This window comes from Lygodium microphyllum, chromosome 22, assembly GCF_053477565.2.
Source record: "Lygodium microphyllum isolate KBCC chromosome 22, Lygodium_microphyllum_v1.1.10, whole genome shotgun sequence".
Lineage (NCBI taxonomy): Eukaryota > Viridiplantae > Streptophyta > Polypodiopsida > Schizaeales > Lygodiaceae > Lygodium > Lygodium microphyllum.
The window spans coordinates 81,025,383-81,097,471 of record NC_141156.1 but is presented as its reverse complement, the minus strand read 5'-3'; the positions used below and the strand labels follow the sequence as shown (position 1 = coordinate 81,097,471).

The following is a 72,089-nucleotide window of genomic DNA, read 5'->3' as shown; positions in this document are numbered from 1 at the left end:
CCCATCATATAATGGTATGGATGCTTCTTCTCTAAGCAGATCAGAAGTCTCGACATCCATGGGAATCAATGCATCGATCATTGCCACCATCTCAGGCTCCAAGATTGTAGGTAGGTCTAGAAGGTTGTCTGTCTCCTCTGGCATTGACGGTATAGATTGGCCTTGCGAGTGGTGGATTGGCTCATGTACTCCATTCATCGCATGCCCACGAACTCTTCTAATTGGCTGCAAAGTGTGCACTCCCCCTTGGGACGAGACATCACCTCCCTAGATAGAAAATTTTCCAGCAAGACCCATTCTTATTGTATATGGTTTTCAATTAGCTTGCGAGTACAATGCATGATTGATATTAACTTCAAATTATCGTTTGCTAAAAATCTGCAATCGCCTGATCAATGATCTCAGATTGAAACTCGCCAAATCATCATACGTGTTCTATAGACAATCGGCGTTTTCGTCTAATTGCCAACTTGCATTGAGAGCAAGGGCATGAGACACGCTAATTAAGATACGCCTCGCGATCTTGAACAACAAGACCTTCTTCGTTTTCCATCTTATCTACATTACAACAAACAATTTAATGGCTTGTAATACAATTTGGAAAAACGAGGCTTAAAGCTCCTCCATGTATGTCAAGTTGCAAGTTGACCATAAGCTCTTGCTTGAGAGGTTTTAGCCTCTGCAAGAGATTGAGAAGCAAATTTTGTAAAACATTGAGGTTGATATTGATGCATCCATGGTGTTGAAATCTAAACTTCAAGATATAAGAAATGCTTTACTAATTGACGTAAAGAATGCATGGGACATAGTAGTTGAGAGATTTATTGATGTTATATCTCGGCCATATACTATGCTCAAGGATTTTTTTGTCTCGATAGATAATTATTCATTATTGTAAAAAAAAAAAGCATTAGTTCATAAGGTTCATGAGTTGAAGACAAAATTTTTGGACTTGACTAAAAGATTGGATAATGCCTTAGATGCTAAAAGGAAAAGTGATGAATATGTTACTTCATCATTGCAACAAAAAGATTGGTGACAAGGATGCTATGATTAATGAAGTTCTTCAAGAGGTGAATATAGAGTTGAAGGGGATGGAACACGATTCTTCTTTGGGATTTAGTGGTGATCAGTCAATTATTGAGGTGTCTTCTTGTATGGCCATTATACCTTATATACCTAGCTACGGTCTCTAGGTTATGTACTTTGAGTATCTTAGAGGGGCTCTACTAGGATTACTTATACAACTGCACTAGAGGGCTTTGAGTATAAGTAATCTTAGTCAAAAAAATTTATGAGCATCATTGAGGATCTCTTAGTCTAATAATAAATCAATCTCAACAAAAACCATCTTAGTAATGTGGTTTTTTTGTCCTAGGTCCATGTATAAAAATTAATGCCATCTAAGAAATTTATCAACTATAGTTATAAAATTTGTTAAGGGATTCTTATTCTATAGCAATACTTTTGGGTTCATTTTGATAAAGTACCATAATGACCATTAGCTAGGGTATCATTTTCTTTTAGTCCTTCCGTTGACAAGTTGGCATGATTACTAATTTGTTATGCCTATAAAGTTAATACAAAAACAAGGAATTATGCATATCACAATTAGATCCCCTACTTGGACATTATGAAGGATATGACCAATTTTAAGCCATCTTAAAGAGTCACCAATGTACGTGGCCCATGGCAAAGCACATTGCATACCATTATCGATAAGTCTATTATCGTTCATCTTAAATCTCCTAATTAGACTTTATAAAGTGTATGAGCAATTTTTAGCCCTCTTAAGGAGTCGATGTAATGGTACCCATAAAAAAAGTAAAGTGCATACCATTACCATAATCATGGATATGTTATCATTCCAATATATACACACACAGGTGGACTACATCTTGAGTAGACAAAAGCTATCCATTTGAGTAGACATACATCTCCATAAAGCTATCCATTTGAGTATACATCTCTTTCTCTTTCTCTTTCTCTCCCTCTCTTTCTCTCTCATTTCCTCTCCCTATCACAATATATCCTAACACTCTCCAAAAGCAAAAGGGAGAGGGAGAGAGAGAATGCACTCTCCCTCCCTCTCCCTCTCCCTCTCCCTCTCTTTCTCTTTCTCTCCCTCTCTCATTTCCTCCCCCTCCCTCTCCCTCTCCCTCTCTTTCTCTTTCTCTTTCTCTTTCTCTTTCTCTTTCTCTTTCTCTTTCTCTTTCTCCCTCTCTCTCTCTCTCTTTCTCTCCCTCCCTCTCCCTTTCCCTCTCTTTCTCTCTCATTTCCTCTCCCTCTCACAATATATCCTAACACTCTCCAAAATCAAAAGGGAGAGGGAGAGAGAGAATGCACTCTCCCTCCCTCTCCCTCTCCCTCTCTTTCTCTTTCTCTCCCTCTCTCATTTCCTCCCCCTCCCTCTCCCTCTCCCTCTCCCTCTCCCTCTCTTTCTCTTTCTCTTTCTCTTTCTCTTTCTCTCCCTCTCTCTCCCTCTCCCTCTCTTTCTCTCTCATTTCCTCTCCTAAACAAGCAAAAGAGAAAGTGATTTAAATCTTAAACAAGCAAAAGAAGGAGAGAGGGAGACTCACCGATGAGATATGGCGAGTGTGGGGCGGCTCCTCTTTGCGATGAAGGCTCCTCCTCTCCTTCGCGAACAACAGCGGCGGCAGCGACGGCGGCGGCAAGTCTTCTTCCTCTCCTTCTCTCACAACGGTCGCTCTCTCCCTCGCTCTCGCTCTTAAAACACAAAACGCAAAAACGTGAAATAAAACCGCGCTCTGTTTCGGCCCGTTTTTTTTTTCTTGTGGACCATCACTATTTGCGACACAAATACCGACGCAAATAGTGATGCCGCTACCTGCCGTCGCTATAAGCTCAACTCCTTGTAGTGCATTTTTTCCCATTGCTCTTCACTCTACCCTCCACCTTTCTATCCTTCATCATCACAGCCATGGCACGTTCCAAGCTTCCTATCAAAAAGACGCCTGTGAGAGCAAGAGCTCAATACTCTTCCGAATCTAGTGAGTGTAGTGTGAGTGATAAAGATCCCCTGGTAATGACCGATAACGGTGGCCCTACTGCAACTAATAATGGTGGCGCTACTGTGGCCAACAATGGTGGCCCTAATGTGGTTGATAATGATGATTCGCCATTGTCCAGAAATGGTGGTCCACATGCTCCAACTACTCCACCTCCCACTACTGCTCCAGCTCGTAATACACGCCCTCCAACACATAAGAAGCAAAGATGGAGACCAGGCACAGCTGCGCTATGTGAGATAATAAAATTCTAGAAGAGTGCTGACTTGATTATTCCTAAGGCACCATTCTCTAGGTTGGTGCGATAAATACTGCAAGATCTACAGTCATGGCATCATCACAAGTTCTTTTCGAGAAACCAAGCAAGGAATGTGGGGTGATGGTCAAGCCAAGCCTTGCTTGCTCTCCAAGAAGCAGCTGAAAGCTACTTGATTGATCTAATGAGTGATGGTCAACTTTTAGCCATTCATGCCCAATGTATCACTATTAAGCCCATAGATCTGGTTCTTGTTCGCAGGATTCGCAATAACAAGGATGCATTTAATCTTAATGTCAACAATATGCTTTGAGAAGCTACCTTGTAATTGGATCTACGTTTTTAGCTTAGGTTTGGTTGTAGATTGTAAGGAGCTTAGTTTTGGGTTATCTTTCCAGTAGACCTTCAAGTATTTGATAGTAGTGGCCTGTAAAATGGAGCTATATTTTCACTAGCTCTAGTTGTACTTGGTGCGATGCACTATCTACCGTGTATTTCATAGTTTCGCAATGCTAAATCCGATATGTGATATTCTATTTTGACCATGATTTGCATTGTGTGAATTTTTAAGTTTCCAATTTTGTAAGTAGTTTTGTTGAGGATAAATTCAATATGCAACCACGTACACATCGGTGATCAGTTGTACATGGGCCGATGCACTATATCTTTACTATATTTAGTGGTTTGGCAACACTATATCCGATATGCGATATTCCATTTTAGCCATGATTTATTTTTTGTGAATTTTTAAGTTTCCAATGTTTCGCGTTGCGAGGTTGACAATACATTTAATCTACAGTTGCGCACACTCATTGGTGAGTTTTTCTATTATCAGTGCAGTATAATCCAGTTAACGCATTTTCAAAAAAAGATTGAACTGTCAAATTTATAAATCAAAATTTGGTGAAACTTCACCCTCATGTTGGGCATCAGAAAAACTCATTTATATTAAAAATTTAATCCCATCAGAAGCCTCTGGGTCACCTGTTCGGAGGCTCGCGTCTAGGGCCTTGAATCTATGGATTCAGGGCTCCAGATGTGAGCCTCCGGACAGGCTACCCAGAGGCTTCTGTTGGGGCCAAAAAAAATTTGGGTGGTTGATGTGTCCTTGAGGATTCCACAGGTAAAGTTTCATGTCAATCACAGCACTGGTGATATTTTTCCAAAGCGTGGATTCATTAATTAAACTTTTAGGGTTTTTGAAAAGTTTGGCTATAAGTTTAAAGTTTCACCTCATTTTACACATTTCGCTTTTGAGTCCTGAGTTCTCTCTCCTAGAAAACATGGTACACACCAAGCAAGCGGCTTGGAGATACCCCCTGGAAATTCCATACGGCAACCACATCCTCCAATTCTACCACCGCCACCAAGACGCCAGCATCACAAGCATCGATGGAAGCTAGGCATAGTGGCTCTTTGCGAGATCGCCACTACCAGAAGACTACTCACCTCCTGATACCGAAGGCTTTTTTCTAGAAGTTGGTGTGGGAGATCATGGAGGGCATACTGATTAGGAACAACAGGACCCAGTTTCTAGATACATCACACATGAAACAACCCGATTACTGGACTGCCCAGGCCCTCCTTGCACTACAAGAAGCTGTTGAAGCCTACCTCATCGACTTGTTTGGAGACTCGGTCTATGTAGCGGTGCATGCAAGGAGAGTCACCGTCACCGACAGGGATCTGCGTATAGTCAGGTTCTTTTGGCGATGGAAAGATAGTCCTCACGGAGGTTAGCAAGGATAGGGGTGTACAACTCTAAAACACATGGAATGTAGCTTCTGAAGACATTTTGTAAAGCCCTGGTTGTAATGGACCCCATGCAAATTGTTATTAATATGAATACAAATTTTTTGGTGCGTCTTATTTTTGTTTAGTCGCTTGTTATTTATTTTATTTATGTCGTTGAGTTATCGTTACATGCATTCGAACAAATACATGTTGTGCACAAATTTGATAAAGCACTGCGTATTAAATTTAGGGTACGAATCGTGTTTCGTATAAATTTGACAAATAAACGTAACATTCAAGTAAAAAACAACAATAAATGACACGTATCACAAAATACATTGCATGTGAATCCAACAAACATCAGTTTTCATTACTTGAAGAGAAGATTACAAAGTGCATTACATCGGTGATGTGATATCATTAGGCAATAAGTACATCTAGTCTCTCCTAGGCTTCTTCGAGCTAGGCTCCCCATGGTCAAACTTCTATTCTTGATCATAGGCAACAATACATTTTGCCCCAATAGTTCCTGTCTAATGACAATGGGGTCTTCAACACTGGCAACCATGCCACGGGCCACCATGGAGAAAAGTGGGCCAGACCTAGTACTTGTGAATAAGTAGAGCAGCTTCGAATATCGAAGCAACACTACTTTCTCCAGGCTAGAGTTGGTCGGATGGTCTTGAAGGGCTCAGCCTTTGTTAGTGCCCTCAACTTCAAGAAGTTCTCGGCAAAAGCAGGGGAGCATGTCTTATGAAATACAATAATGTCATTGACAAGCTGCCCAATGTACTCCTTCAATGCCAAGTCTTGCACCCTTCCTTGGCTACCAGATCGGCCACCCTGCCTAGATGAAAACTCATCTATACAGACAATCTCCTACATCACACAAGTTTAGTATTAGACTCACTATGCATGGAGTGTGCTGAAGATGTATATATAAATATGATGTATATATCTTCAACACACAAGTTTCATATAAATATGATGTATATATCTTCAACACAACTCTTTATATTGACTTGATCCACTAATGTCAAGGAATCTACAAGACAATGGTTAATCATACCCTGTACTTTTGAGGGTGTTCCCTACATGAGGATGGATGATGTATGAGTCATTTTCATTTTTTGTCATGAGCAATAAGTTCTTGGGTTAAGAGCTTTTTTTTTGTGTTCTTTGGCTTTTTCTATTCTGGCTTTGGTGCTACTACTTTGGAATTATTATCTTGTTTGATGATTGAATATGGATTACTAGAGTCTTATATTGTTGCGATATACGAATATATATATGTTACTTTACAAATACTATTGGCATACACTACTATAGAAGAGCTCGATAGTAGTAAGTATCTATATTTCTCCTTTGAGGTTAGTTTATGCTCTTTTAAGGTGTCATTGAGGGTAAACTTGGGCCTTGTGTCTCTAGTGATTTATGCAATTTTATTAGCTATGTGAAGAGCCTTCTATATAATCAGGATGACCTTGTGGATACCATGACCATAGGATTGTGCAAGCCCCACGCAAACTTGATCAAGATATCAATTGTGGGTGGAGAACATACCTCAATGTGTTTCTTATCCTCAACACTATTTATGATATTTTGAATGTGAGTGGTTTCTACAATGCTTTTTTTTTTTTTTTTTTGCCAATCAAATCTTGCATTTTGTAACTTTTTTTTTGGTTTAGGATATTAATATACAAAGCTACTCCAATTTTGATATTAAAAGTTCATGATTATTGACATTCAACAAATCGTAGCTTATGTTTCCTAATGTCATAGGGAGGAGGTGTTCAAAGAGATGAAATGGATAGAGAGAGAAAGAGGGAGAGAGAGAGCATAGAGGTAATGCTGGGGAGAAGCTCAATTAATGTCCCCATGAATGAGTATAAATAAGTCATATGACAATTTGAAGTTGATATGGTAGATGTCAGCGAATGGATACAATCGAGGGTGGTTGTGGAGAGTGGGCCGCAAGTGGTGGATAGTGGGTTGTAGGGGGTGGAGAGAGGAGAGCTATGATTGTAAGCCTTGTGGTGTTATATGGATAGTGGCTTGTACGGGGTGGAGAGAGGAGAGCTATGATTGTAAGCCTTGTGGTGTTATATGGATGACACCACATGTTTATTCTCCCAATCCCAACCCCAATATTGACACCAATCCCAATCCCAACGTCCTTGCCATTCCCAAACCCAACTGCGTGCTTGATCTTTTTGTCCCTTCCCTTGAGGGAACTCTTGAGCTTGGCCTTCATGGCCATTACATTGTAATTTTGTAATGGATTGTTCATTCATCACATTGTACAAATTTACAATGTAATTAGTGTTTCAACCCCAAATATTTGTTGTGCCTCATATGAAAAATACATTTCACTACTATAAGCAGTCTCCCAATGTGCTTAACACTTGAACAAGACTTGACTTTCTTACCTTCATGATCACCATATCATTCGTAATGCTTTATCCATCTTCAAACTTGAATCCTTCTTCTTCTTTGTTCATGAAAATCTCTTGCGGATACCATCAAACTCATTGCATAAATCAAACATGCAGAAATACTTGCAGGTTTTTCCTTCTTCATAAGACCAATGAATATAAGAACAATTCTTTGAAGTATGTCTAGACTTAGAGCAATTTTTGCACTGCTTTTTATTCTCCTTTGATTTACCCATTGCAATTAATCAAATTGAAATTTTGAACTTTAGAATTGAGAATGAAACTTGAATGCTCTCTTGTTAATCCTCTGTAGGATTCCTATAGAGCAGACAAAAGATAGTGCTTCCTCTTTTTCACTAGATTTAGCTGGAGTTTGTTACAGAGAGGGTATTCTTGCAATAGTGATTGTATTTTGAAATATCTATGTAAACAACTTATCTTTATTTTCATCCAAGATTGAAAATCTTCATGCTTCTCCTCCTACAATTTTTTGAAACTCCTACCTTCTGCTATTGCTTTGCTAATGGTTTCTACAATTCCCAAAACTTGTAGCTAGACAAAATAATAGACTAATTATCCATCATACAAGAAGAAAGGCAAAATTAACCATGTGAAATGTATCATCTTGCTTCAGGTAATATATCACTGTTTTAGGCAATTGTTACTCCGTCAGGTTGTGACAAAAAATTGCAAAATTTTGGCATAAAACAAAAACATTTTTTGAGTAGGGTTTGAAATAAGTGATGTAGGGTAAGAATGACAGAATTGCATCATCTTGTTGTATGAAATGTATCACTATTTCATCCAAAAAATTTAAATTTTTGCCATCAAACAAAGTCACATTTTCTATTGTTTTAAACTAGAGATATAGAGAAGCAATGATAGGATATACACACAGAAAACCCTTTGACTCCATACAACAAATTCGTTTGTTGTCCATAAAACAAAGTCATTTTTTATAAATCTTAGTCTCATTGCTTCAAGTCTTTGCACAAATTTTACACACATAAAACCTTTTAAAATGAAGAAATGAAATTTGGTCTTCTTCCCTAAAATAGGGTTGTTTTTTGACAAAGCTTCAAATTTTTGGCATCAACCGTAGGTGTTTTTCTGTTAAACTTCCACATTAGAGGTTCAAGAAAGCATGGTAGGATCACCAAAGTGTTTTAGCCCCAAATCTATGCCAAATCCATAATAGGACTGAACTACCTCATATAGGAATAGAAGCTGTGAACAAGAAGATGTAATTACAGACTTTCTCTCCCTTCTTGTTCACAGCTTCTATGGCTTTCCCTTCTTTCATGTCTTTCTCTCTCTAAATCTAGTCTTTCTCTCTCCTCGTCACTCTTGTTCTCTCTCTTCCTGCAGTCTTCTCTCTCTTCTTTCTCTCTCCCTAGTTCTCTCTCTGACAAGTGGTATTAGAGCTTGAGTCTTTGATCCATTCTTTTCTTCCATTTTCAATTCCATTTTCCTATTTCAAAATCAATTTCAGACAAAAATGGTACAAGACAGTGACTAGTGGAGTGCTGCAGGACATCTACAGTTAGTAAGAGAACATCTAGAGATATCCAAGGTCAGATATGGCGGATAATGGCTTATGGCTGGACGTCATCAAATTTCATGCAAAAATGGAGGTAACTAGGGTAAAGGATGGTTAATCGGGCTTAGTTAGAGACTAAACTATAGTTACTTTTCAAAATAGGTCTTCCTTTCCTCTTTCTTCAAGTCTGCCCAAGCTTCCATGGAGTTTGCTAGCTGAGATCTCTTCTTTACTCACTGATCCTTGCTCTCCGTCAACAATGGCCTGCATAATGGCACTCTAGACATCAAATGCAACAGGTGGAGCACCATTTTATGGTTTGTAGGAACTGCCACGTGGACTGGACAGCAGCCTGAAATTTGCACTGATTTTTCCAGCCCTGTTCTTCATCTCTCCTCAGTCAATCTTCAGCTATGAAGCTTCTAAATGATCCTTGGCAGTGATTTCTTCAACTTCCTAGTGTGTTTACTCCAAAATAGGGCTATATTCCTCATCCTTTCACTCTCTTGAAACCCTACATGAACATTCCATAGGCAGCCATGAAAGCTTCAGCCCAAGCTTTCATTTCTTAACAATTTCTTGAAGATTCTTCATCCTTTTAGCCCGTGGAATCATCTCAGCAAGGATTCTTCAACAAATTGTAAGGATTAAGCATGAAATGGTTAAAGATTGAAGATCAAGAGCTTCTATGGAGCAAAAATTTGGGGGAAATGGGTTTAATGCTTTAATTTCAAGCATTTGAGGCTCCAAGTTTATTCTTAAGCATCAGAAAAACAAGCCTTGTGGATTATTTCACCAACATTGGACAACCGGGGGCTCTATCAAGCATATGAGATTGATCAAGTCATCTTCAGCCATATCAAAGGTACTCTTCTTCAATTATTAATCTCTCTCATTAATCCAATTACTGAGCTTAATCCATTTGATTGAGAGATTAAAGAATTGAACATTATTCATCAAATTCTTAGCCAACCTTTGCTTGAATCCATCTATTCATGAATGCAATGCTTGGTTTATGCATATTAGTTCCAATCAGTGAATTAGAGACTTCAATCTGAAATTTCAGCATAATACTTGAATCCTATTGACTGAATCCATTGATTGATGAATTTGTTTACTCTAATCCGATTGATTGGCTGAATTTCTTTTGCCCAAGTTGAAATATTGTAAAAGGGTAAGTACTAGCAATCAGTGAGTCACTGAATTGCATTGATAAGACCCTTCTCCTATCCCAATTTTTCAAAATCTCATTCAATTGCATCTCATGAAAGGCTGAATGAATATTTCAAAAATGCATATCATGTTGATTGCTTAGAACACTAGCCTTTGCCATGTTGATATTCCCACCGAGGAAAAAAGGTGGATGCCGGGGGAGATAGTGGGACAAAAGAGAGATGACCCTCCCTCACTATCGAAGATCCCGAAGGGGTGCAACCAACCGGCCCGGGGGGAACTTTGCCCACCTCTCGGTGATTCGGAGCTCGTGTAGGGAACCCGTCATGCCGTTTTATCTCTGACACAGGTACAACGAGGGGAGAATTGAAGATTGAAGACTTTCCAAGGACTCAAGTACCTACAGGACCAAATCAGGGTAAAACAGGGAATTTACAATTCACTTACAGGGTATTTACAGGTGGTTACAGGTACACCATTTATTGCTGAAGCACAAGTGTAGGTACTACAGGGTACCCACAGGTCCTATATATCCTTTTGCAGGGTTTGGTAGCCATTTGGGGTTACTATCTTGCATTACAGGGTCAAAACAGGGCACTTACAGGTCTAGACAGGGTGTAGGACTAGATAGTTGAGACTCTGAAATCCAGCTACAGAATTTTCTGTCCTAAACCTATTATAGCGTGCTATAGCTCATCTCGAAGAGGGCATTCTTAGCTTCGATTTGCACAAAAAGTTTCTGAAATCGGAGCTTCTTAGCCAAAGTTATAGCCGTTTTTTTGACAAGGGGTACTGCAGGACTGCACTAATATGGCAGGACATAAAGGCAAAAATAAGGTCCCGGAAGATTATGCTCAGAAAATCAGGGATTCCATGATGGATATACACTTCAAGAGAACCCTCAAGAGCTTCAACAACAAGGAGAAGTCAGTATACTCAATAATACTCTGTGTGCCCATGAACAAAGACATAGGGAACGACATGAGGCCATCTTGTCAAGAATGGAGCAGATGGTTCTATCTACTGATCAGACCAAGGCTTCTAGTGATAAGTTGGTGGAATCCAATGAACAACTCATGGCACAAAACTCTAAATTCATGCAGATGCAAATGGCATCAAGAGACGTTAATGAGAAGGCTTGTTCAAACAATGGCCCTTCAGCCCCACTTCAGCCATCTAATCAAAATGGTCTTGGAAATGGGATTATTGGAAGAAGAGGCATTCCAAATAGTCAGTACGAAGTAGAAGAAGCTTCACAGAGGCATGATGACTATTTGGGCAGTTTTAATCGGGCCAATACTCAAGCTTTTGGACTGCATACTCAAAATTCCATGGGTACTCTACCAACAGGAAGATTACATAGTAATTCGCAGCCACCTGTTGGAAGATTTCAGTCTCAATTTGGAGGCTCTGTACTTGGTAATCCGGATCAGCCAATTTTGGGACAGCAACCCTTTCATGAAAGGGAGTTTAAGGATAAAATTGTTTTAGCCAAATTTAATGGCCAGTCATCTTCACCATCAGACTTAGAGGAATGGACCTCTAAGATGGAGTCCTACTTTGATATATACCCTAAAACTGATGATATGAAGATTCACTTTGCTTCCTTGCATCTAGAAGGATTTGCCATACTTGGTGGAGGTATATCAAGAAAGAGAATATACTTGTAGAGAATTAGGAAGCTTTCAAGGCACTTATGGCTGAAGTCTTTGTTTTGCCTCTTGAGAAAGAGAAGTTAGCACGGAGATGGTATGGTTTGGAACAAAGGGGCCTAAGTGTAAGAGAGTATACAAACCAATTCCTCAACTTGACCATGTATGTGGAAAGCATCAGTGATGAGGCTAAGCTTCACAAGTTTATGTATGGTTTGGAGCCATAGCTGATGTTATGGCACAAAATCCTACTTCACTTTTCAAGGTTATTGAGCTTGCGGAGCGCTATGGAAGAAAGTAATGGAAAGAAACTTCATTTCAGCCTAGTTATGGATAGCCAAGGATTGTTTTAAAGCAGGGACAAGTTGGTAATACTTATGGCAACAATCATGTGCCTAATGGGAGCTTACGGGTACCAACTTATCCTCCATTTAATGCTTCTAGGCCTCAAAGTAATTTCAGGACAACAAACAATCCAAAAGTTGAATTCAAATAGGAGGACAATAAGCCTAAGTCCATTTCAGCTAATACAAATCTCAAATCTATTCCCATGGATCTTTACAAGGAAAGGAAGGACAAGGGCTTATGTTTCAAGTGTGGAGAAAAGTATACACCGGATCATGCTTCAAAGTGTGTATACAAAAATGTCAAGCCTAAGCTTCAGAGTATGCTGGTTTTTGAGGACTTTAAAGATAACATAAATAAAGCTAATGCAGTGGCAATTAATGCTAAAAATGAAGATCTTGAGGAGGAAGTTGGACAGGAGTACTTTTATGATCCAGCCGACTCTTTTCCTTTTGATCCAGGTGAAAATGTTCCGTTTGACCCTGGTGGATCTTGCGATGAGTCACTTGCTACCACTAATTGTTCTATCTCTATGGATGCTTGGATGGGATCTAAGAGCCCTAATACACTTCGTATGAAGGGAAGCATATGTGGAAAGCCAATGTTCATCCTGATAGACAGTGGCAGTACTCATAGTTTTGTCAATAAGTCCATCATGGACAAGTTAAATTGTGTTTCCACAGACTTACAGTAGCCCATTAGAGTACAAGTGGCTAATGGTGAAGAAAAAATCAGCACACAGATTTTCCCACAGGTTTCTTTGCAATTAGTTGAAAATTTTGAAGCCAAAGTAAACTATATGGAGTTTATCTCCAATGGACAGCTTATCCATTTACAGAGAATTCCCAGTAGATCTGATTTTCAGCTTATCACCATTCAACAACTCAAAAGAGAGTACAAGAAGCACTCGCAAATATTTGTTTTGCATTTGAACAAAGAAACACAGGATCAGCCCAATAATTCAGCAAACCATCCAGCCTTGACAGCTCTTCTTGAGGAGTATAGAGATTTGTTTGAAGTACCTACTTCATTGCCTCCTAAGAGAGCAATAGATCATCCCATTGTTTGGAGCCCAACTCAAAGCCAATCAATAAGCCACCTTACAGATTATCAAAGTGTGAACGAGAGAAAGTAGCCAAGCAAATCAAAGAACTTCTTGAAATGGGATTCATTGAACCAAGTTCTTCACCTTACACATCTCCAGTCCTGTTAGTCAAAAAGAAAGATGGATCTTTTAGAATGTGCATTGACTACAGGGATCTCAATAAGATAACGATGAAGAACATGTATCCTATACCCAGGATTGATGATTTGCTTGATGAGCTTAAGGGGGCTCGATTCTTCACGAAGATTGATTTGAGATTAGGGTATCATCAGATTCGCATGCGAGAGGGTGATGAAGTCAAGACTGCTTTCAGGACTGATCGTGGGCTCTATCATTTCTTGGTGATGCCATTTGGGCTTACAAACGCTCCAGCTACCTTTCAAAGCCTGATGAATAAGATCTTGCAACCTTTCCTCTTTCAGTTTGTCTTGGTGTTCTTTGATGACATTTTGATCTATAGCAAGACTTTACAGGATCACTTGGCACATATGAGGAGGGTTTTTGATGTGTTGAGACATCATAGACTTTTTGCTAAGGAGAAGAAGTGCTCTTTCATGTAGACTGAAGTGAAATACTTGGGACATATAGTCAGTGAAAAAGGAATACAGGCTGATCCCAAGAAGGTGCAATGCATAAGAGATTGGCCAACGCCTACTACTACTACCTCTCTTAGAGGATTCCTTGGTCTATCTTCATTCTATTGCCGATTTATAAAGCATTATGCGGCAATTGCGGCTCCTTTGACTGACAGGTTGAAGAAGGAGGCTTTCTTTTGGGATGCTCTTGCAGATAGTAGCTTCAACCAGTTAAAGGAACTCCTTACTTCTGCTCCTATCTTAGTATGCCTGGATTTCTCCAAAGAGTTTACTATACAGTGTGATGCTAGTGGCCGTGGCATTGGGGCTGTTTTGCTTCAGGAGCATGGAATAATTGCATTTGAGAGCTGTAAGCTTAAAGATAAGGAGATGGCCATGAATGTTTACGACCAGGAGATGTTGGCTATCCTGCATGCAATCAAGAAGTGGCACCATTACCTATATGGCAGCCGATTCAGAGTACATAGTGATCACCGGGTACTCAAGTATTTCCTTACTCAGTCAAATCTCACTCCAAAGCAACATTGCTGGGTAGCTACATTACAAAATTATGATTTTGACATCACTCATACAAGGGGTAAAGATAACATAGTGGCTGATTCTCTTTCTCGTATGTGAGCCTGCAAAGTGTCAGCTATGACAGAATTACATAATGACTGGATTGAAGAACTACAGGAGGGCTATCTTTTAGATGAGGAATTCAGCCAAATCTTTCAGAAATTACAGCAAGGCCTTATGGAAGAAAACTCGCATTACCAGCTTTAAAATGGTCTTATTTGGTGGAAAGGCAAGATTGTTATTCCCTCTACTTCTTCTTTTAAGCGAAAAATTATGGAGGAGTTACATTCTTCGCCTTTAGCTGGAAATTTGGGAGTTTTCAAGACTTATGACAGGATCAGCAAAAGCTTTTATTGGAAAGGACTTTGGAAAGATGTCAAGGACTTCGTTATGAAGTGTATGCCTTGTCAGCAAAATAAGGATAGCACCCATAAGCCAGGAGATTTATTACAGCCATTGCCTATTCCTACGGGTAAATGGACTCGTATTACTATGGATTTCATTATTGGCTTACCTACTACTAAGAAGGGGTAGAATAGTATTTATGTGGTGGTTGACAGACTCACCAAAGCAGCTCATTTTATCCCAAACAACAAAGATTCAGTTTACTGCTTCTCAAGTGGCTAACCAGTTTATGGAGCATATTTTTAGACTACATGGATTACCACAGGTGATTGTCCATGATAGGGACTCAAAGTTTATGAGTAACTTTTGGCAGGCGGTATTTACATCTATGGTACTAAATTGGCTCTATCTACAGCTTATCATCCCCAAATTGATGGACAGACAAAGAGAGTTAATAAATGTTTGGAGACTTATCTTCGCCATTTTTGCTATTATGTCCAAACTTCATGGGATTCTTGGTTACACCTGGCTGAGTTTGCTTACAACAATTCCACTCATGCGAGCATAGGAGTTTCACCCTTTGAGGCTTTGTATGGTTACAAGGTGCCCTTATCCACAATCATCTTTAATGAAAAGATCAATCCTCATGGGAAGGAGGAGTTGGAAATAATGCAAACCCTTCTTCAGCAATGCAAGGTGAATCTAAGGAAGGCTCAAGATCAAATGAAGATGTATGCTGATGAGAAGAGGAGGCCTTTAGAGTTCCAAGAAGAAGAGCTGGTTTTGTTGAAGGTGCCCAAATCCAAGTATTCTACGTTAAAAGATGGATCCAGTAATAAGCTTGCCCACAGGTTTTATGGCCCTTACAGGATCCTTAAGTAAATTGGGGATTTGGCATACAAACTAGAGCTTCCCTCTTCTACAAAGATTCATAACGTCTTCCATGTTAGTCAGCTCAAGCCCTATTATGGTGATCCAGTGGATATAGTTGATGAGCTGGACCCATTGATGAAGATGGTCTTGTTCAGTACATCCCAGAGGCTGTTATAGGACAATGTGAAAAGAAGCTTCGATCACGTTCTATTGTGGAATATTTGATCAAATGGAGAGGTTTACCATCTGAAGAGGCTTCTTGGAGACCTAATTCTATATTGGATGAGTATCCATACTTGAGGGAGACATTGGTGGCTGAAGCCTATTGCTTATGGAGCTAGTAATGATGCAGACTGGTTCAGGACAGCACGTTGTTTTAGAACAATTTTTATCATACCTAATTTTCAGAATTAAGCTATCTATATGGGCTTAAAGTACTCTTTAAGAGCTTTGTTTTGATATATGGTACATCTCACTTGGACACTTCTATCAAAAGTTATGGCATATTTGGTCCAGCAAGGACTATTTACTCAACAAGCTGTCTACTTTGTTCTGGGATTATTTGTTGAAGACTTTATGGCTCCATTTGCTTCTGAAGTATTTCAAATTATGTATATAGCTGGGGCTTACTTCAGTTCTTCAAATTCAACTCATGTAGTGGTCATTTTTCATTCATTTCCCATTTGTAAAACTGTAAAACAGAGTATTACTTTGTTCTATCCATCTTCTTTCTAGTTGTTTCTAGGTTTGTTTTTTAGGACAAAAACTTTTGGGAAGGGATGGATTGTAAGAAGCTGGGAATAACAAATTAGTGTTAATAATATTGATATTATGCCATGTCACACTGACATTGGTATAAAAGGAGAGAATATGTAAATTTTCACATCTTTTTGAACACATTAATATAATTACAGACTTTTTCTCCCTTCTTGTTCACAGCTTCTATGGCTTCCCCTTCTTTCATGTCTTTCTCTCTCTAAATCTAGTATTTCTCTCTCCTCATCACTCTTCTTCTCTCTCTTCCTCAGTTTTTCTCTCTCTTCTGTAGTCTTCTCTCCCTTCTTTCTCTCTCCCTAGTTCTCTCTCTGACATCTTTACACACAAAATAGTAAAGATTAAGGCTCTAAACCATGCTAAGGGAAAACATAGTGCATTAGGCCAACATCTAACAACAATGAGAAAATGGAAATGAAAAAAAATGGATTCTCATTCATATTGCTAGACTTGTTGGTTACAATTTTTTGGTAGTATTGTCTTTCTTGTGCGCAAAAGGCACCCAGAATGTTTTTCTTTCTTATGTGAAAAAGGCGTGTGTAATGGCCTCTACTAATGTAGGTGCATAAGTTACGAACTAATGGCTTTCTAACATAGATTTACGACATTGTTTGTTATCCCTTTGCACGTAATGCTATTTTCATTTCTCATTGGGACTTGATAGATATTAAGAGAGAGTGATTAGAGATAAGATGATGAAAACAAATCCTTCATGTGAATGTAAAGAAAAATAGACAATGAAAATAGCAATGCACATTTTTATCATCAAGATTGAAGTTAACTAAAGTAGGAAGTTGGATGTCTTCATTTGTAAGTTTCTCCTCAATCGTCATGATGTGCACATTGACCCTAGCTTCATAGTGATTAAAAGTTCACCATTTAGCCAAACATTAGTATCTAGTACTGAATTTGCAAAAAACTACCTCATGTCTTGATCTAGTAACACCAACTTCCCACAAATATGGTACCATCTTCGGTAAGATAATGTCATAACAAAGTTTTGAGTGGCAATCATATACTTGCAACAATAGAATCTAGTTACACCTTGTAGGAGATTCCATCTTATACCTTTGTATCCCATCATGCATCCATAAACTCTAAGATGCTATCTGCATCTAGGCACTTCACTAAGAACATGGTTCTTGAAGTTTGCACTTCAGAAGAAGTGTACAAAATTGGCGATAGGTATAAAATTAGATATTTTTCTTTGCCTACTATATTGGACTTTAGACATTTCTATACCTTGCGAAAACTTTTACACATGTAACTCTCACTTATCCTTGAATTTACTACCAAGTACTCTTTGCTCTTAAAATCTAGAAGGGAAAGGTTGGAAAATGCTCCCTATTGCTATTTGGAGAGAGGGTGGTATGTAAAAATATTTGTAAAGAATATTCTCCCTTTAGCTAGTGTTGGTTTGGTCATTCCCTTGTATAGCTCTTCACTAACAGAGGTGTAGATAACATCTATAACATCTACCACATATTCCATTGGTTGCCACTCCTCGAGGCTTGATGGATACAAGTCTATTAACATTCAATGGTCTTATTAGTTACAATATGAATAAGAAACATGAATCTTTATTTATACTAGAAAGTAAACATAACTAGATTGCACTAATAGTTGGGTCTATGTAGAGAGAGATTGGAGACATCGAGCTCAAGATGAAGCTCCTTATGTATGAAAATATACTGCACGTGCACTTCTTTGATTGTCCTCTTAGAGGCACCAATCCTAAAATCTGTTACCTTGCCCTCCCCAGAATGATAAGAAAGGGTTGGTTGTCAAGGATCTCTTTTTCTTTTTTGTTACATGATTATCCTTGGATCCAACTTATTATCCTTGTCTTTGGGGATATGGTAAAAAGCCTCACATCTAAAGACTAGTAAGTGTGCATACAAGGGAGGTTTACTAGACCATGCCTCCTCTACAACTCTACCACCAAGAGCAAAGCATGGGGATCTATTAATGAGAGTAGTAATGGACTTAGTCCAAAAATGCTATGGTAAGTGTACCTAACTAAGCATAATATGGACTATTTCTTGAATAGTCATGTTCATACACTTTGCAACATCATTCTGGGTTGGGATGTATGGGATGGTCAACTAATGCTTAATACCTCTCTCATCATAAAGCTTCTCAAAAGCCTTAGAGACATATTCATTCCCATTGTCAAATCATAGTATTTCAAATCTACACCCAAAATAATTCTCAAACATAAAAAGAAAGCATTGAAATGTAGGTAAAACGTCTGAATTCTACTTAATGGGATAGGCCTAAATCTTATGTGAATTATCATCCATGCATGTAACAAAGTACTTCACCGTAAATAAGGACTTATAGGGCATGGGGCCTTCAACATCTTAATGCACAAGAGCTAAAGGCTTAGTCATTCACATAGAACTAGATTTCTTATGCAAGTCAAGTCTACCTACCATACAAATAATGATCAAATGAATCAAATCAAGAATAAACCGAGGACAAAAGATATTGCAAAAATGTCAATACTTACATTCCTGAGCATGTACATGAGTAAGAGACTGCCACTATCTCTAAAGAACCAAGCTTTGAAAATAAAAGTACAAGTGTCTCACCCATTGGAGGTGAATCTCAGATATCCAAGAGCCAAGAAAAGATCAATACATAATGTTCAAAGCATTTGGTAGGATACATGATATCTACACTCATGAGTAAACATATTTATTATGTCTACACTCTCGCAAGTGATGAATCATTGAAGAAAATGTCCAAAGCCCAAATACATCCAATGGAGCTCTAATATCAATCTCAAAGTGCCTCGTAAGCATATCTAGGCACACATATCAATGCCAAGCCTCCATATAAGCATGTAGAATACTTGAAGCACTTATAGGCATTGAAAGCATAAACATTCATTATTGTATGTTTGCAATCGAAAGTGATATTATAGTAATAAACCTTGCTAAAATTGAGCTAAATGAGCTATATCTAGTCCACTAGCATCTGAAATTACTCCCATTATATTCAAGCATTGAAATAGCATCCCTGAAGCATTATGGAACTTAGTGTATGCCGTCCACAATGTATTCAGCAAGTTTATACCAAACAGTGAGTGTATGGTTGAGCAAGAACTCTTCAAAGAGTTCCCAAGAACATGCCAATCAATGTCAAAATGACTGCCAAGTGGTAGGAGAAGCACCTAGGAGAAAATAATGAACGAAGTATGAGATATCAAGTAGGGAGCAAGGACTACAAAATGAGTGCAAAATGCACTAGCTACTCTCATGCCTTCTACTAATGCTTTTCAGCTCACTAACCATTGAACAATGCTCAATGGGTCTCCCCAAAGCCTTGGAACAAGTCTTGATAACCTGAATGAAGGTCAATGCATACCTCGGAAGGATGAAGTGTAGGCAGCCATGAAAGCTTGAAGGGAAGCTCTCCTTCTTGGGCTAAAGAAAGTGATGAAGAATCCCCTTGAATGTACACTTTGAGACTAGTTGAAAGGTGGAGCAAAAGTGGGAGCACGAGTGGAAACAAGAAGGGAGCAAGAGCTATGGAGGTTCAAGCAAGAAGAGAGAGATCAATGTGTGGGAACTCTTGTGACTTACCTTTTCTTATTCTATTTCCACTAAAGAAATAAAGAATAAACTAATAGTGATGGGCACTCACCACTTATTGTGTACAAGTGTGTGGGTATAGTATACAAGTAAATGTAGAGGGCTAGGCACATGTGGCCTTTTGCCCCCAATAGGGGGATGAGAGAATGATGAGGGTTGGTTGATCACAAAAGGATCAATGATAAATAATGGGAGTAGGAGGGTATGGTGCCTATATATAGGCAAGTTGGGGCCATAATTGGTAATAGAGTGGCCAAGCCCAAAATGTGGATGCCCAAGATAACCAAAATTGCCAAAAAAAAGCATTAATGTGTCCTCCATCTAAAGTGCCTAAATTACTTAAAATGATAGATAAATACAATGTCAAAGCTAATGTTGTCCTCGTCTGATTGAGGCCACAAGTAGGAGATGACCACATAAAATACTCATGACTACTAATCTACCCAAGCAATGAGTGGTAAATCCACTACAAAGATCCCTCAGAGAGAACCTTATGTTGATGTCAATCATACTGGCACCTAAAAATAGAGAAGAACCATAGTAGCTCTCTTTGTCTAAAGCACTTTGTGATTGCCCCAATGTTTGTTCAAAAATAAGAATCAAGTCTAGCAAACAATCAAGGATTATCTCTCTATGGTCGAAACAAACAGCCTAAACTTATTGCACATGTTTTGGTTCCTTGTTAAGGATCTCTATGCAAAGAATAAAACCTAACCATCCAATGAATGCATGAGATATTCTTGGGGTTATCTAGTAAGAGAGTTCTTCACCAAAGAAGGATACATAAAAGGCTCACTTGAAAGTTGCATATCTTTAAAAAAATTATTTTTGATTTTTCAACAATAAAATTTTTGTTATGGAGGCTTAGCTCAAGTACTCCAAAGCACTCCCTCTCTATATAAAAAAAATGCAATTTCTGCGGAAAAGTAGAGTTGCAGCAAGAAGAATGTGCACAAGAGGGAGATGAGAGCTCAAAGTACAAGAACAAAATCTTGTTTACTAAGTTGTTCAAGGTACAACTTGGGTACACTTTATCTCACACTTGATAGTGACCCATAGGCTATTTATATAGCCTTTGGCAAGCTAGGGTTAGGGTTTCCCCTACCCCTTAAGGCCATTCACATCAATCTGCCCTCATATACCCTTGCTTAGGGTGAATTCCCATGCCTATATTGTAACACCCCCCTCAATGCCAGGGTGGCATTGCATCACAAGACATGTTAAAGGTCCCCCCCTCCGGCTCTGATACCATGTGGAAAAGCAGAGTTGTAGCAAGAAGAATGTGCACAAGAGGGAGATGAGAGCTCAAAGTACAAGAACAAAATCTTGTTTACTAAGTTGTTCAAGGTACAACATGGATACACTCTATCTCACACTTGATAGTGACCCATCGGCTGTTTATATAGCCTTTACCAAGCTAGGGTTAGGGTTTCCCCTGCCCCTTAAGGCCATTCACATCCATCTGTCCTCATATGCTTAGGGTGAATTCCCATGCCTATATTGTAACAATTTCAAGGCCTCAAAACTCCTCTAATGATGAGTGCAATTGAATGCATATTCTTGGTACCATTAACTTGTTGTTCTCAGATGACTTGAAAAGGATCGAGAAAGTAAGCAAATACACGTACAACGTGACCATCGATTAAATCTCAAACAAAGTCCTATCCTAAGTACCTTATGCATGATAGAAGGTAGTGCAGATAATAGAAAATCTCCTAACATGAATTTCCATGTTCCAACATGTAAGATAGAGCAAATTACAATCCTCAAGTTTCTTAAAGGAAGTAACATGGGGGTTATTTATATCTTGTAGTTAGATTGTGGGTGGGGAGAGAGAGAGAGAGAGAGAGAGAGAGAGAGAGAGAGAGAGAGAGAGAGAGAGAGAGAGAGTCACAAGCATGATTTGTTATGATAGAGAAACACCTCCAATCACCTTTAGATGCCAAACCTCTTCTCCTTGTGCCACATAGACTTCATGGTTTTCTTCTTGCTTTGGCAAATCTATAAATATTAATTTGTAGTATATTAAAGATGCAACCTCATCAAAAGTGTGTTGCATGGTGTTGTAGTTCCTCTTGCCTCCTCCTTGCCCTCATCATCATCCTCATTTTCCAATGATTTCTTTGCACCATAGGTGTATATGTTGTATATGGAGAATCAAATGTAGCACATCATAATTTGGAAAATAATAAGAGTTGTCACATTGGCATGAGGTTTTTAACATGAATAGAAGGGTTGAAAATGAAAAACCTTGGTAACTACTTTTAGTGAGGTGATAGAGAAATTTGATATTATTTGAAGGCAGCAAGTGATAACTCTAACCTTCAAATTCGTCTCGAAGATTTTCAATAGATTTGTAAGTTGGGATATCACATTATTGTCCTTTATCATCATGGATGTTGTAAATTTTGACTTTGAAGTAATATATTGCTAATACTTTGTTTAAAATATGGAATCTTCTCTAGAGGAACCATTCACATTGGACAAGGATGTGGAGGTACCAAAAGGTATCAGGATTGGCTTCTAATGAAATGACTTTTGAGTGAAGTTTTTAAAGTTGCACTGCTTTTTGCAAAGAAATGTTGCAATTGTGTACTCTAGTTAATTTATAATGCAGAGGTAGCATCCACATGCAAGATTGAATCCACAATTGCTGGTTCATTCTTAATTCCTTGCAAAATGGCACTCTTATGGTTGACGGAGCTTTGTCAATAGCCTTTGCGGTAGGTTCTTTCCTAACTCTCTGCCTACAAAGTGTCTTAATTAAGATTGCAGACATTTTCAAGGAGAAGAACGCGGTGACTCGGTCAAGCTTCGAATAAATAAATAAACAAACAAAATGAAAATAACGAGGCTGAAATAACAAAAGTGTACTCGGGGGGTAGAGACTCGACACAGAACCGCGTCAACTCATGGGCGGCGTCCGTCTCTCTCTCTCTCTCAGAGTTAAATACATTCTCCTCTCTCGTCTGTGCGCCTCGGGGAGTTACACCTTCTCTCTCTCTCTCTCTCTCTCTCTCTCTCTCTCTCTCTCTCTCTCGCTCTGCTCGTCCTCCGCCTCCCCCGCTCCTCTCTCTCTCTCTCTCTCTCTCTCTCTCTCACAGTTAAATACATTCTCCTCTCTCGTCTGTGCGCCTCGGGGAGATACACCTTCTCTCTCTCTCTCTCTCTCTCTCTCTCTCAGTTAAACACATTCTCCCCTCTCGTCTGTGCGCCTCGGGGAGATACACCTTCTCTCTCTCTCTCTCTCTCTCTCTCTCTCTCTCTCTCTCTCTCTCTCTCGCTCGCTCTGCTCGTCCTCCGCCTCCTCCGCTCCTCTCTCTCTCTCTTTCTCTCTCTCTCTCTCTGTGTCCGTGCGTCTTAATGAGCAGCTTCTGCAGGGAAGCTCTGGGGAAGACCTGTGCTGTCTTCATGCGATTCCTCGGACGCTACCCTCCAACCTCGCGATCTTACTACAAACCCCCTCTCTCATCGGACGACGACCAGACTGAAGACGAGAAGCTAATTCCCCTGCCCGACTTTCTGAAGCGTCTCCTCCCTCCACGACCCTCCCTCAGGACGTCCGCCTCGCACCTCCTCCTCCTCTCCTCTATTCATGACCACAGAATTCCTCATCACCCCAGTGCAGGATACGATTCAACTTTGCGCATTGTTTATCGTCTTCCCAATCCGAGCCCGCCCTGATTCAGATCATCGCACTGCGTCGACGCTACCACGGCGGTCTTCCATTCTTTTTATGCAACAAGCAGACAATTAGGACGCACTCCATAGATTGGAAGTTGGATTGCAGGCTGCTTCAATGCACGCATGGACATGTCGACTGCACTTCAACCGCCTTCTTTGCTCGAATACAAAGTATGAGCAGATCGATTGAATGCCAGCCAAGTTGCCAACCTTCTGAAAAGCTCTGATGGAGATCGCATTCTTTGAATATCAACCCAACATTCTTTGAAAATCGAGGATATAATTGGGTTATAACATCCATATGTACCAATCACATTTGTACCAGGTTGTGAAGCCTTGATTAATGCGTGCGAACCCACTAACAACTTTTATAAATGAATGTGCAAGCTGTCTTACATGTGAACACTGCTACATAGTCACCTTTGTACTTGTGCCACAATTGGATTTCTTTGCATGAACACATGCACAATGCTCCCACAAAAGACTCTAAGGACATCATTCTCAAGGAGTAGTCTCTTTCCAATAGGACCTTAATAAAGATTGTTAACAAAAATCTCTTCAACGTTGAAAATGTTGGCAATCCATTCAATTCAAAGTAGTACGTATTATCTTTGCTACACTTTGTGTGCAAGTCATTTAAATTTAAATGTGGTGTAGATTATATTTAACTTTGTTACATGATATGATCTACAACCGGTAGAATGGGTTTAAATGCAAGGGTGTCTTTTAAAAAGTGGAGAGGGACATATGAGAGGGTTGTTGTAGAAATGGCTCAAACCAAAGCACATGATCAAAGAACATGTGGCTTAGCCTAATTACACACAAGGCCATTTGAGGTTATATGCAACCAACCTTACTTATGGCAACGAGGGTTGTTACTTTGATATTGACTTCTCTTGTGTCCAATTGATCTACCCTAATACTAGTGCAAAAATTTCTTGCATGAGAATTAATGCCTTTTCACTAATTATCCAATATATAATGATGCTGCATTTCACTTTTAAAAGCAAAAGTAAAGTTCATGCCATTGAGAATTCATTGGCGTGAAGATCATCATCTTTCTTTTTAGCATGGTGCATGTATATTGAAAACAAAGGAAATTACATTAATAAAATTGGTATTTGTTCAGTACTCAACTTGTGATAACATTTTAATAGAAATTGGGTGTTGTATATATGTGTTGACATATTCATGAGTGGCTGTGGTTTGTATACTTGAGTGAGTGTATGTATGCATGTACTTGTCTAAATATGTCTGTATGTGTTATTGGATCATTTATCCAACTTTTGAACCTTACACACATAGTGACTAGAAGACTCAGATAATTAAGTAACTAAGTAGATAGAGTGTAGAAAAGGCTTAGCTACTTAGAATGTAATATGAGAATAACATTGCTACACATTGTTGTGTGATAGTCATGAAATTTACTTATTAGTGCTAACAAAACAATTCTAAAACAAGCAAGTATCCTTTTACACCAACTATCAAAAGAAAAAACATAGTGGGAAAAAGTGTCCTTGCATGCATTAGGGGGACACATATGCATGTATGTTTTGTATGCATTGTTGGGTCATTTGGTCAACTCTTGAACTCAATGCACAGTAAATAAAAGGTCCATATTGAGTAATAGAGTAGTTAGAGAGTGTACAAAAATCTTAGCTGCTTAGAATATATTGAAAACTTATTTACATGAGTACTAAGATATTAGTTTCTAATTCCCATCTAACAATCCTAAGTCAAGATTATAAAAATAATTGTAGAACCCATCGGCTTTAATACAAAAGTTATCACCTAAATAAATAATTACATGCATGCATACAATCATAAATAACTCTGTGCTATAGAAGCACTTAGAACTAACAATAATAATAATTTCATACTAAAATATGATCCATTAAAAATAATTAACCTATATAACTCTATCTAATGATCTACTCACCACAACACAAAACACATTAGTTTCTACTGTTATCTATCTACTAGACATCATGTAACCGATGCTATACACATTGCTATGCATAACAAGTCATTATCATGTGACAAATAGACCAATGAAAATCTACAAAATAAAAAAAATCATCCCATTTTAAAAAATTATTATTAGTTAATAAAATATACAAATTGCACAAGTCATCAACCACATGCTAGTGTTGCCTCATGTGATGAATCTATACTAAATCAATGAGGTAATCCAATATGCGTATGTAATATCTTATTTGACAAATATGTACATTCCCAAGGCAACCATGGATTTTCTAAGAATACTACCTCAAGTGATGACTCTATGCCCCTTGGACATTAATGTGGTTGTGAGTGGTATGAATATATTACATAATCACATAATGGAGTTATTCCTGACTTTTGGATGTATAGGTATTCTTCAATAGAATGGTTTTTGTATTTAACAAAATACCTATGATATTGACTACTTGTTTTGGTAGTGATCTAGTTATGGTAAATGATAATTTCAAGTACTAATATTTCAGTATCTCCCTCTAATAATGGAGGTTCATCTACAACTACAGTCACAAGTTGTATTCTCTTGTTGGATTTCAATAAACTTAGATGGAATAAATTATGGATTTTCCAATGAGGAGGAATGTACAATCTAAATGCATTATTGTTTATCTTATGTACTATATGGACTAAACTATGATATCTTGGAGCTAATATAGCTTTAAATGATTTTCAATTTATATTAGCCTCCTCTTTTTGATACAAAGTCCTACTAAATCATCTCAAAAGCTATTTAGAATTATAGGACTCTTAAGGGTTATGTTCTAAACTCGAGCTAAGAATGATAAATGACCTTATTCAATTAGGTGATCTAGCAAAAATAATTTCAAGGGGATTAATGTAGTAGTCTAAGAAGGTGTAGGTCCTCGATAATATGAAATAAAGAATACCTAGTGCATTCACTTCATAATGATGTTAATATAAAATACAAATAATGGCTATTTGATGTAAGTATATAAGACTACTATTCTATTGGAAACTATCACAAAAAGTAGTACCTTTTTGGTTAACTTTATTAGTCCTAGTAAATTTTAGAATCAAATTTTATTTTTAAATAATATTTAATATTTTATAATTTTAATTATAAATCACTTAAAAATTTTAAATAAAAATCTTAAGTAATATTATTTTCTCATTATTAAAAAAATACTTGGCCAAAGTAAGGTTTATATATATATATATATATATATATAATTTCAATTTAAAATAAAACTAAAATTTTAAAATTTTTATTGCTAACGTATCAATTTAATTTTAAGAACAACATATTAAAACATTTTAGAGTCTAAAAGTAAGTTAATGTAATATAAGTAGCATAGATCTAATAATTAAGCTAGACAAAATAGTATCCATCTAGTATTGAGCCTTAATGGACATGAATCAACTAAATTTGGAAGTGCATGTTGTATATTTGAGGTTCATTTGAAGCACCTACTTTTTGCTGAGGATGATCATGATGCCATTCTCCATCTAAATCTAAGGTTGTGCAAATTGCTCTAATTTTATGTTCTTGTTGATGGCAAATATACACATGCAAAAGATTTTATAGGGCTACAATGCGTTAGAATAACAGTGTGAACGAGCAAACTCTTGTTCATATAATAATCTTTTGGTGAAGCCTAGGTAAGGGTTTCTTATTAAGCCTTAACAGGCATAACGAATGGTAGGGGTCCCTCTAATGTAGTGCCTAGATTTTTATCCCACATAGCAAAAATTGACTGCCTATTTTGAGTTGACAACTCCCATGTGTAACAACGGTGAAGGAGAGACAAATGTAAACCTTAGATAGGGCTTATAATGGGCTTGTTTGAAGTATTTGTTGAGACCTTGACTTAAAATCAAGTCTTTGCCCATCGATGAAGATAGGGAAGATGAAAAGTGGCTAGGTGGCGATGCTTCAATGGTTGAATGATCGTCGTGTTTCAAGGCTAGGATTGCAAGCTAACTAGTTGGTGATTTAAAAGGTGGTGGTGGGTTGTCACGATGGATGGATAAACATGACAACCATTACAAGTTGAAGCAAGTTGCTAGATTGGTACACAATAGGCATTGGGTAGAATTGGCAGATAATCATGTGTAGCAAAATAAGTTGGAAGTCGAGCTAATGTTCATCCTTAATTATCATCTAAAAGGTTGTTCACCTTATTTAAGTAATATGTTAGAGTACGAGGATAAAATAACAAATAAGTTGAGTCTTTTTTTCCTTCTCAAGTTCGATAAATAGGCTGTAGAGATCCATCAACTATGACATTAGGCTGCCACATCGAATGGTGGATGAAGGAGCTACTAGGCATGAAGAGAGCATCCCTAGTCAACAAAATCCTTCTTCATGCCGGGCCGATTTTTATTACTTTAAAATCTTACAAAAAAGAACATTTTACTTATCGAATTGGTTGTGTGGGGGTAGCTAATGCTCATCATCTTGATTGTCGCTATCTTAAATGGAGGCAATCAAATTGATGACAACAAACATGTTTGAGAGCAGTGCTATTGGTGAAGAGTCTATTGACTATTGTTTGGCAAACTTAGAACTTTGGAGATGGCTAAAACAAAGTCATAGTAGTACAAAATAGGCTGTGAGGCTACCATCCTTTGGTAGCAAAAGTTTGGGTTTGCTCAAGTAAAAGTAGTTTAATAACCATGATGGTTGCACAAATCTATCAATGTTATTTGATTTTAATCTCCTCCTTTCCATACCAAAACCTTTCATTTACCTAATAACACTTCAACTTCTTAGTTTTGTTAGAGAAGAGGTGTATTAAGGCTTCTTGTTATGCTTCTCTTTTATTGGAAACCATTAGAGGAGTTTCGAGATCTTGAAATTACGATGTCAAGTGGTTTAGACCGATAAGAACCAAGCTTCTATAATAGAGCTTCTATTTTTGAAAAATTAAAAAACCAAAAGGTTTAAAAATATGAATATTTATGTTAACAAAATTTTGTTATCAATATCTATTTTTAACCTCTTACAATTATGATTATTACACCCTTTGACATTAATGATATAGGGTCTCACCACTTTTAATGACACCTCTATAACGTCATGATAATCATAATTGGATCTATATTCAAAGCACAAAAAAGCTTGGTATTTATCTTCTTTCCTCCTTTTTCATGTTCGTCTCATCTTTTTCCCTCATTCTTTGGCTTGTTCCTCTCTCTCCCTCTCTATTAGCTATGGATATAGAAATTCAACCTTCCATAAGGCACCCAATTTTTCAAGTCACATCCATGTTAGTATTTAATTCATTCAAAAATGATACAAGACAGATTCCTACTATTATTGGAAAGGTACTTCAATCCCCATGCATCATATAAGATGCAGGGAAGGACGAAGCTGCGAGAGCTCATACTTAATCTTATGAATATACTTTATACCAATAGCCTCTTTACTAGGTGGAAAGTCCACTAATTCTCAAGGTTTTTTCTTGAGGCCATTTCCTTTTCCGTCGTTGCTTGCTAATGCTTATTAAGTGTACTCATACATGCTCCAATGTTCATGGTTGCTTGCTTGCTAATGTTCATGAAGTGTACTCATGCACACTATATCAACTTGCTCCTTTCCAAATAGTGTCATCCCCATAAACATTCTATGAGGAAGAGGTGCATCCAACTTGTTGTTGTATAGGGTTTTGAGTACCCACATTGATAATGCTCTTTCATTACAAAGACTATTCTCCTTTTATCTCATAATCTCTTTAGCATTCTTTTAGATGCTAGTGTGTAGTTGATATAAACCATTTTCATGTTTAGTGCTTGAGGAATTACATGGTTGAAATGATACATCAATGGGAAATGATGGAAGTGGGTCCTCAAATATAGCTCCTAAACATAGATGTGGCATATAACAATTATTCAAAGGATGAGGCGAAACTTTAGCAAATAGAATATCCATTTTCTAAAAAATTCCTCTAGATAGAAGGATATAAGTTTGTAATCTTTACTAATACCAATTCACTCCACATAAGTACATTTGATTAACTTGTCATCATACTAGCAACATACTACTAAGCTCCATGTGTATAAGGCAAGTAACCAAAAACGTGCACATAGCTCATTGAAGGCTTTCTATCATACCAAGCCTCATATATGGAGAGATCATCTTCAATGCTTTTGTAAGATATCATTTCAATGTATAATTTACACAATAAATTACTTCCATTCTCATTTCATTAGGATAAATATTGACTCTCTTTTTTGCCCCTTAAGGAGTGAGTAAACAAAAATAGGTCTAACCAATGAGAGAGTTAGGATTCCAGTTTCATGTTACATGAATATTGTAGACATATCTTAGTTGAAATCTTCGCTCAATTATAAAATAAGAGACAATGTGGGGAGTACAAGGCTGCCACTTCTCGAAATTTTGTGCCTCGAATTTTCATTTTCTCATTTTTTAATGTTTGAATTTTCATATATCCCCTTTTTAGTTTCCCTCTCTCTTCAAGGTGAAACATAAATTTATCATTTTCCTTTCTCTGCTTCTTCTTTCCTGGTGAAATTTTATAGCCTCATTGTTGCTTGCAGTATCTATGACCCTACAAATTTTCATTTCCTCGAAACAAACACAAAGTGAGTTTCTATGTTTTATCAGAGCCGAGCTTATTCTACAAAAGCCTTAATATTTTCTTAACAAAAATTTACAAGTATATTGTTCTCTTCCATGGATGCTCTATGGTAAAGTGTAAACAAAGTTATAGATATGTTTGTCTTGTTTTTTTGTTCCTCATATTTGAATTTCATCTCACTTGGACAAAATCTATGCAAGTTATATGTATATTGAGCTTTCCTTTGTTTTTATACTCTAAGAATCTCCCACAATGAAGAACAATGATTTTCTAAAAACTCAACTTTTTCAACATCTTTGGGCTTCTCTACAAAGAGAGCCACAAGTATATTGTCATTTTTTTATATTGCTCCATGGTTATATTTCCACTCATTTGGACAAAGCCTATGTAAGTTATATGTATGCTTTGACTTGATATTTCTTTTGTTTTTGTACTTGAGGAATCTCGCAATGAAGAAATAATGATCTTATAATAACTCAACTTTTTCAACATCTCTAAGCTTCTTTGTGAAAAGAATTACAAGTATATTGCCATTTTTTAAAAAGTAATCCATGGTTAAATTTTATTTCATTTAGAGAAAATATTTGCAAATTATGTATATTCTGAGTTAAACTACCTTTTGCTATTGTATCCTAAGCCTCCATCTTAGTGAGATACACTTGTTGTCCAAAAATCGACTTCTTTTCTAATAGTCTTAGGATTGAGGGCTACAAAGTTTCTCATGTGCGTTGCTCTCTACAGTGATTAAATGTAAAATTTTATTTTAGTTGTTGTAAGTATTTTTAATTAATTATTATTACTAATATATAGTTAGGATCAATGGAAATAAATATCTAGTATAGATTTGAATATTAAGTTTGCAACATTAATACATTCTAGTATTTAGAAATCCACAATTAAAATGCTATGAATAAGAAAAAAAAAATAGTCTTTGATCTTGTTAGGATAATTTTATTTAGATTCTAAAACCATAGAATAACCTGAGATAACATATGTCTTCACGGGGAGGAAAAACATTAGTAACATACTTGCAATGGAGGTCTTCAATAGGAACGATAGCATTGGTAATTGGATTTGTGATAAATAATATAAGTTGGGTTGGATTTTGATGCACCCAAGTACTCAAGGGAGTTTTAAGGCAAGTGTAAGGATGTTATAGACCCTAGCAAAAACATTGGAAAGGTAAAGTTTTAGAGTTCAGAAAAGTGTTTCATGGAACAAGTACAATGACAGAATTGTTGATCCAACATGTTTATACACATTAAAAAAATTGTGTAGATAAACAAATTTGCGTAGTTGACTCATCCATTCCTTAGATGGACACTTGTATTTATACATGTTTATTTTATTGATAGCTCTATATCCATTAACTCTGCATGAATGGCAGAATGTGGAATGTTTGAGCAACACGATACATGTTTGGCATGAAGACATAGGTTCTTTGATCTATGATAATAACTCTGCAAGTCAACTTGCAACCCAAAATATCTTTTTTTATAATTCATTGTATGTAGTAGAAAGTTAGAGATTGCATCATGTCTCATTGTCGCCACTATCTAGTTGTGAATGGTTGAATGGTAGCTTGGAGTTGTTAAGAGTATGTAAGTCCAATGTAAAATCTAACATCAGTATGCTATGAAATCTACCACAGGCTCCGAAGCTGTGCATTTTAGTTGGCTTATTCCATTTTCCTAGTTTTCACATTTGTTTAGTTCATGTGAGATTTTGAAAAAATGAAAGATTACTTATAAATGCAAATGTCCATCTGAGGAATGGATGAGTCAACTATTAGGCGAGTCATAGCAGCTCAAGAGAGCACATTTTAATGAGACGATTGAGTGTAGGGTTAACCAATTAGATCTTACATTCAAATAAATTTTTTTACTAATTTGTATGGCTTGATTTAATTAATATAGGTATTTCTTAGATGAATTGTTGTCTTATTTTTACTTACCATATTTTTTGTTTTAATTACAAGTATTTTATCACTAGACAAACTTTGTGCATTTGTTTTCCATGTAGAAGATGTCGACTTTTGTTGCGAGGAGAGTGGATCAGCTTGGATCAAGATACTTGAGAGATGAGACATATATAGCTCTCATAGATATGGTTATCTTGTGGAATGGTCATAATCGTTTTGTAGTCATCATTGAGAGTCATTGGTCCATTTTTTTCTGATACAAGATATTCAATTAATATCCAATGAGCCCTTGTGCAACTTCTATTTCAAGTTAGATAATAGAAAAGTCAGGACTTGACATGTAAGCAATGTGCTTCTCCACATATCCTTGAGATAGTGCAATCCTTGTAAGAATTCTTATGAAGAGTGAATTCAAACTTTTTTAAACTTCTATGTATTTTTAATTTTGATAATTTTGATTTACTGCGACCCAAGCATGTGAGTATATATATAAGTATATATATTGTAATTAGTCAATCACGCTAGTTAAAATCATGATTGAATTGTAAGCTAGAAATCTATAGCCTTTGGAATATTGTCTTTGCATAATGATATATTGCATCTCATCTCTTCTACTCATTTCTTTGAGCACTTGCTTTGTTGTTGGTAGAAATGAAAATAAGTGTTAGAAGCATTTAGATTTCTAATTGTTGTTGTTAAATGGAGTCAATGCTTTTGTTTTAGTTCACTATTTAATAGACCTATACTAGTCTTTTGAGTAACAATGGTAATTTGTTACCATGTTGCTTGAGTTCATGTGTTGATAAGGCATTTGTTATATGGTTGGTGTATAAAAAAACTATGCGTCACACAACAAGTTTTAGATTTCTTATTCGTTAATGATTTTTATTATATTATATATGATCACTTGATATGATACGTCCTCGATACGTCTACCATCTCAAAGAGTCAAACTTTTGGTAAAGTTTTGTTAATAACACTATATTAGGGAATTTGGAAATTTCCATGCACTTTGGGAACACCCAATATCTTTATGGTCAAATCTTGTTATCTTAAAGGTGGAGTCTACCCTAAATGCTATATAACCTATCTTCCCAAATTCCACTTTCAAACATTGATCAAGTTTTAGCTACATGGTCAAATATTTATCACTTATTTAAAATTGAAACTTTGAAATTTTCCAAATTCTCTAATATGGTGTTTAATGAGCTCATTAATATTTCTGTTAGAAAAAACAAGTTGAACACATAAAACAAAGCAAGTAAATCAGGGCTCTCCTAAGAATTTCATCTAAAGGGATTTTGAAGGCCTTTTAGTTTTTTTTCTAAAATAGATTCAATATTTCCTCTAAGTAGACTTGACCATACTCAGCAATCCAAACATATTTGAGGATATAATGAAGTGTTTGTCTATTTTAGTAATTTTGATAGTGGATTTAAATTATTAAAATAAAGTATATAGGTTAGGTTTTAATTTGAAACTTTAAGATTAAAAAAAGTATGTGAATATTTATTTAAAACCCTTGATACATAAAAGTTAGATCTCCAAACTCATTTTCACTTTCACTCGCTACTTTTCTATGCTATCTGCCTATAGGAGATTAGATTTACTTGAGGTTTTGCATGACCTTGAATCTAGAGAGCTCATTTTCACAATAGATCATAGCTCTAGCATAGTGGTATCATTTTGTGATGCGGTGAATACTCTCACTCGCTTCATTTCAAACTCTACTCTTAGGTGGACTCCTATAGACTTTTTGTATAGTCTACATGTCAAATTGAGCCATAAAAATGTCATAAATCGAGCTCTAGAGTGTGTGGAAAAACATCTCCATGCTAGAGTTGTACCCACCTCATCTTAAGATCACACCATGATGGATCTCATCGAGCATGATGCAACATTTGCCATCTATGCTTTGTGCACTAATGTGCAAGAGGTTAGTGATGAAGACACTGATGTATCCTCTCAGCCACATCTATAGTATTTCGAGAGGGAGCTTGAGGAAATTGCTCTAGATCCAAGCAAAGAGGTAGCACAAAGCTTAGCTATTATACACCCACCTCCATGCCCTATTAAGATGCTAAGCAATGAGCAATCCCTTGCTTCTCTCCATGTTGTCACAATTGAGGGGGTTGAATATCTATTCATGCAAGATGTGTTGGAGATTTTGAAGATAAAATAATAATAGATATATGAATGCACCAAATGATTTTATAGATTTTAATGTACAGGATGCCCTAGCACATGGGGATGAGGTAGCTCAATATAATGGCATGAGTGTTGATTGATATCTCTACCATTGTGAGCATCCAAAAGTAAATTGAGAATGTGGTGCCAAAGTATGACATCTCTGACAAGGAGTTTGAGTGCTTGATTGTAGGAAAGCCTTTTTGGTCCTTGACCTGATTGCATGGTACCTTCCTAAGAGAGAGATAAGGGTGGTCCTATTGGAGGAGAAAACCTAGATGCTCCATTACATCGGCGACACATAGATGATGTAGAGAAGGTAATAGTTTCAGGCTTTTGTGCAACTTCACCCAAATGGCCTCTAAGGCATGTGGACCCACCATGTGAATTTTGATTGGGATCGGCGGACCTCTAAAGAAGCCTTGGATGGAGGCTTGCATCTAGGGGCTTGAATCTAGAATTTTAGGCCCCTAGACACAATCCTGTGGGTAGGGCTCCTACAAGGATTCCAAAATTCATATGGTGGGTCCACATACCTTGGAGGCCCTATGGATGAAGTTGCATGCAAAATGGAATTATATATCTTTAGCACTCTCCATGCATAGTGAGTTTGATAATGAACTTGTGTGATGTAGGACATTATCTAAATAGACAAGTTTTCATCTAGGCAAGGTGGGCGATCTGGTGGCCAAGGAAGAGTGTAGGACGACTCAGCATTGAAGGAGCACATTGGCTAGCTTGTCAGTGACATAGTAGTATTTCATGATACATATTCTTGTGCTTTCACTAAGAACTTCTTGAAGTTGAGGGCATTGACGAAGGATGGCCCCTTCGAGACGAAAGCAGTGTTGCTTTGACATTCAAAGCTACTCTACTTGTTCACAACAAGTACTAGGTCCATCCCACTTTTCTTCATGGTGGCCCACGGTATGGTTGCCATGGTTAAAGACCCCACTGTCATTAGGTAGGAACTTTTGGGGAAAAATGTATTCTTGCCTCTGATAAAGAGTAGCTCTAACCATGGGGAGTCTAACTCTAAGAAGCCTAGGATAGATTAGATGTACTTAGTACCTAATGATGTCTCTTTTGCAATGAAACGTATATTGTAATCTTCTCTTGTATTAATGAAAACCGATGTTATTGGATTTACATGTAATGTAGTTTATGACACATGTGCATTATTGTTTTTAATTTGAATGTAACACTTATTTATTGGGTTTATATGCAGCATGATTCATTATTTAAATCTAATATGCAACGCTTTATCAAATTCGTATGCAATATTTATTTATCCAAATGTATATAAGGATAACTTAAATAAAATAAATAAATAACAATAATTATAAGCGATTAAATAAAATAAGATGTGTTAAAAGAATTGTATTCATATTCATAACAATGTACAGAGGATCCAATATAAGCAAGGTTTTAAAAAATTGCTTCAGAAGCTAGATTCCATAGATGTTTCACTAGTAAACCCCTATTGTTGTTGCTCTCTACTAGGATTGTCCCTCCATTCTCACAGAAAGAACCTCACTATGTAGATCCCTATTAGTGATGGTGACCCTCCTTTTATGCACTACTGCATAGACTGAGTTTTCGAGCAAGTCAATAAAGAAGGCTTCAGTAGCTTCCTATAGTGCAAGGAGGGCCTAGGCACTCCATCTATTAGGTTGATCTACACTCCAAGGAAGTGTCTCTTATTGTTTCTAATTAGTATGTTCTGCATTGTCTCTTGCATCACCTTCTAGAATGTAGCCTTTGGTATCAAGAGGTGCATGGTCTTTTGGTAATAGTAGATCTCACGAAGGGCAACTGTGCTTGGCTTCCATTGACACTTGTGATGATGGCATGGTGGTGGTGGTGGTGGAGCAGGGGGGAGGTTGCCTTTGGTGTGCAAGTTCTTGTGGGAATCTCTACACCGCTTGCTTGGTATGTGCTATGTCTTCTAAAAGGGAAAACTTGAAACAAAAAACTCAAATGTGTAAAATGAGTTGAAACATTTACCTTATAGTCAAACTTTCTAAAAACCAATAAACTTGATTTAATGTGTCTAGGTTTTAAAAAAATAACTTGTGATCAGATTGACTTGAAGCTTTACTTATAGACTCTTCTAGGACACATTAACCACAAAAAAAAAGGCCTTATCAGAAGCCTCCGGGACACCTAGTTGAAGCCTCACCCTCAATCTAGGAAATCATGGCCCCACATGCGAGCCTCTCGCGAGGTGTCCCAGAGGCTTCTGATGGGGCCAATTTTTTATTTTCCATGAGTTTTTATGATGCTCGGCATATGGGTGAAGTTTCTCAGATTCTGATTTATAAAATTGATGGTTCAATATTTTTTGAAAAACATCTGTAATTTAAGTATCTAGTTTCAGTAACTCTTCTTTCAATTCATCTTCGACATCAACGATGCCATTTGCAGCATCGGAAGCCTCTACAGTGATTGCTAAACAACATTTCTCCTTGAGATTGAAGAGCCTTTGGATGTCTAATAGAAGTATGTATTCCTTGTCGTTAATAGGGAAAGTTGGAAGGGAAGGAACAATATAGAAAGAAGAGTTAGATACAATATCTACATTTACATGACTTTCTTCAATAATGGTCTTAGCTTTGAATTGGGAATCATCTAGTTTGCTAGTAATATATGCTTCTTGCTTAGGGTCAAAACATTCCTCTGCACCCTTCTCATTTTCCACATCATCCAAAAGACAGAAGCAAGAACATTTTGGATCCTCTAATTGTTGTTCATAAGATTTGATAAGATATTTAACAAGAGTATACGATGCAATGAATGTAGCTAATTTTGACATAAGCCTACATTTCCTAGAATGAGCAAAACAAAAAAAAATTGGTGCACAAAACCTGTCAAGACAATGATATGTACACTTCCTTGAAAGCAAAGCCTTCTCTGAAGGTGAAATGCCTATATATATATATATATATATATGAACATATTCTTTTGCATCCTTTTCAACCACAGGAAATGCAAGACCTTCAAACTCAGTAAACTCCTCCACAAAAAACTTTTTGCAAGAATTCAAGACATGGTCTTTATCCGAGTCTCAAGGTTGAAAATATCCTTTGCAGTTCCATAGTAAGATAACTCCATGCCATTCTAAAAAGAAGAAAGTCTAGGAGCCTTTCTAAGGGAGAAACCTCTATGATCTGAGACAATTCAAGAACCCCTTGAAGAATCCTCAATGATGACTTGCCTTTGATTGGAGAATTCCTAGGCATTCCCACACTTGCTATTGAGCAAGGGGAAGAAGTAGTGGGAATTTTAAGGGAAAAGGCAAGAAAACTAGAGGCCCTTGACCCTGAAGAAAATCTTCTTCTTTTCCTCATAGGGGTGACCACATTTTTCAAAACCCTTGGTTCAGACATGGAAGGATGCATGATACTACATGAGAAGACACACCTGACCACATGGCAAATGCTTGCTCGCTTTGTATTGGAGGATGCACGATACATTAAAAAAAGATGACCCCGATCACAAGGACAAATCTTGCTCACTTCATATCAAAGGATGCATGATGCGGTGTGAATCATCAAAGCTGACAAGATGGGAAAAAATTTCTCACTCCGCATCATTGAGTGGTAATATGGCATGATAACAAATGTAGAACAACATGAGGAGCTCAAAACTAGCTAAGCTTGACAATTTGCTAAAAATTACATTAATGCTTAATTATGCGTATTTATAGACAATGAGAAGGATTTTCCACATGGATAGCCACATGAATGGCCGTTGCAAACCCTAGCCAATAATATAGTTCCAAGTGTTGCCTGCCACACAAAGACTAATACTGGCTTATGTGGCTCACTTTTCACATCCACAATACGATGTAAATGATGATATGGAGCAAAAAACCTCTTCCTCTTCGAGTGCCAATGCTCTTCCACCATTGCACCATATCGGATATCTCGGTTAGAAGGCTGATAGCGCTGCAATTTCCAGGATCCAAGCCAAAGGTAATCACAGTGATACGGCATGGATATATTCTGTGCGTGATCTCAATTTTCTCCTTTCACATCATTATCTACATTGCACAAGGATGCAAAAAGGCCATCTATCATCTAGTGGTGTGCTTCTCGCTCCTATGTAGTTGCAGATATGGCATGATTACGTCACATGTGATCCCGCACTTCATTGCTTTCGTGTTGTATCTGCAGTTTGTTGTCCTTTTCCGTTTAGATATGCAGTCCCTTTGTGCATTCACAGAAATGGTGCAAGCACATCATGTTTGATCTCACGCTCCTCTCTCTTCGTGCCATATCCACAGTTGCACAAGGAACTTTCAATCGATCCCCATATAGAAAAAAAAGAGAATTCCCTAGTTGAAAATACATATAAGTGGGGAAAGTAAAAACTAGGGAAAATGGGACATTTCCTAGTGAGAATAAGTAGGGAATCACATAAGACATTTCCTATGTACATAGGAAATATTTCCTACATAGGAAAATACAAAATTTTCTATGTAGGGAATAATTCCTATATAGGAAATATTTCATATATAGGAAAAAATTTCTAGAGGTGATTCCCTAGGTACTCTCACTAGGAAATCTCTCATTTTTTCTATTTTTTACATTCCGTACTTATAGGTACTTTCAACTAGGGAATTCTGTGGAAATTCTCTTTTTTCCTTATCACTTTATCTACTTTGCCCTTCCTCTTAGACATGCTAATATCAAACAAGAAATTGCACAATAAATTTTTAATTAGAAAATTATATAGAGAATATCATCATTTCTAAGTAAGGATCAATAACATTCATCTAATGATCAAAATAGATTAAACAAATTAAGACATCAACATCTACTTCTAACAACCAAAAGAAAAATGAAAATAATTTTAAAGAAGCATAGAACTAAAAACTAATTAAGCAACATGTGTGTCTTGATTGTTTTATCCCTTAAATCTCCAATATGTTGCAAAGTAATAAATGTTTGTCTACCCTCTTCTCTAAATTTCAACATGGGTGGCCGATAGATATCATCATATGATGGTATGCGTATCACTCCTATTGATACTCAAGTGATCAAATATCATTAGTTAGTATAACCATTTCAAAAAATGACTCATTATCAACATAAGAAAGCTGGTAATACCTGATTCTTGGCTTGAAGAAGTGTTAAGGCAAGCAATCTCAATGTCTTCCTTTCTTGCATTGTCTCTTGTGTCATCTTTAGTAACTTGTTGACCTATATATACATGGAGTTAACCAAAGCTCACAATAATACAAGGTTATGAAAAATTTCAATAACACAAAAGAAAGTAATTAGATATTTTGTATCAATTTGGGTCACCAAATTTATACAAGTTTTTTATCCTTAAAGTTGGTATCTGCATCTTGACTTAAAGAAACATTATTGCAAGTAACCTCCTGATCTCCCTTTCTTACATTATCTCTTTTCCCACCTTTTGTTGTTCTTTAATCTATATTTATATATATACACACAATTACTCAAAGTTTAAAAATATGAATAACTATGAACATTTTAAATTAGACAAAGAGACTAATTAAAGCTAGTTAATCTCAAAATGAATCACCCAATAAAGCAAGATGTAAAATATGTACAAATTTTAATTTTCAAAGTTTAGTAGAAATAAAGGCATATACCTGTATCGTGATTTGAAGAGACATTAGGGCCAATGACCTCCTTAGCTTTCATTATTCCATTATCTCTTGTACCATCATTTGTGATTTTGTTACCTTTATGTACACATAATAAACCAAAGTTTAGAAACATAAGAGACATTTGTAAAATATCAAAACACGCATTTGTAAAACATCAAAATATCAAAACATTTCTTATAAACAAAGCGTGGAATAATTTCAACGCATTAGCTGTAATATAGATGAAATGATATGAAACGTAGCATGAAGAGTCAAAAATTAACTGGAAGAAAGAAACATTTAGAATAATCAAATGATGAACAAAATACCGACAATCATCAGCAAGAGCTCATCAGTTTTCTTACTGCTGCTCAGAGCCCAAGCAAACATCTCAGCAATCTGTTTCTCGGACTCTAGGAACATCTTTGTACGCATGGCCTCCAGATCATCACGAAATCACTCAGACTCTCTCTGCATCTGCAATTTCATCTCTTCTAATCTATAAGAAAGCGCTCCCCCAAAGTACAGATCACGGAGACCAATCTGAGAAAGCGCTCCCCCAAAGTGCTGTCAACTGGGGGTTGTTGATGCCGCAAGCTGGACTTTGAAGAAGTCCTATGGTTGAGGAATTTGTCCATCTTGAAAGCCTTCGCGGCCTCATAGTCTATACTGCGGCTGCGCTTCTTGTGGAGAGCTGTGTAAGAAGTATCATGGTCATTAGAGACCGGTTGCGATACCAACATTATCACTTATGGGACCATATGCATCTATGGCTAGACATGTGGCAATGGTACAAAGCATTCCAAGAGCTGCAACTGTGATCCCGTACATGGCTACTAGGGTATGGCTGACATAGATGGCAACAGCAATAGCAAATATTGGAACAATTACAAACTTGTAGCCAAGTGCCAAACCAAAGATGACATTGATAGCAGCTCCTGTCCTGCAAGAATCAGCAACATCCTGGACTGGTCTGTATGTATTGCTGGTGAAATACTCTGTAACGTAGCCAATTACCAACCCTGCCCAAAGCCCTACTCCAACACAAAAAAATAGTTTCCAGTTTTGAACCATCTTTGCACCACCATTAGGATCATATATGTAAAACGTGGATGGTAGTGCCAGCCAACAAACAAAAGCTGCACCGAATGTCATTAAGATGGTGGATATCAGCAAACTGTCTCTTCAGTGTAGATTCAATATCCCTTAGATTTGAGATCTCAAACACATCAGTTGCGAACAAGGTTGTGATGAGACACACCACAATGCCCATAGAGCTAATGAGTAGAGGGAAGCACATAGCAGTGAAGTCATGATTTGTGCCAAATGATGACATGGAAGCCACAACAAGAGCTGCGCAAGAAGCTTTAGCAAAGGAGCCAAACAAATCTGAACCCATTCCAGTAATATCTCCCACATTATCACCCACATTGTCAGCAATGATCGCTCGATTTCGCGGATCGTCCTCTGAGATATTCCTTTCTACTTTTCCAACAAGATCTGCTCCAACATCCGCAGTTTTGGTATAGATTCCACCTCCAACCCTTTCAAATAGAGCCACAGATGAGCATCCAAGCCCATAGCCAGTGATGGCCTCAAAAAGGCCCTCCCAATTATCCTTATAATAAAGCTGGAACAGTTTTATAGTGATGTATAAAACTATGAGGCCATTAGCAGCAAGTAAGAAACCCATCACCGAACCTGATTGAAAGACGATTTTGAATACTTTGCCTATCCCTTTTCTGGCTTCCAAAGTTGTGCGAGCATTCGCATATGTTGCGATCATCATGCCCAAAAATCCCGACACTATGGACGTCAAAGCTCCCAATATAAATGCAACTGTAGTGAAAATTGCTGTAAAGAGAGCTGGGGCACATTCCTGCTTTGGATCGTATCTGCAAGGCTGGGGCTTACAAGCTTTGGAACCGTTTTGTAACTGTGCCCTAGATGTGGATGATTATCACCCTGTCAAGCTTATTTTTCCTTCTGTACTATATGGCTTTTCAGATCCTGTATAAAGTTTACTGTTCATATTCAACAAAGCAGTCTGAAGCACCAAAATCTGTTTAGATGTGGGTATTAACTGCGATAAGCAGCTGTATCTCTTGGATTTCAGTACCAAGTGTATGCCTAATGCTGCAAGACTAGCTTGCTGGTGAGTTTAGCTTCACTGCGTAAATACAACAGTTCTGGCTACCAATGTAATCTTGGCACTACTGCCATATTATGGACTGTTTAGAAGGCTTACATGAAAGGAAAGACAAAATATTTTATGTCGTTGTTTCTGACGCAAGATCAAAAGAAAAAAAGCTGTGTGCTGTATAAAAAAAGAAGAGTAGACCAGAAAAACAAGGCAGAAAGAAAAAGCTCCAGAAATTACAAGCTGTAAGGCTTTACCGGTCAAGAGAGAACAGCTCTTACATACATTGATGCTGGTGGACAATGGTTCAGGGCTAGTAAGGGTGCACCAGAGCAGATACTTGATCTAGCTCATAACAAAGTAGAGATTGAAGGGAGAGTACATGCAGCGATTGACAAATTCGCTGAGCGGGGCTTGCGATCACTTGCTGTTGCCTTACAGGAAGTGACTGAAAGGAATAAAGAGAGTCCTGGTGGCCCGTGGCGATTTTGTGGTCTATTACCCCTTTTTGATCCTCCACAACATGACAGTACTGAGACCATTCAGCGAGCTTTGAACTTAGGTGTCAATGTGAAGATGATAACAGGTGATCAGTTGGCCATAGCAAAAGAGACAGGGAGCAAGGGCATCAAAAATAGAGAACCAAGATGCTATTCATATTGCCATAGTGAATATGCTGGCAGATCCAAAAGAGGCCTGAGCAAACATCAGAGAAGTGCATTTCCTACCTTTCAATCCAATGGACAGGAGAAGCAGCTCTGCCAGCTCTACCGGCCTCTACTGAGCCAAAGATGGACATAGTTAGTTCTTGAACAGGATGGTCAAAGGACTGGATTTCTTGCAGAGTCTGTTGATCAGTATGCAGATGCAATGATCAGAGTGTTGCGAATGTCAGAAGAAGAACGGTTACAAATTCCTGCATCTGCAAGGCAATGGACATCTTACACTTATCTGGAATAAGTATGGGTGGGATCAGGTGTCAAACATAATATTTGTTGACCAGCCAATTGGGACTGGTTTTAGTTACAGCAGTGATATTCGAGACATTCGGCATGATGAGAATGGCGTCAGTGAAGATATGTACAGTTCTTTGCAGGCCTTCTATGAAGCACATCCTGAGCTTTTAGGAAATGAGTTCTATGTTACCGGAGAATCATATGCTGGACACTACGTTCCTGCTGTTACTAGTCGCATTCACATGGGCAACAAAGCGAAAGAGGGTTTACCAATCAACTTGAAGGGATTTGCTATTGGCAATGGCCTCACAGATCCAGAGATACAGTACAAAGCATATGCAGATTATGCTTTTGAGATGGGCTTTATTGGTGATAAGGATCACACCAGATTGAGCAAGCTGTATCCTGCATGCCGTATGAGCAAACATCATCAAGTATCAATATTGTTATATCAAGAAACGGAAACCAGAATTCTTCTTTCAACTCACAGAGAAGTTTATAAAATGGACAATACAGAATGCCTTAACAGCAGACAGCTCAAAAACAAGTAGCAAAGAGGGAAACCTGGATTCACACTTGTAAAAATGCCATACCACCGCTCATCTGTAATAAAAGACGTTGCCCTTTCCACTGCACCCAAATAAACACCAGGTCCAACATTTGGAGGCAGTGGATGGAACATCTTCTGGTTGGGGTAGTCCAAATCAACCACAACATGTCGATTTGTCAGAAACCCAATCTGACGAGTCCCTGTCCTACTCTGTACTATGGCTCCAAGTGTACCAAATGTCTCCTGACCTGCAACCTGTGAAATTCACCAGAGACAGAAACGTATCAGAATTGTCAAACTAGTAATGATGCAACAATTGTTTACATATATTGCAACTAAATCTGCCAATCTTCACCTCTACAGTGTAAAAAAACACCATCATTTGTTTAATTGATATATGATGAAGCATGTACACACTCTCAGCATTTCTCAAAGTTTATGGAAAGGAGGGGAAAAATGTGCGGAAAACATCTAATGACACCAAAAACACAGAAACACATGAGATGGTCATTTCTATTTTCTATACACAAATATGGACATCATCATGCTGCAATTGAGTATATCGGCAAACAAAATGATGATAGATTCGAGAGTGATGCCCCTCGAATATCAATGTAGAAATATCAATCTGCCACTAAACTGTACACTATCATAATGCATAAAATGCCCTCATTTGATATGCTAGTTTATACAACTCAATTAAATAAAAAATACTAAACAGTTTGTTAGATCAATATAAGACATCAATCTTGATTACATAAAAGGGCCTACAGTTGATCCGAAAATTGAACTAAGAGAACTCTACCACATCAACATCACACCATATGCCTCCAGCTGGTCAACCGTGAGAGTTAAAGAGGACAAACTCTTGCTACAAAAGACATGTAGATGAGAGTTAAAGAGGACAAACTCATAGCAAATTTGATGCTGTCAACCATGAAAGTATTTGATGTGGTGAGCCTTGATTTGGTCCTTCACTCATACTAAGAGAGATCAAAATTTTCCTACAAGCTTAAATAGAATTGGCTAAGCAGCTGCATACTGACTTAAGGTTTAAAACTCTTCTTTGGCCGAGATGCATGCTATAGACAGGTCTTCTATCTTTTACCAGGAGAAAAATACAAAACACTGATCAATTAGAAAGGACATATAGGAAGACAGAAGGAAATCCCTTGCTACCTTACAGCATGTCCTGCTTCCTGAGAAGCTAGCCGAACAGCGATGTCAGGGGCATACACAACAGTCCGACTTGCAGCATGAGCCTGAGGAAGGTCATGATTATTCTCCATAGTCAATGAGAAAGCTGCTTCCCTTGAGATGTCTGGAGGCAGAGCAACTACTCAGAAACTGCTGATGTTAGAATATATTTCAAGCTTGCAGGGAATGGGGTTGTCATTCAAGCTCTTTTGGGTGTGATTGTGATCTTTTGAATAAGGTTCCACGGGCTATATTGAGCATGAGTGTATGTTCTTAAACAGTGAATAAGAAGAGAAGTAAATGCCAGAAGATCACTTTGGGTTGTCTTGGCCTTTTGCTACAACCCTATGTGTCTGCTAAGAAGGCCACTGTCTTCCCTCCATTATTGCAGGAAATTTGAAAAATTTACAAGCAGATGGGGCAAGCTTGTCAGTCTCTTAACTGATGGCAATGCAAGCTTAACTAATGATGCCCTGGCAATGTTGGCCATATTAGCACCATGTGCAGAGGGCCTGATGGCTATAAGGAAGACTAGGTCCATACCTTTGCTGGTAAAACTGTTAACATTTGGGTCCACCAAAGGGAAGGAGAACTCTATGGCAGTCCTCTTGGCTTTGTGAAAGAATGGAGGAGGAGAAGTTAAAAGATCTGTCTTAATCCTTCCTACTGCTCTCTCCTCTTTGCAAAGGCTAGCATTGGATGGTTCTCCTAGAGCCCAAAGAAAAGAATCCCTGCCCTTCTCAATTGCTCATATGCTACCACAAGCTTCGAAATAGTGGGAAAAGGCCCTACCAACATGTAGCCAACAAACCATACTCTATATAACATAAAAGCTTTCTCAAACCACTTCATGAACTATATGAAGTTTACCACCTAGTATTGAGAGATGAAAGATATGCTCTAAATTTTCAAATACAATTCAATGCATGATTGGATCAAACATACTGAGTAAAAAAATTTAGTAGACTAACCCCTAAGCGGGAAAGTACCTAGCAATCCCAACCTGGTTACAAGTTGTCTTCATTTGCAAAAAACTGCAAGTTGAATGTCTTCTCTCTTCCTTCAAGTAGTTGTTGTGGTTTGCCTTCATAAATGGAGCCAATGATCTCTTTCTTTACCTCTTTCAAGTAGACTAGCAAAACCACCACTTTCGATGCCTGTAGACATTTGACTACAAAACTTGTCCTTGTAAGAATCAACTTAATTTTGCATCTTTTCAAAATTGATCCACTACTAAAAAAAACATGTTGAAGAAAAGGACAAGAACGATTCTTAAAACTCTCACATTTGTGGTTACTTCCATTGTGTTATGGTTCTTTGGCATTTCATATTTGATCATCTTAAGGTAGCATTCCACAAACATCTTGCAAGCTGGAAACCAAAAAAAGACTGGTAATTAGTACATGTGCTTAAACATTACTAATGGCGCCTTTGATGAAAGCCATGCCATGGTTCTTGATGTTGCTTGATGTAGCCCTTCATGTTACTAGCCAGTTTCCAATTTTCTTGACTCCTCAGCATCACCTTCTTTCCGTGCCCTCTGTTCTTAGTTTTCTACTCAATGTGAGTGCCGGGCATCGCCTGTTTGGGCTCCTTCTTGATATGTAGGTTTTTTCATACCTGTATTTGCTATGCTACTCCTCACAGCTTTCATATCTTCTGTAGCAAAGCTCTCTTAGCCTGCTCTATTTTCATTCTCAGTCTGTCATCTCCTGGTTGTGAGCTCCTGTCAGAGTCTTGCAGGAGACAGAGGAGCTCTGTCAGCTTGGTATTTGCTGTTTTTTGTCTGCATTCCTTTTCCGGGAGTCACACAGCCCAAACTGGGCCTTTTGGTGTGCAGTCGGCCCAGATTTTGGGCAGGTTGGCCAGATCTGGCCAGGTCGGCCAAATCTGGCCAGGTCGGCTAAACCTGGCCAGATCTGGCCAGGTCGGCCAGACCTGGCCAAGTCGGCCAGATCTGGCAAGTCGGCCAGTTTTCTGGCCTGGGGCTATATATAGCAGCTCCCCAGTCATTCTCAGCATTCGCTTCTGCAGGCTGCATTCCTTTTCCGGGAGTCGCACAGCCCAAACTGGGTCTTTTGGTGTGCAGTCGGCCCAGATTTTGGGCAAGTCGGCCAGATCTGGGCAGGTCGGCCAGATCTGGCCAAGTCGGCCAGTTTTCTGGCCTGGGGCTATATATAGCAGCCCCCCAGTCATTCTCAGCATTCGCTTCTGCAGGTTCAGAACACTCTCCGTCCTCTCCCACTCCGGCATTGGTGCTGCCATTGCTTTCAGTCTGTTCTGGTGCCCTCACTGACGCTCCGGGCTGCGTGCAGGGACTGATCAGTCCATTTCAGTGTATTCAACATTCATTTCAGTCAATGCAGATTTTCTTCCTTCATTCCCTACTTTCTCTCTCCCCTCCTCTGTGTTCGTGTTCTTGCTGCTGTCATCCCATCTTCAACTGCCAAGGTGGCCCCTCTAGGTGGCCCTTCTTCTTGCGTTTTTTGCAAACGACTTCTCCCGAGGCTGCCACGTCAACCAGCGACCCCTCTTGTTTGTGTTTTCCATCAGGCAGTCCCTCCTTCAGCTGGGCGACACATCATCAGGCTGCGTTTTGCAGATCTGATGGTCGTTTCCACTCCTGGCGGCGCATCTCCTGCTGGCAACCCACTTTCAGGCTGCGTCTTGGTGCTAGCGGCTTCTTTTCTGGTGATCTTCATCAGTTATCTTTTCGTTTTGCAGATCCAGGTGTTTGTAGGCTATCACAACCTGCGTCTTGGTGGTTGGTGACCATACTGCTGGTCATACTTCGGCTTCGGCACAGTTTTCTTTGGTGTTTGGTATTTTGCAGACTGGAAGATGTCTTACCAGTTTTCAGGCGTTGACGACTCAGAGGATGAGCTCCTTTCTCATCATTCCTTTGAGCGGAGGCGGGATTATCAGGAGTTTCGACGTCGAGAGGAGCCTCCTCGTGCTCGTCCCCCTTCAGTCCATGCATCTCAGAGGGTTCCATCTACCGTGAAGGTGTCTTCCGTGAAGACTGCTTCAGATGTGCGGATGCCTTCCTTGATTCCCTCTATTCAGGTGCCGATTCTCCCTTCCTTTCCAAAGGAAGATAAGTTGGATTGTCTATGCATGGCCTTACTCAGCTAGGTACCCGAGTCATTTTTACACACGATGCAGTCACAGTGGAGGATGCTTCTACAGGTGATGCTCTTTGGATGGGTACACAGGAGGGTGGGCTTTATACGCTCACAGCCTTGGCTGCGAGGACTTTCCATGAGCTTGGGCTGCTTTGGCATGCTCGGCATGCGGGACTTCCAAATTTCCCTCCTCTTCACACTTTGTGCCCTAGCTTCTTGAGGGGCAAGCAGCATAGGTAGCCTCACCCTCAGGTTGCCTCTAGGAGGGCTACTTCTCCGCTTGAGTTGGTTCACAACGACCTTTGCGGACCTATGGGCACGGCCTCCCTTGGGAAGGCCAGGTATTTGATGCTGATTGTGGACGACTTTAGTCGTTATGTGTGGCCTTATTTCTTGGAGTACAAGAGCCAGGCGTACTCCCCTTTCTGCGAGTGGCAGGTGTTTGGGGAGACCCAAACAACTTCCAAAGTTCGTGGCGTTCGAGCTGATCACGGTGGCGAGTTCACTTCTCACCTTTTCTCTCAGTTTTGCAAGGATCATGGTATTTGGGTGGAGTATTCCCATCCGAACACACCATTTGAGAATGGTGTGGTGGAGCGTGCAAATCGAACCATGGTGGAGATGGCCCGATCTATACTAGAGCATAGGAGTCTTCATCATTTCCTTTGGGGTGAGGCGGTGGCTACAGCGGTGCATATTCGCAACCGCTCTCCGACTTCGGCTTTACAGGACATGACTCCTTATGAGGCTTTCTTTGGGAAGAAGCCTTCCATGTCCCACTTTCGCATCTTTGGGTGCGATGCTTTTGTCCATGTGGACAAGAAGAAGAGGAAGACAAAGTTCGACTCTAAGTCGCGAAAGCTTATCTTCGTGGGTTATAGCACGACCACGAAGGGATATCGGCTCTACGACCCGACGACACAGAAGGTTGAGGTGAGCAGGGATGTGATCTTTGATGAGGCTTCGGCCTCTGAGGATCCGATTGATGGTTCTATTACAGGTGCTTCTTCGACATCACCGGACCCCCCCCCCCCCCACCTTCTCTTCATTCCATGATACCCCTTATCACCCCACCCATTCCTCCTCCTACAGCTTCCCTTTTCCTTTCTGGCGGATATGACTCCTTCTTCTACAAGATCTTCCACCCCTTCAGCCTCCCCTCAGGAGTCTTCTCGGGATACACAGCCTTCTTCAGGTGCGGAGGATCTATCTTCATTTGGTGAGGGGGAGTCCCTCTCCGATATGGGTGCTTTGCAGGTTCCGGAGACTACTCGGTCTCCCTCGCAGCAGTAGGAGTCTCTTAGGATTCCCTTATGGTATCGCCGGCTCATGCAGGATTCAGGTGTTACTCACTTTCCTGCTTCTTCTACATGCCCACGTCGATCAGCCCGATTACAGGCCCAGCGGGATAGCTCACTGTGTGTGAACTAGGCTCTTATGTCTCAGATTCTTCAGGATTCCGAGCCTTCCACTGTGGAGGAGGCTCTTGCACAGGATATTTGGAGACAGGCTATGCAAGCCGAGCTCGATTCCATCAAGCAAAACCATACTTGGGAGCTTGTACCGCATCCCAAGAAACGGAAGGTGATAGGTGTGAAATGGATCTTTAAGACCAAGTATCTTGCAGATGGCTCCTTGGACAAGCATAGGGCTAGACTTGTTGCCAAGGGTTTTGCACAGCGCGTAGATTTGGACTACTTCGAGACTTTTGCTCCTACAGCTCGGATGTCCACCATTCGAGTTATTTTGGCTCTTGCAGCTCACCACCGTTGGCTTGTTTATCAGATGGACGTCAAGTCAGCCTTTGTGAATGGCGTCCTTGAGGAGGAGAATTATGTTTCACAGCCTCGTGGTTTTCTTGTGTAGGGGAAGGAGGATCATGTCTACAGGCTGCGGAAGGCTCTTTATGGCCTGAAGCAGGTTCCTCGTGCTTGGTACCAGAGGATTGACCGCTTCTTTCTACAGAGTGGCTTTCAGCGTTCCGCTTATGATCCCAATGCCAAGGGTTTTGCACAGCGCGCAGGTTTGGACTACTTCGAGACTTTTGCTCCTACAGCACGGATGTCCACCATTCGAGTTATTTTGGCTCTTGCAGCTCACCACCGTTGGCCTGTTTATCAGATGGACGTCAAGTCAACCTTTCTGAATGGCGTCCTTGAGGAGGAGATTTATGTTTCACAGCCTCCTGGTTTTCTTGTGCAGGGGAAGGAGGATCATGTCTATAGGCTGTGGAAGGCTCTTTATGGCCTGAAGCAGGCTCCTCATGCTTGGTACCAGAGGATTGACCGTTTCTTTCTACAAAGTGGCTTTTAGCGTTCCGCTTATGATCCCAACCTCTATTTACGGGTTATGGATTCTCTTTCTGTGTTCCTTATTTTGTATGTCGATGATCTTATCATTACAGGGAGCGCCACTCAACAGGTGGAGCATACTCGGTCCATTCTTCAGCAGGAGTTTGACATGACTGATCTTGGAATCCTTCACTTCTTTCTAGGACTGGAGATCTATCAGATGGGACAAGGCATCTTTATCTCGCAGCACAAGTACATCTCCAAGCTTCTTTCGGAGTTTGGTATGGTCACGTGTCGGCCTATTTCTTGCCCAACGTGGTTACAATTTGTCTTTATTTGCAATTGCAAGCTGAATATCTTCTCTCTTCCTTCAAGTAGTTGTTGTGGTTTGCCTTCATAAATGGAGCCAATGATCTCTTTCTTTACCTCTTTGAAGTAACCAACAAAACCACCACTTTTGATGCATGTAGACATTTGACTACAAAACTTGTCCTTCCAAGAATCAACTCAATTTTGCATTTTAAATTTCATCCACTACAAAAAAAACAATGTTGAAGAAAAGGACAATAACAATTCTTAAAACTCTCACCTAAGCATTTGTGGTTACTTCCTTTGTGTCATGATCCGAGCATTTCATATTTGATCATCTTAAGGTAGCATCCCACAAACATCTTGCAAGATGGAAACCAAAATTGACCGATAATTAGTACATGTGCTTAAACATTACTTCTAATCCAACAGTTTATCAAAGGCTTAGAAGGCAACTATAGATCCACAAGAAGATAATGGGAACCAATCATTAGTAAAACCAAAGCTATCAAGGAAAGAGCAAGTATGTGTCTAGCCTAATTAAGAAACACATACACATTTCTACCTTCCCCATAGCCTATTTTTGGTCAAGCAAGAAACTAATTGTAAATATTTGGGCCTCTTATCTTGCTCCTCTTGCTCTCATGTGACTTTCAAATACTAGTACCTTAAGAGCAAGAGAAATTTCTGCAAAGTGCATCAACAAAAATTTCATTGTCCCAAGCCCATGATCTTAAATACAATTGAATAAGGTAGCTACTCATAGTGGCATACATGGTACCTCGACAATATGCTATCCATATTTTAGTCTAAGTAAGAGAAGGAGCATACCTGAACCTGCAAATCAACTCCACTATGCTTGTACTCCACATACAAGTTTCTAGAGAATTTCTAAATGCACCTGCATAATCAGACATTAGATGATATGCGAAGACAATGCATCTTATGGGCATCCCCTTTTCCATACCTACCTGCTCATCACCAACTTGCTCTTGATGCACACAAAGACAGTATACTGCATAGAGAGGATGTGATGGCAGTATTGACGCAATTCCAGACCCGATGTTCACAATGCCACCGCACTTGCGATTGAGCAGGCCTGGAAGCACAGTCAGCACGTATGAGGTCGTAGTCAGATTTGCATCGATCGCAACCTACACTAATCTGTACTTCGTCTTCAGGTGGATTTGCATCGATCGCATCCAAAAAATCCAGCACCACAAACTGCACCTACACTAATCTGTACTTCGTCTTCAGGTGTGAGACGCTAGGGTTTCGAGGTTCTCCTACGAGTGACCAATGAGAAAAATGTTGAGGCGGCGGCGAGCTGGAAGCAGAAGCCACAGTCAATGCGATCCATGTAGCCTCACGATGATGACGGCCCAGGAGCCACGTTTTGACGCATACTGAAGAGGCGTTCTACTGAGAGCTTCTCGGCAGACCCTTATACCATTGGCCTTCTCAATGTCACATCATGGCTTTATTATGGACTTATTGCTCCTCACCTATTACCAATAGTCATAGTTTGTGGTATATCTACCATTTTCCAAATGGTATATGTAGTCATCTATTTATTCTTTGCTTCCCACAAAGAAAGGGTAAGTCCAACACATCATCATGTTTTTATCTTTCAAAGCACCACCATATGCATGCATAGCTTTATAGAAACACACTCTCTCACATATATCAATGTATAAACATCCATACACAAAGTAATTCATAGAATGCCTTGAAATCTTCAGTAAGGTCAAACTTATTCAATGATCATGCAGATGTTACTAAAAAGGAAAGTTTCTTTACTGCAGGTGATAGTAGCCCAACATCTTGTTCTAAGCCTCCTACTTTTTGGTTGTACCTTGATCATTACTCTTCATTTGTGCCATGGAACTATAAGGATCAAAGTTGTGGGTTTAATTTGTTCTATGTTGGCAATTATATCCTATGCATCTCCTCTTACCATAATGGTAATGCTGATCTATTCATTAGAGTTTCTAGACTTTTCCAAATACTTTAAACATCAAGGAACATGAATATGTAAACTCTCTTTCATTTTTTAATGTTAAGATGAAGACTTAAAAGCTCTCAATATTTTGATATGCTTATAATTTCACAAGTGAATTTGACACAAACAAGAAGTTCTAACATGAAAGCCCTCATAGAACAATAAATATTAATTAGTCTTCTCCATATTTGATATTATTTACACATCAATTGAGCAAGATTCTTTAGGCTATTAAGAATAGTAATTAATAATTTAGAAAAGGGACAATTGCTTCGAGCAATACAATACTTTAACTTATGTTATTGTGTATTTTTGCACTTTTCTAGGGACAAGTAATCAAAACAAGGAGTGTTGAGTTTATGCCTCTCCATTTATCCTTGTTGTTGTTGCTAGTTGGGGGGATATGGTTCACTTATTCAATTGTTATACAAGATCTATTCCTTGGGGTAAGTCCATGCAAGTTTCTGACTCATAATTATTTATTTCTACAAATACATACATGCCCCTCCACGAGCACATCTTACCCACCCACATAGCTCCATGATCACCCACACAAATGCAATATCTATAATGATATATATGTTTCTCTTCATTCATCTCAACATAAATTAAGCTATAAATAACGGAACATCATCAACCAACCATGCAAACATGGGGTGTAAACATGTCCTTACCATGAAGCACCCAAGTGACCGATAGATATTTGAGTGGCCCGATAAATAAGACAAGTAAAGATTAGGAAGAGGACTAATCTCAAGCTTGGTCTTCCTAGTCAAATCTTTAGACAGTTGGGTGCTCCCATTGGGTTGAGAGTCAACATTTTGTCTCAAAAATATTTGAGTGGTGGCTAATACATAAGACATGTAAAGATTAGGAAGAGAATTGGAGCTTGGTCTTACTAGTCAAATCATAGACTCGAAGATGTTTCTTACCCCCCTAATGGTATTCAATGCTACTATCTTCCCCTTTCTATATGGACATGTTGGAAGAAGTTAGAGTCTCTTTTCAACTCTTACTGTTGGTGGAAGGGAGTGATTTGCAACATCATAGGATATTCTTATCACTCCTAGGAATTGTATTGCTGTGTGTCTTGAACCCCTATGTTACAAAGTTGTGAAACTCTTCTTTAGCCTACTCTAAAGATTGAATCAAAACCAAGGCTACTCAAGAGACATGTAATATTCAATTTCCAATTCCATATAATCCAATTTGAAAGTCTGTGTCCATTCTATCCATTTCAATGCTTATATTCTTAATACTCTTAGCATTGAACTCCATTGAAATATGTTATCAAGCTCCCAACTAGTTACACTCACATTTTTAAGAGCTCCACACTAGTTTAAGGCAACCTATTTGCACTAGGCAATACATGTGCACCTCATATAGGTCCATTTTGCTAGTTATACATGGTTTTAGGTACACTTTAGGTCACATGATGGCTTATAAGCTGCCGTCTCACACACACAAAAAATAGTGCACTATAGGAATATTCTTGTCACCGGATTGGAACCTTGCAAGTATGAAAATCTAGTGACAATTGACAAAGATAGGGACAACTAACAAAACTTGCAGTGTAAAGGTAGCTTCTTGTCACCACTAGGAGTTAACCTTGCAAGTGTATTACCTCTAAGGCTTGACTTATAGGAATAAGGGCTAGAGCAAGTTAGGAGGGATTAGAGGGTAACATAAATAGACTTGTCATGGATGTTACACTTGATGTTTGTTATGACCACAAGATGATACTAGCCAAATAGGTGCCTATAGGAGAAGTTGCTACACAAGATTGCACACATCATAATTTTTGAATTGCCAAATGCATAGCATGATTGAAATCCTCACGGAGAGTACATTAAGATCCTCTAGGGGTTCAGCCTCTCTTGTAGAGATTCAAACCTATGGTTTTTTACCCAACATGGAAGGTTTAAGATGTATAGGAGAGAATAGACCAACATGCTTTCCTCCCCTCCTTGCTTTTTATAGTACTCTATTTTAATATTGGCCTTGTTGAGCATGTTCTTAGCACAAAAAGCATGCCTTTCTTTTAGCTCTCTTATTTTTTCTCAAAAGATAAATTCAAGATTTTTCCAATCTTAATTTGTTCTTCTTTTCCTCTTGTGTTTTCCTTTTATTATGATGCACTTTCAATGTTCCATTGAGAATTTGCAAGAGTTTCTACATTGTTTGAATTATTTCACCTACCTTTGAGATTGGTGAGAATTTGATATGCTCCCATCGATACTTTTCTATGGAATTTCTCAACTTCAAACCCTAATAAAATGAGGATATCCAATGAGGATTTCTTTGTTTTGGAGCGCTAATTCTTTGTAAAGGTAATATACTTCCACCCTTGTAAGGCTATTTAGGTGTAGCCTTCTTGTTATTTAAGTCACCTCATAGTGAACCTTAAAGTAGCTTCCCATCTATCATGTTGCAAGCTTCCACATAGAGCTAGCTACAATAGTTGGCAATCACTAGAATCCTTGGTACTTATATTTTTGTGTTAAGACATGAACTTTATAAGTTTAGTGCTAGTTTGAAAGGTGATAATATTTCATCATACAACTAGAAATGTAGTTTGCTTTATTTTCTATAGCAACATGTTTTGGGCAATGCAATTTAGCTTTTTCTCAATATGGCTATGCGCTTTGCCTTGGTGGTTTTTTTTTTCCATGTGCACTTCCATGACCAATATGGTCATGCACTTGGTAATGTGCTTTCCTTTTTAATATGGCTATCTAATTTTCATGATGGGGTATATATGATTGTGTGGTTTTCTTGCCATGCACTTTGAATGTTTGCTCTTGTTGCTCATTTGGACAGTAGGGAATATGATGTTAGTGTGTGGAGTTTCTATTTAATCCATTGGTGCAATATGTTTTTTTCTCACTAATATAATCATGAGCTTTGCAATAAGATGGATGTCATGGCCATGATATATGATTGGCCAATGTGGCCATGTACTTTGCTCAACATTGTAAGTGTTATTGTTGCTAAATATTGCAATGACTCTGTTGTTGGGGCCACACAGTTTGTGTTATTCGTATGTACTAAACATCTTTCTTTTAATTTTCTTTTTTGTTATTGTGATTACCTTTCAACAACTATGGTCTTGCTTTTGTGTCAATGTGAAAAGCTTAGCTGTGAGTAAGTATTATACAAATGCAAATGTCTAATCAATGAATATTTATTTACTAATTATACCTAGAAAAATCATGAGATCCAAGTTAACTTGATAGAATATCTATAATTCCCTAGTTAGAGGATAGTACTTGCTAGTTATGACTAATAAAAAGTAAAATTTTCTAATTAGGTTGATATTATTACTAGTTATACAATAACTTGCTAGATAATGTTGCTAGATAGGGCTTCAATTTTCTAGATACTATCTAGGAAAAGGATGTTACTAGTTAGAAGAGACTAGTGATGGCAAAATTATCTAGTTATAACTAGAAAATTCTACATTCTTCCTAGTTTGGTTAATAATTTTCCTAGTTATAATGTGAACTTTCTATATAGTAAGTGGTTTAGAGTTTCTTGTGACCTTTGTCCTTACCTTCTCGAAACCATCATTATCAACTTGAATTGAGAAATAGAGAATTGTGATAAACATCATCTTTATCTTATCCTCATTGTACCTTTAATTCCCTATTACATAAAAGTAGGGAATCACATCCTTATAATTCCTTATGTAGGGATTTTCAAAGTAATGTGGGGAATGCTCTATATTCCCTATTATAAGATGTAGGGAACGTAGGGACTTTCAAAGGAATGTAGGGAATGCTCTATATTCCCTATTATAAGATGTAGGGAATGCTCTATATTCCCTATTATAAGATGTAGGGAATGCAATTTCCTAGTTATAGATGGGGAATACGTACTTGTCTACATAGGAAATATTGGAGAATTTCCTATATTTCACCAAATTGCCTATGTGGGGAACAATTGAAAGTTCCTTGTGTTGGTTGTCCTTGTTAGTTCGGATTTGGAGATACAACACGAGTATATCATGTTTGATCAAGTGCCCCCTTCCCTTCACACCATATTTATTGTCGTTGTCCTTGTTATTCTGGATTTGTAGATACGACAAAAGGGCATTATGTCCAATCTTGACGCTTGTTGCTTCTACGTCCCTTTGATATCGCAGATACGGTGTGAATAGGTCTATTCAAAGATCAAGTATCTTTGTTCTCACGTCGTGTCGTATCTTACCCTATGTTTTTGAATTCTAATTTGTGTACTTTTCATTTTTATTAGTCTACATGTCATTTTCAATAGGTGATAGCAAGGACAATGTAGATTGAAGGTGTATATAGATAGGAAGGATGGTGAGGAAGAGCCAAGGCCATCAATGGTTCCTCTAGCTTTTCCTCCTTTGAGATCCCTCCTACACCTAATTTCCCTCGATCTCTTGCCATGCAATCAAAGCAATCTAGGGCAAAGACCGCGTGTTCTCCCCTTGCCCATAGAAAGCTTCATTTTGTTGACAACCAACCCTGTGACCTTACTGGACAGTCCTGTCTTGCAACTACCAAGTTTCCAACCTCCCCTAGAGACCCTATTTAGCAAAGAGAGCAACTCTTCTACTCAAGGAGAAAAGCATTCCAAGCCTAAGAGAAAGAGAAGGTCTAGATTTTATTATGTTTAGAAGTGTTTTAGTGAGATAAGAAAGGCACAAAGAGCTACATAGCATGTCATTCCAAAGACAACTTTTATTAGAGCTACCAAGGATATTTCTGATAGATTATCAAGGGTGTCCAACCATTGAAGTTGGCATGCAAAAGAAATGGCAGCTTGCAACCATTCTTTGTCTTCAAGAGGCAAATGAAGACTTTGTTATTGACTTTATGAATGATGCTTACATTGCTATTTCTCATGCTCATAGGGTGACTTTGATGAACAAATACTTTAGTATGATTAGCAGAATCAAGTATAAGTTCGACAAGGTATTGAGGCCCTTGCCCACTACTCATAAAAAAGCATTTGATATCCTTAATGTTCCGCCAAAATTATCTAGGAGAGTGAAAGGGCCAATGATCGAGGAGGTGACACATTTATACCCAACAAAGACTATGTCCCAATAAGTGTTTATCCAATAAGAAAAATTAGAAGAGGTTATAGAGTCGGAGTATGAAGTTTGCAAGAGGAAAATCATTATTCTTGGCCCTGTCAATTTGAAGAGAATGGGGGAGGTATATGGGAAAATGGTTGTCAATGTCTCTTGCACTTCTTTAGAAGAGGACTAAGTATATCTCCCGTGGACAAATCCATGCTTGTTAAAAAAGATATTCAATTGTTTGATTCTGTAGTCTTTTGTTGCATAAGGTAAGGCATTTTGACTCTCAAAATTTTTAGTATATGGAATGATGGTGCTGTTCATTTGAAAATAACACTCCTTTGTTTTCGCTATTGGTTTTAGAGCGTTGATTACTTCTCTCAACCAGGAAATCTCTAAAAGTATATTTATTGTTGATCCACTGCTATTAGTGGAATTGTTTTTGAGATCAGGTTCAAACATAGAAATATGTTTCAAAACATTTAATTCAATCACAAACTACTAGTTTTTTTCCTTATATAAAAAGGCATGCAATTTTACAAAGGGGTTAATGTATACTTCTTTCTTGTATTCATTTCTTACTAACATTTCACTTTGCAGAGGACATTAGAGTCTCATATATATTGATATTCTCACTAGAGAAATTATCCTCATGAACTCTCTTAGTGGTATCCACGGCCAAGAAAAAATATGCATTGGATAGAATACTAGTTGCCTTTTGGTTTATTTCTTATTTTATTTGATTGTCTATTTTCGTAACATGTTTCCACTTACAGTGTTGATGGACTCATGGCTACCTTTTTGGACACCACATATGAGGATATTGCTGATCCTCAAAAACCATATAGCTTTCTCCAACAAGAAGTGTCCTTACAAAGTGATGCACATTCTTGTGGATGGAGAGTGATTTCAAATGTTTTCAGGACAATAGATTCAAAGATACTCAAGATAGATGAGGTTAATGTAAGTAATTTTCACATTGTTTGTTTTTTGAGGAACCTGTCTTTGAGTTGGAATTTCCAATTTATTATATTTTTTTTCGTCGTGCCAAGATTACCCTGATTCATACATGTGGTGGATAAGTGAGCGATATATTGAGTTGATTTTGGATAGGGAAATCATGCGAGTCGACCCTGAATTCCCTCCATAAAAATCCTCAACTAAGAGTAAGGGTAAGGGCAAGGGTAAGTCATCTGGAAACACTACTAAGGTAAACTCCAAAAAGAAAGAAATGCCAACAATTTCTCCTATGGAGTCTCATCCATCTCCTCATCAATCCTCTGAAGAGAAGGTCCCCTATCCAAGTCAAATTATTCTAGCAACCAAAGAAAAAAGCCACTGTAAGATTATATATCTTTGTTGAAAGCAACAAAGAAGTTACAAAGCCAAAAGAAGACAAATAGATGCAAACGGAAACTAGAAGGAATCTCCATTTTTATTTTGCATCCTTGTATATTTTCACTTTAATTTTGTAACTCTTAATTCAATGAAAAGCTTTTTATCCTATGTAAATGTAATCAATATTTTCATATTTATGGCTCAAAGCTTACAATTGTGGAAGGCAATTCATACAAGAGAAAGAATGTTTATGGCTCAAAGCTTACAATTGTGGAAGGCAAGCAACTCATACAAGAGAAAGAATGTTTAACTCTTTTTCCAATTGTTTTACAATTTACTTTGAACTTATATTCAAGGGATGTACTGTCTAGCAGCTCCAAGGTATCCCTTACATCTTTAAGACTCCAATTAGAAGTGACATTTACCTCATTTTCTTCTTCATGTGCTATAACTTGTACCTTAAGTTTGAAGGGCATGCAATTTGTATCACCAAATGACTAGTTTAAGTTTTATCTCCTATAATCGAAGCCCAAAGCAAGAGTTTGTTGTGCAATGTTATAGCACAAAGATAAGGATTAGGGACATACAATACACCTCATGGTATTGCCCTTATGATCATACTCTCTAGATTTCCAAAGCCTTCCTATAATGTTGTCTAGTTCTGCTTCTGCAAAATTTCTACTTAGCCAAGATACCTTTGTCCTTGAGAAAATTTGCTATTTTGAAGCAAGGCCACAAAGATATGCAAGGGTATAAACCATGACAGGTGTATTCTTCTTGAGATCCTTTCAATTGTCATGGACTTTTGAATATCTTGACATATTTTGAATTTGAAAATGTGTATTGTTTCCTTATCAAGGAATCTCCCAATTTAGAGATGAGAGACTTGGCAATGGCAAATCCTCGATATGTCCATATGTACCTACTCTAGAGGGAACTACATATTGTGCATAATATATAAAAACCCTTGTCTCACTAAAAGAATTGACAGCCTCATCATCATAGATAATGTCTGCAAATGCCTTATGAATCACATTGAAAGTTCCACTTAAGCTCTCCACAAGTTTCCATTTAGTACTTGTTGACGAAAACATATCTACAACCAAGAATTCCATATTAGTACTTGCTTAAATGAAAAAAAATATCACATATGTTATCAGCTTAATACTTACAATGTGTCTACTAGCAAACATGTTCGTTTGGAGGCAAGTGCATATCCTTGGCCATGCAAACATGTTGCACTTTGGAAAACCACCCTTCATGCCTAATTTTGAAAGCAATGATATGTCCTTTCTAGTGATGTTTTATATCCTCTCTTTTTGTTCTTTTCACCTTGTGAGAGCCCTTGCAAGAGGGAAACATGGTAACCCAGTCGTTCATGCAAAAGGTTTTGGGCTCCCAATTTCTGTCAGCTCCTTGGCTATAGACGGTGTAGGAGTTTCCTAAATGAGAAGGGCACCTTTTGGATTCCATACTTAGATGGAATTCACAGAGAAAGAAGCTCACCGAGAAAGGCAAATGAGTAGAGAAAGAAGCTCATCGGGAAAGGCGAATGAACTCAAAAGAAATATTAAAAAGACTAATGAAAATATATTGGGCACCAAGAGCTCCCAATTTTCAAAAAAATCATTATTAACTTCATAACATCGTTATACTGTCCTTTGTCAGATTTTATAAGTAAATAAGGACTTCGGGACCACCAAAACATGTCACACTTTGGAGATTTTGGCTAAAAAGGAGGAGAGAATCATGAACTGGACTCTAATATATCCAAAAGGAGGAGACAAGAATACCATATTCTTGCACATGTGGTAAACTCTCTTTGGCCCTTTCCTTAATATTGTGATTAACAAAAGTGCATTTTTGAAGCATTTTTGGCCCTAATGTCGATGCGGTATTTAGTGTCCTTTGATTTACTGATTTTATTTCCATAACATTGGAATATGAGGCCATGATTACTTGAAGAGAAGGAAGTGATTTGTCACTCTCGCTTTAAGAAACTATAGCTAATTTGAAGCACAGATGCAATGAAAAATTGGAAGGAAACCTATTTTTTCATAAAGAATATATAGAGGTTAAGGAAAGAGATTAGAGGAAATTATATTATTTTTACTTGTTAAAATATACAAAATCATAAAAATTTAGAAAAAGTATAGTTTAGTGTAGAGTAGTGGAATGCATTCCATTCTTTCAATTGCTTGCACAAATTGATTAAAAAGAATGTTGATACATTTGCTTGAAAATCATTATTAAAAGCATGCTTGTGTTTCCTAGATTTTTTATTATTGCTTCTATGATTAGTGGCCATTGGTAGGCTAGAAATTGCTTCTTATACTTGTGGTCAAATAGGCAAAGCATAACCTTACGTTTGGTTGTTGTTCTAGATATTGGTGTGTGAAAATTATTTTAAGTAGCACGATCTCCATCATTAGCAAGACTACATGCCTAAGGACATTATCACAACTAGTAAGGTGGGAATAAATAGTGCTTTTCATGATCATCTCGACTACCTTGGCATGATTATTCTATGTGATTTTCTTGACCACTATGATTGCATAGATAAGAAGTACATGTGCTTTTCATTGAGTGACTTGCCTAATCACAATGTCTGCATTTACGACCTTCACATTGTGACTTACCACTCTCAATCTCACATTGATCACTATGATTGTGAGCATCACCTTGGCTGGTACGTGTATCACCTCCATCTTGAGAGATTCCACCATGACCACCTCAGCTAAGGATCTCCATGACATGAGCACCACCTCAACTGGTGTAGAACCTTTATTGTGAGACTAGGTAGTGTAAAGGCAACTTACCTTTTTATTAAAAAACTTGGTTTAGCTTTTACGATCTTTCTTCCCTTAAAAAAACTATTTCCTTGCTATTTTGAGCCTTCAATTCACTATAACCTCCTTGCTAATTCTTTGAGCATTGACATGCTTCTACCATCTTTAACTTTGTTTTGAAACCTATAGTTAGGTACACAAGGAGTAGAGTGCATAAACCTAATTGATTGTATCAAATTGAATTAGGGAACCATCATTAATTGACCTCATTCACTTTCTTTGCATGCATAAATCGAGTTGATTACTTGGGCAAGAATTGTGGCTTGATTAGTCCATACAGGTTAAAGCTTGAAACTTAGATGACTATCCTTTTTGCGATCTTCGTCATCACCATGAATGTTGCAAGAATCTTGATTGCAAGGCTTAAAACCATGATTGCATCAATTATACATAAACTATTTAATTCAATCACCTCAATTGCTCACATCCTAACCTTGGGTTCACTGTCATCACCATCGCGATTAGCAACAAATCACCATGACTGATATGTAACCATCACCTTGAATGTTGGCATATCATCATCATGACCATCATCACCCCAATTTTTAGATATATATTGTGGACATGACTTTGCAACCCTAATAATATGATTGGCTTGTATTATTATGCAAAAATCAACCCTAGATCTTGACCTTGGCCACCATTGTATGTAGCTATCTCACCATGATTGATCCATCCAAGTCACCATCCCCATGTATGAAAATCATGACAATGATTGACCCATAATGTGCTCTATCACACATAGCAAATAGCTATCACTTCAAGTGTACATGACTACCATGACAAACATCAATATGCTTAATCACCACAACCCTAGTTATTACTCTAACTACAAACACCATGAATTCATGAGCTCTTTACCTTTATCGAGGGTAATCTTCCCATACCATGACTTAAAGGGTAGGTCACGACCTTAACTAGATGCCTCAATCAACATGACAGGCAAGATAATTAAATCCCTCTTTGTGCATCATCTTTAGTCATTACAATTGTATTAGCTTGATAGGGTGTGACTTCTTGAGTCTACACCTTCAGTTCATATCATGTCATACTACCTTGATTAGATCACCTCCATTAGACCACTTTGAGAGCATCATCTTCATCAATACCATGATAATTATTTTGATGATATCACCATGGCTACATTGCACACCATCATGATTAGTAAGCCCAAGCTACACATTAACTTGAGTGCATGGGTATATTCACCATGAGTGGATAGCTTCATCGCCTCTAGGATGAGCCCTCAATTCCATGCCTAGCTTGATTGAGTCCTCCAAAACCATGATTAGAAGCAATACTGTAAGAGTGCAATCTTGATTAGGTTAGCCTACTACCTTAGGGACCAATCTTGTCCTAGGGCTTAAAAGTGCCAAGAATCTTGCATCACACATTAACATCTAGACTATTGGCTAACCTCTTGAGTGAATAAATTCATAGCTAGTCCTTGTATCAAGGAACTTGGATTACATCACCTTATGTTCTTAGAATTCTATAACCCCAAAACTTCCACTCTTGAGTGCCTTAGATTAGGAACAAGGACATTCAACACCATAAAATAAGTGCTCCAACTACCTTGGGGGGTTCACTATATACATATATTTATGAGTGACCCCCCCAAGCCAACTACTTGAGGCAAGACCCATTATCAATAAATAAAATACGTGATTGGATAGGTCTCATTCTTAATGCCTTGAGGAAAACCATTTTGCCTAAGTAACCTTGATGGTGTCCAACTTTATCTCTAGTGTAGGAGTATCCGACTAATTAGCACAACATCAAACTTTAGTACCACTATTAATCAAATAGAAATATGGAAGGAAGGACCTAGTAATCTTGAGTTCAAATCCTTGACCCTTGAAAAGTTGATCTCTAACTTCTTAACTCTTGGCACCTTGACCCTTAGTGCTTTGAGCCTAATGTGGAAGAGCCTAAGGAGAGACTATAATTGACCTTCCAACCTTGAGGGTTAGCGAGTCAACCTTAATATTTAAATGTCTTCAAGATCCTTCCTTTGTAATCCTTAACTCTTGAATTTATCTAAAGCTAATGTTGAGGCCTTAATATTAGGTGTATGCTTGTACCGCAAATTAGGCTAGATCTATAGTTCAAGGTTGTTCCTTATAATCCTTGAGTATTGGGAGCTCAAAGCTCTCACTAAGAACCTTTGCCTTGTAGACATTGGATATAAGTTTTCCTAACCAATAGAGAACATTAGACCAAGCTACATTGAGACCTTGAATGACCTAGGGAACAACTAATGAATTCAAAGTAAAAACATTTTAATATTCCCAAGAGCATAAAAAGATCAAATCCAAAGACAACTAGGACCCATCTAATCTTTTAGGGAATACACTCTAGAGTTTGTCCATAAAAGTGATTAGGAGAGAAATGACATTGCACTCTTTGGAACCCATACATTAATCTAGGTTTTGGAAGTAGTGTATGATGGGGTGAAGGACCCTTAGCAAGACATTAGAGAAGGCTACTTGTTGGGTACAAAAATGGGACATTTCAGACCTTGTAAGAGTGCTATCAAGTACTTATTTTAGACCTTGAAAACTCCTAGTGTGGCACTAGATACTTAATTAATGGATGTAGTGAACCCCCTAAACCAAGGAGCCTCTACTCCTTTAATTTTCCACTTTTTGAAGGACTCATAAAGTAGGAAGAACATATAAAGTTGGTAGAAGAGCATATCAATTAGTTGTGCACCTAAGTGCATGCAAGTCCAAATTTATGAGCACTTGAGGACCATAAGGGTACAACTTGAGGGGAGATCAATTAATGAAGTAATAGGAAATATAGAAGCCTCTAAGGAATAAGGACAAACCTAATAGAAATTATGATTGATTAGATTATCCAACAACAAGAATCTTAAAGAAACATTGATAGGGGAAAAGAGGGTATGAGTAAGATGGTTGCATTAGCATGAGTTATTGAGACTCCGTCGACCCTTTGGATGATCTCTTGCTTGAGGAGCTCCTAACAAATTTTTAGCTATGAAAAGTAGTGTGGCCCTAGTCACAACCTTAATAAATGGTTTGCATAGACCTAAGTACAAAGGAACCCATTAAGATTCCTATTGTGGCTAAATGGCTCAACAAGTATGGAGCTAGGGATGATCTATATAATTTTGTAGAGAATTTCAAGCAAGTTTGTGAAATTAACAACCTTAAGATAAGAAAAATGAAGGGACAAGATGTTTGGTTATCTTGGGAGAGCAAGAGAGGACATGGTTCATGAGCCTAGATGTAGCCAAGAAACATGACTTCAACACCATACAACATTCATCTACAGATTCTAAAACATGAGCTATGTGGACAACCTCATAATCAACCTAATGAATATAAGCCAAAGGGATAATGAGGCTATTAGGGGTCAATGTGACCAATCAGTTTAGAACATCGGCCATCCATCAAGCACTAGCACATATACAGACTGAAAAGAGAAAGACTCATTGGTAGCAATCTAATGCATGATCTAAACATCCAGAGTGGTCACAAAGGAAAGAACAATTTGAAAAAATTTGACATGAAATGTGCACAACTTGAAGAGGTGCAATACCACTAGACAAAATAAATAAATACATTGTTTTGAAAATACACCAATACGTTGCTCTTCAATATATATCAATATTCTCGTGACTTATTACATCCTCTATCTTGTTGCTCTTCTCCTCCTACTCTTAGCTTTTTCGAAGATGACCCCACTTCCTAATGGAATTGTTGAACAGAATTAAGTGTTGATTTTTAAAGCCTTACCAGTTCTCTCTTTCCATATCCAGCTAGCATATTTGGGTTGTGAATTCCACAAGCCATCATGCAAGCAGTGTACATAAAAAAAGCACTAGCTTTGCATATCATACACACTAGGTCCCTATCCTAAAATCTGCATTGCTAACTATTTGTCTAAAATAATCAATTTAGATGTATTCCTTGTCAAAGGAGAAGCTCCTAAATAATTGGACATTCTTCAAAGCAAACATTGAGGAACTCAGCCTTGTCTTTTGGAAATTGGTAATGGAAAATATTACCACATTTAAGACACATTTAGGAGATTTGGCATGAATCATTATGTTATCATGAACCTCAAGCTCACTATTTACCTCGTGTTTGCCAACCTCCAAGTTTCAAAGTGTCCGAATGCCCATATTAATCCTCGCATTGATGCAGGCTGAGACTCACTGTCATTTGTATGCTCAATTTTAAGATCGAAGCTCCATCTCGCTGGCGAGGTCTACTTCATCACCTGCCACTACCTCTTCTGATCCCGAGTCTCCCCCCCCGCCCCCCCCTCTTGAATGCCTCCTCGGCTACTATAACTACCCTTGTGCTTTACTGATGCATCCCTATCCCTTGTGCCTTGCCCAACTGATGAACTCCCCGGTCCCGTCTAGTCCCTCGCTACTAGCTCCTTTCTTACATCAGCCGAAGAAGATGACGACGTTGTCGGCCACCTCCCTCCCTGCCATGGTGGAAATTAGCTTAACTGTACTTTAGCGGCCGTGCTCGTCGTTGCTGCCATTGTGGCCATCAACTTCCTTTTCCAGAAACAATGGCGAACCCGAAGCAAGATCATAGTTGGCACTCAAGGTAAGGTGCTGCATATAATAGCTGTCTCCGACAACCAATTATAGATATTTTCTTGAGTGTGTGCATCCATAAGATAGACGACCACAAACATGATGGACGCCAGTAGGTGCTCTGCTAGCTATTCCACCAGAGTGTCAAGAGGCTAACACCATGAACAGCAGCTAGCGCATGAGGAATCTAACATGAAGAAGTTGACGGTGATCAGCTTATGAGGAGAACAGTCAAGGATGCCACATTTGCTGGAGAATTCGCACGTCAGGGGCCTCGTTTATAAGCAGTGAGAAGTGTCGAGAGACAGATATTATAAGCAGTGAGAAGTGTCGAGAGACAGATATTATAAGCAGTGAGAAGTGTCGAGAGACAGATTATCAAGGGTGTCCAACCATTGAAGTTGGCATGCAAAAGAAATGGCAGCTTGCAACCATTCTTTGTCTTCAAGAGGTAGCTGAAGACTTTGTTATTAACTTTATGAATGATACTTACATTGCTACTTCTCATGCTCATAGGGTGACTTTGATTAACAAAAACTTTAGTATGATTAGTAGAATCAAGTATAAGTTCAACTAGCTATTGAGGCCCTTGCCCACTACTCATAAAAAAGCATTTGATATCCTTAATGTTCCACCAAAATTATCTAGGAGAGTGAAAGGGCCAATGATCAAGGAGGTGACACAGTTATACCCAACAAAGACTGTGTCTCAACAAGTGTTTGTCCAATAAGAAAAACCACAAGAGGTTATAGAGTTGGAGGATGAAGTTTGCAAGAGGAACATCATTATTCTTGGCCCTGTCAATTTTACAATTATGATAGGCAAGCAACTCATATAAGAGAAAGAGCATTTATCTCTTTTTCCAATTGTTTTACCATTTACTTTGAACTTATATTCAAGGGATGTACTATTTAGCAGCTCCAAGGTATCCCTTACATCTTTAAGATTCCAATTGGAAGTGACATTTACCTCCTTTTCTTCTTCATGTGCTATAACTTGTACCTTAAGTTTGAAGGGCATGCAATTTGTATCACCAAATGACTAGTTTAAGTTTTATCTCCTATAACCGAAGCCCAAAGCAAAAGTTTGTTGTGCGATGTTATAACACAAAGATGAGGATTAGGGATATACAATACACCTCATGGTATTGCCCTTATGGTCATACTCTCTAGATTTCCAAAGCCTTCCTATAATGTTGTCTAGTTTTGCTTCTGCAAAATTTCTACTTAGCCAAGATACCTTTGTCCTTTAGAAAATTTGCTATTTTGAAGCAAGGCCACAAAGATATGCAAGGTATAAACCATGACAGGTGTATTCTTCTTGAGATCCTTTCAATTGTCATGGACTTTTGAATATCTTGACATATTTTGAATTTGAAAATGTGCATTGTTGCCTTATCAAGGAATCTCACAATTTAGAGATGAGAGACTTGGCCATGGCAAATCCTTAATATGTCCATATGTACCTTCTCTAGAGGGAACCACATACTCTGCAAAATATATAAAAACCCTTCTCTCACTAAAAGAATTGACAGTCTCATCAACATAGATAATGTCTGCAAATGCTTTATGAATCACATTGAAAGTTCCACTTAAGCTCTCCACAAGCTTTCATTTAGTACTTGTTGACGAAAATATATCTACAACTAAGAATTAGATATTAGTACTTGCTTAAATGAAAAAAATATCACATATGTTATCAACTTAAGACTTACAATGTGTCTATAGGCAAACATGCTTGTTTGGAGGCAAGTGCATATCCTTGGCCATGTAAACATGTTGCACTTTGACAAACCACCCTTCATGCGTGATTTTGAAAGCAATGACATGTCCCTTCCAGTGATGTTTTATATCCTCTCTTTTTCTTCTTTTCACCTTGTGAGAGCCCTTGCAAGAGGGAAACATGGTAACCCAGTCATTCATGTAAAAGGTTTTGGGCTCTCAATTTCTATCAACTCCTTGGCTATAGACAGTGTAGGAGTTTACTAAACGAGAAGGGCACCTTTTGAATTCCATACTTAGATTGAATTCACAAAGAAAGATGCTCACCAAGAAAGACAAATGAGCAAAGAAAGAAGCTCATTGGGAAAGGCGAATGAACTAAAAAGGAATATTAAGAAGACTAATGAAATGTATTGGGCACCAAGAGCTCCCAATTTTCAAAAAAGTCATTATTAACTTCATAACATATTTATCCTGTCGTTTGTCAGATTTTATAAGTAAATAAGGACTTTGGGACCACCAAAACATGTCACACTTTGGAGATTTTGGCTAAAAAGGAGGAGAGAATCACGAACTGGACTCTAATATATCCAAAAGGAGGAGACAAGAATACCATATTCTTGCACATGTGGAAAACTCTCTTTTGCCCTTTCCTTAATATTGTGATTAACAAAAGTGCAGTTTTGAAGCATTTTTGGCCCTAATGTCTATGCAGTATTTAGTGTCCTTTGATTTACTGATTTTATTTCCATAACATTGGGATATGAGGCCATGATTTCTTGAAGAGAAGGAAGTGATTTTTTACTCTCCCTTTAAGAAACTATAGCTAATTTGAAGCACACATGCAATTAGATTAGGGAAAAATTGGAAGCAAACCTATTTTGTCATAAAGAATATATAGAGGTTAAGGAAAGAGACTAGAGGAGATTATATTATTTTCACTTGTTAAAATATAAAAAAACACAAAAATTTAGAAAAAGGATAGTCTAGTGTAGAGTAGTGGAATGCATTCCATTCTTTCAATTGCTTGCACGAATTGATTAAAAAAGTGTTGATACATTTGCTTGAAGAGCATTATTAAAAGCATGCTTGTGTTTCCCTAGATTTTTTATTATTGCTTCTATGATTAGTGGCCATTGGTAGGCTAGAAATTGCTTCTTATACTTGTGGTCAAATAGGCAAAGCATAACCTTACGTTTGGTTGTTGTTCTAGATATTGGTGTGTGAAAATTATTTTAAGTAGCATGATCTCCATCATTAGTAGGACTACATGCCTAAGGACATTATCACAACTAGTAAGGTGGGAAGCTGAAATAATGCTTTTCATGATCATCTTGACTACCTTGGCATGATTATTCTATGTGATTTTCTTGACCACTATGATTGCATAGATAAGAAGTACATGTGCTTTTCATTGAGTGACTTGCCTAATCACAATGTTTGCATTTAGGACCTTCACGTTGTGACTTATCACTCTCAATCTCACATTGATCACTATGATTGTGAGCATCGCCTTGGCTGGTACGTGTATCACCTCCATCTTGAGAGCTTCCACCATGACCACCTCAACTAAGGATCACCATGACATGAGCACCACCTCAACTACTGTGGAACCTTTATTGTGAGACTAGGCAGTGTAAAGGCAACTTACCTTTTATTTAAAAACTTGATTTTATGATCTTTCTTTCCTTAAAAAAACTATTTCCTTGCTATTTTGAGCCTTCAATTCACTATAACCTCCTTTCTAGTTCTTTGAGCATTGACATGCTTCCACCATCTTTAACTTTGTTTTGAAACCTATAGTTAGGTACACAAGGTGTAGAGTGCATAAACTTGATTGATTGTATCAAATTGAATCAGGGAACCATCATTATTTGACCTCATTCACTTTCTTTACATGCATAAATCGAGTTGATTACTTGGGCAAGAATCGTGGCTTGAATTAGTCCATAGAGGTTAAAGCTTGAAACTTAGATGACTATCCTTTTTGCGATCTTCGTCATCACCATGACTATTGCAAGAATCTTGATTGCAAGGCTTAAAACCATGATTGCATCAATTATGCATAAACTATTTAATTCAATCACCTCAATTGCTCACATCCTAACCTTGGGTTTACCGTCATCACCACCGCGATTAGCAACAAATCACCATGACTGATAAGTAACCATCACCTTGAATGTGTGCATATCATCATCATGACTATCATCACCCCAATTTTTAGAAATATATTATGGACATGACTTTGCAACCCTAATAATATGATTGGCTTGTATTATTATGCAAAAAACAACCCTAGATCTTGACCTTGGCCACCATTGTATGTTAACCCGGTTATCACCATGATTGATCCATCGAAGTCACCATCCCATGTATGAAAATCATGACAATGAGTGGCCCATAGTGTGCTCTATCATAGTACATAGCAAATAGCTATCACCTCAAGTGTACATTACTACTATGACAAGCATCAATATGCTTAATCACCACAACCCTTGTTATTACTCTAACTACGAACACCATGATTTCATGAGCTCTTTACCTTTATTGAGGATAATCTTCCCATACCATGACTAAAAGGGTAGGTCACGAACTTAACTAGATGCCCCAATCAACATGATAGGCAAGATAATTAGATCCATCTTTGTGCATCATCTTTGGTCATTACAATTGTATTAGCTTGATAGGGTGTGGGTTCTTAAGTCTACACCTTTAGTTCATATCATGTCATATTGCCTTGATTAGATCACCTCCATTAGACCACTTCGAGAGCATCATCTTCATCAATACCATGATAATTAGTTTGATGATATCACCATGGCTACATTGCCCACCATCATGATTAGTAAGCACAAGCTACACATTAACTTGAGTGCATGGGTATATTCACCATGACTGGATAGCTTCACCGCCTCTAGGATGAGCCCTTAATTCCATGCCTAGCTTGATTGAGTCCTCCAAAACCATGATTGGAAGCAATACCCTGAGAGTGCAACATTGATTAGGTTAGCCTACTACCTTAAGGGACCAATCTTGTCCTAGGGCCTAAAAGTGCAAAGAATCTTGCATCACACATTAACATCCAGACTACTGGCTAACCTCTTGAGTGCATAAATTCATTGCTAGTTCTTGTATCAAGGAACTTGGATTGAATACTTCACCTTATGTTCTTAGAGTTCTATAAGCCCAAAACTTCCACTCTTGAGTGCCTTAGATCAGGAACAAGGACATTCAACATCATAAAATAAATGCTCCAACTACCTTGGGGGGTCCACTATATTGTATCCTATATATCATGTGCATTCATGGCCTATTTATAAATACCACTATCTGTAAATTTATCCTAAATGAAGCACAACCATTTTTCTATTCAATTTATAAATGACTCCTTTATATGGAATCCTTTTGTATGTGAAAATTGTATTTGAAAAATCTTTGAGTATCGAATCCATGTGATGTATACATATATTTATGAGTGACCCCCCCCAAGCCAACTACTTGAAGCAAGACCCATTATCAATAAATGAAATGCGTTATTGGATAGGCCTCATTCTTAATGCCTTGAGGAAAAACATTTTACCTAAATTACCTTATGGTGTCCAACTTTATCTCTAGTGTAGGAGTATCCAACTATTAGCACAACATCAATCTTTAGTACCACTATTAATCGAGTAGAAATATGGAAGGAAGGACCTAGTAATCTTGAGTTCAAATCCTTGACCCTTGAAAAGTTGATATCTAACTTCTTAACTCTTGGCATCTTGACCCTTAGTGCTTTGAGCCTAATGTGGAAGAGCCTAAGGAGAGACTATAACTGACCTTCCAACCTTGAGGCTAGAGAGTCAACCTTAATATTTAAATGTCTTCAAGATCCTTCATTTGTAATCCTTAACTCTTGAATTTATCTGAAGCTAATGTTGAGGCTTTAATATTAGGTGTATGCTTGTACCCCAAATTAGGCTA

At 38.1% G+C, this 72,089-nt stretch overlaps 1 pseudogene; it reads right to left on the bottom strand.

The window, feature by feature from the left end:
• Window positions 1-40,504: 40,504 nt before the first annotated feature.
• Window positions 40,505-42,042, bottom strand: LOC148017341 (pyrophosphate-energized vacuolar membrane proton pump 1 pseudogene; annotated as a pseudogene).
• Window positions 42,043-72,089: the final 30,047 nt, after the last annotated feature.